General features: G+C 45.9%; 2 protein-coding genes across 2 annotated transcripts; one reads left to right on the forward strand and one right to left on the reverse strand.

The window, feature by feature from the left end:
- Positions 1-13,200: 13,200 nt before the first annotated feature.
- GPR89A (G protein-coupled receptor 89A) lies at positions 13,201-45,817 on the forward strand (the record flags this gene model as incomplete). Its single annotated transcript, XM_084243789.1, has 14 exons — positions 13,201-13,242; positions 20,252-20,311; positions 20,969-21,072; positions 25,219-25,325; positions 25,749-25,850; positions 27,279-27,399; positions 28,059-28,139; positions 38,061-38,170; positions 39,974-40,062; positions 41,005-41,097; positions 43,061-43,156; positions 44,667-44,756; positions 45,419-45,484; positions 45,611-45,817. 14 exons carry the CDS (start codon positions 13,201-13,203, stop codon positions 45,815-45,817), a joined length of 1,368 nt encoding a protein of 455 aa, XP_084099915.1.
- Positions 45,818-47,119: 1,302 nt separating this feature from the next.
- Positions 47,120-59,930, reverse strand: PDZK1 (PDZ domain containing 1; the record flags this gene model as incomplete). Its single annotated transcript, XM_084242478.1, has 8 exons — positions 47,120-47,173; positions 48,464-48,754; positions 49,612-49,836; positions 54,580-54,776; positions 56,088-56,283; positions 57,053-57,189; positions 58,738-58,984; positions 59,721-59,930. 8 exons carry the CDS (start codon positions 59,928-59,930, stop codon positions 47,120-47,122), a joined length of 1,557 nt encoding a protein of 518 aa, XP_084098604.1.
- Positions 59,931-71,806: the final 11,876 nt, after the last annotated feature.

Here is a 71,806-nt window from a genome sequence, read left to right on the forward strand (position 1 = left end):
GCCACAGAGGTTTCTTGCAGCCAGGGCTGTCTCTGCCATGCAGGGAGGTGAGTTACACTCACATATTCTCAGCTGTAACACTTGAAACGGACATTCCGCTACCCTGGCCAGCATGGCCCCAGATGCTTCTGTCTTGGGAGCTGCTTATCATCAAAGAAAGGCTCTGCAATCAGCTGAAATTGGCCTTTGCTTTGCCATCACAAGAACCAATGCACTATACAATTCACTCTTGCCCTTTCGTGAGAAAATATACCCCGTTACAATCAGGAAAACAGTAAAATCGTGCGGGACCGTGGGAAATAGAGACAGGTTCAGGGCGAGGGGAGGGAGATGTAGCAGAGACTCTGGAGACATTCAGATTGGGAAGTTTTGGATTTGGGGAGGTCTGGGGACCTTGGAAAACATTTAAGTGATGAAAGGGGCAATGAGTAAGAAGAGGAACGGTGGAACAGGGAGGTCAACTTTCTACCAATGTCATGATAAAGAAACAGAACCGGAAGGAAGACCCCACGCGGCCAGCTAGGAAACCAGGACATCCATAAACACTGCCCCAAATTAAGGACCCTTTTCCTTCCCTACCCGCTAAGCCCCTCCCATTTAGACCATGCCCATCTGTTCGCCTGTGATAAAAGAAATTTACTCAGTTCTGTTGCAGACCTGCCTGGAATTGGCCTGTTTCTTTGCCCACAGTCTCTGAAAATGTCCTGTGAGCCCGCGCAAGGAGCAAAACAGAGACAGCATCGCCCCCTAGTGAAGCCAGGCGGCTCTCCTTGGCGGTGTGGCAGCTCTCCTGGGCTGCTGGGGAGAGGAAACGCTCTGTCAGAGGAAATGCTTTCCTTGGAAGCTCTGACTGTTGAATGACTCGTGTTTTGTCAGTGTGGTGCAATCCCCGACGTCGTCACCCGGCCCCCTGCCTCCCAGTCAACTTGCTGCAACTGTGAGCTGGACAGCTCGCGAGGCCAGTTGAAGTCAGGTTGCCCTGCAAGAAAACTCTTGGTTTGGTAGATCAGCAAATTGTGTCTGGGGAGGAAAAGAGAGTTCTGATGTCTGTGTTTCCATTTCAGCCCCCCTACCATGTTGAAGTGCATGGACTCATTTGTCTTAAATCCAAAGCGAAGTTTAAAAAAAAAAACCTTCTCAAACCCAATACCATCACATATTTGCCCCTAAGGAATAGTGAATTGCCTATTTTGGGCAAAGGAAAGAAAGGTCTAGAGACTCACATTGCCGAGACTAGGGGGAGCGGAGGAGGCAGGGAATGGATTTTTGTTGACTGGGTAAAGGTCGCAGCCTTGAACTCAAAAACCAGGATAAGAGCCCGCACACCCGGGGCCCAGATGATGACAGCCTGATGTCCATCCGCTGAAGTCTCCCTCCTCTCTGTCCCTGTCTCTCTGTCTCACCAGCCTGGGGTCACCCTCCTGCAGCATGTCTCTCTGGAGAGCAGAGTCTAGGAGGGGGCACCATGGCTGGTTTGGGCCCACCTGGAGCACCCCTGCATCCTCCTACACCCGGAGTGGCGCCCCATCCTGGCCAGCACAGAGGCGGGGAGTGAGAGCAGCAAAGGGAGCCAGACTGTTTCCATAGATACGGGTTTCAGTTGCATTTTATGACGCGTGCCAGGCTGCCAGGAGAGGCATTGTTTGGATGCCTGGGGACCTCCTCAGAAGCAAAATGAAGAAGCAATTCCAAAAAAAATTGTATTTCCTTCCCAGTGTCAGGCCCAGAGGGCCCAGTGCCCTCGGGAGGGTCACCCTGGGCGAGAGGCCAAGGGGCATTTCTCCCCCAGCCCTGGGGTGAAATCAGCGAGGCTGACCCAGCAGCATTTGCCCATGGGTAGAATTTCCCCTCTTGGAGAACATAGAACTCTACTCCCTGCTTCCTCAGCTCTTCCCTAGCCTTTGCAAGTTCTCAACTGCAGATAAATCGGACCTGCTACCAGGATGCCCCCCACACAGTTGGAGGAAACGCAGCTAACACACCTGGGCCGATCCCCAGCACACAGGTCAAGCTCTGTGACTGGGGATATCAGAAGGGTTAGAAACCTGGCCTCTGGGGGCCCTGCACCCACCCCTGCCTTACTGGGCCAGAGTCCCTCCAAGTCTGCCCGCATGTAACCTGCCTCTGACCTATTTGGGGACACTGTCTGTGGAAGAGGGGCCTGGTGCCTGCGAGAGGACTTGGAAAGCTCCATCGGAAGCGCTGCCAGAGGGAATCCCAGCACCCTCAGTAGCCAGAACCCTCGGAGCAGGAACCCCGCAGCCTGGAAGGTGGGGTGGGGCATGGAGGCACCGGGGACCTTCAGAGGAAGCTTTTTTGGTCCTTTATAACCCCATTTCCGGGCTGAAGTCTGAGGAACCAGAACCACCTGCGTCCTGCTCTGCTCCCTTGCCCTGCGGCTTCTTCCCCCCGGGGCCCTGCGGGCTGCTCGCCCTGTATCTGCCCCTCCGGGGGCCCTGTCCGACTTCCTCAGGGACCCTCTCTGGGCCCGCTGGTGTCTCTTCCGGCCTCAGAGAGGGAAAAGGAGAGAAAAGGAAAATGGTATAATTCTGGCAGGGGTCTTTCCACCAAGGTCACTGGCAGGGCTTCTGCCAAGTGGCTGGGGGGGGGCGGGGGGAGCTACAATCTCTTGGCCACCCGTGGGCCCTGGGGGTGGTCCCTTGAGAGGAGAGTGGTCCCGGATCTCCTGTGCAGGCTCAGCAGGGCGCCCTGGAAGGCCGCCCCTTACTGCCAGATTCAGACCATCCACTCCAGAAACATGCTTTCCCGTTCACACTTGAATTCCATCTCCTACTGCCTTGTCCGCCTGGAAAGCCTTTTTTTTTTCCCCTGTTTCTCACTAATTCGATTGATCATTCAGCAAAACCCACTGAGATCTTTCATCTGGCCCTTTCACTTCCTAAATCAGACATAAGGCACACTCTCTGCCCTCAGAAATATCGCAGAAAAAAGCTTCTTCGATGCACCTATGATAATGGCTGTTGAACTCTTATCATTCAGAGGCCAGAAAATGAGGTGAGTCCCCCCACTTGGACTTGGGGCTCAGCCCCTCAACCGGCGGGCTGCACGATGACGCCACCTGGTGGTAGGAGTGCAGCATGACCCCAGAAGGCGCCGAGCGCGCTTCTGAAAATTACTTGTAAATTTCTGTATTATCTTTTTTAACCCTCAGAATAACTCAACAAGGTCTGTCCTATTGTTACATCTATGCTACAGGTCGGGAAACCAGGGGACAGAAAGGGAACAAATTTGTTTTGAATATTCTTTGATCTAAGACAGCTGTAAGATGATTTACATGAAACTGGCATTATCCCTACTTCAGAGATGGAGAAATTGAAGTCCTTGGTGACTGAGAAACCAACTAGATTAAGCCACAGACAGGGAGGTTTTCCTGCTGTCAGACCATCTCAGGTTTAGGAAGAGACAGGCTTTGTTAGAATTCAGGGTGACTGGCCCAGAGTTTTTCTATTTTCGATGTCACAAGGAAAAGACAATGGCAAACGAAAAAGAAATAAGCCCCTCTCCTTAAAAGCGTAGAAAATATGCCTGTAAAGAAAAAAATATCACTCTCGGTCTCGCTTTCTCCACCCACACATGATATCTGCATGGAAGATGAAGCACCCAGAACCTTAACAAGACAAAGCAAAATACTTACAAGAAGCAAAAGGACACAGATGAGGCCAGGTTTGGTTTTCTGATTGGAAAATGCAAATAAGCCCTTCAAAATGGTGATGACTATGAAATCTTTTTGTGCCACACACATAAAGATGGATGAAAAAATTTATCTAACTCCTGTATTATTCAAACTTAAAGGCCATTAGAAAAGGGGAGCTAAAAATGAGGCGACCAGCAGCACTTCTTGCTCTGACTACTCAGTTCTTCAACAATCCAGTCTCAAAAGCTGAACTGAACAGTATCTATTGTGGCAAATTTTGTTTCTAATTGGTTTCCTGAATTTCAATGAAATGTAGAGGGCTTTCTAAGACAGGCACAAAGTCAAAAAAATACATTTTTTATATTAATTTTTTAAATTTTTTACATCATTGTTCATTTTTAAACATTAATTGCTTCCCCCACCCCCTCAGGTGGAGTCCCCATAGAGTTTCCTTCCCCAAGGCACCCGTGCACCATCACCTCAGTCCCCTGTGCTCCTCTCTCCCTCCCTCTGATCCCTCTCCCACCTCCTCCCCTGCAGAATGTCTCTGGTTTATAATTGTCCATTTTTGCTTTGTTGTGTTTTGTGTTGTTATTATTTTTTTGCACTGATGTCTTATTTGGTTCTCCCATATTCCTGCTATAAGTGAAACCACCCGATCTTTTTCTTTTTCCTTCTGGCTTATTTCACTGAGCATAATTCCTTCTAGTTCCATCCATGTTGCTGCAAATGGCATAAGTTTATCTTTTTGATTGCAGAATAATATTCCATTGTGTATATATGCACATCTACTTGATCCAGTCATCTATTTTGGGGCATTTGGGTTGTTTCCAGGTTTTACCTATTATAAATAGTGCTGCAATAAACATAGGGGTACAGGTGTTCTTTTGAATCAATGTTTTTGTGTCCTTTGGGTAGATCCCTAGTAGTGGAATTGCCAGGTCATATGGTAGCTCCATTTTTAGTAGACTGAGGAACCTCCAGACAGCTTTCCATAGTGGTTGGACCAGTTTGCACTCCCACCAGCAATGTAGGAGAGTGACTTTTTCACCACATCCTCACCAACATTTGTTGTTGCTAAAAAAACACACATTTTAAAGGACAGATTTGATAAATAAAAATATAAATCCTCTGCACTAAAAAGCACACTAAAAGCAAAGTCACAAATGATAGTTTGGGGGGAAAAATGTACAACATATGAGACAGAGACTTATAAATCAACAAGAGCAAATAAGCCCCCAAAATCGACAAAGCAGGCAATTCAGAGAAAAGGAAATGCATATGACTAAAAAGCATATAATAACTCTCTCCATCTCTCTAGTAATCAGAAAAATGCAAATTAAAACAGCAAGATATTTTCAGCCCATCCTATTGTCAAAAAATGTAAAGATAGACAATGGCCAGTGATAGCGAGTGTATCATGTAGTCAGGCCCCTGGAAAGCTAGGTTGGCAGTACCGTCTGAGAGTATGCCTCAATTTTTCAAGTTTACTTATCATTTGAACAGTCAATTCTACCTCTAGGAATACAACCTCCAAAAGAGTCCTACGTGTTCAAAACTATGTACATACAGATGTTTATTATTTTCAAAGTCTGTTATTGCAAAAACAAAATGGAAGCAATTAAATGTCCTTCAGTGGAGAACAGACAACAAATTACAGGCTGTCCTTATTATGGAATATTATTGCAGACATAGTAAGACAAGGTTGATTGATCTAGGTGTACTGCAAAGATTGCCAAGATATACTAAGTGAAAAAAAGCAAGTCATTCAATAATATACAATGCATTGATCTCATTAATATTTATATTTACATACATATATGCATAGAAAAGATTTCTGGAAGAACACACCAGCTATTAAACATGGTTACAGTGATGATGAGATAGAAAGAAGGGAGTAAGGAGAGAGTCTTATTATTTAACCTATATGTTCCTATGTTGTTTGATTTTTTTAATGTGCAAGTATTTGTGCAAAACATTTGTAATTTTAAAAATATATATGGATACAGGCAGAGTGAATTAGCCTACTTAGAAAATATTTGTGACATGAACAAATTATTTAATCTCACTGAGTCTTGATAAAATGGATAAAAAGGTGCCTATTCGGCCTCCCTGGTGGTGCAGAGGTTAAAGACTCAGCACTCTCAAGCTATTGCCAGCCACTGTGGCCAGAGTTCGATCCCGGCCAGGAAGTTGACCCACATGGTGCAGCAGACCTCTCCTGTCTCCCCATTGCTCCCCTCAGCAATGTATCTCAGTAGATCCACCTGTTTTGCTCCCCACTCTGTCTCTGGTAAATGCTCTCAACCCCCTGCACCTCTGGCCTACACCCCCGTTCTTGTATGCATAAATAAAAATAAACCTAGAAAAAATAGTGCCTATCCCTCCATTGTGATATATGCAGCATGTTTATATAAAACTTTTGCTACTCTTCTGATTTATGATATTGCATATTTATTTATTTTTTTTTTAAGATTTATTTATTTATTTATTTATATATACCAGCACTGGGTACAGTCAGAAGCATGGGAGGGTGAGAGAATTCACCAGAGCCAGAGCGAAGAGCAGAACAGGCAGACTGAAGAAGTACACTGCTGAGGGGAGCAGCGGGCGGCAGGAGAGGTCTGCACGCCAGGTGGGACCCTCCTCTGGTGGCCAGGGAGCAGCCGGGGATCGAACCGGTGCTGCAGAGGCTGCAGGCAGCTTCGCAACCCAGTGCTCAACCGCTGCGCCACCAGGGAGGCCCAATGATATTGCATATTTAGAATGAGCTAATATGATAGTAAGGACTGCAGGGAATGCCACAACTACTGTTTGTTTGTTGTTTGTTTTCTGAATGGACCCAAAAGAATATTTATAGAGCTTTGTCATGGTGGCACAGAATCACCGATTGCAGTGGCATGAGGGAGAGGGCTGAAATACAGAAGTTCTGAACATCCAAGGACAAATAAACAATCCCAGTAGCTAAGGGTGCCCTGAGCAGTGGCTCTAAATTTTAACATGCATCATAATCACCTGGAGGGCTTTTTACCAGGGACACGGAACCCAAATTGATGTTTTCCAGAGATAATATACAAATGGCCAGCAGGTACATGAAAAGGTGCTCAATCATCAGGGAAATGCAAATCAAAATCAAGTGAGATATCACCTCATATATGTCAGAATGTCCATCTTCAAAAAGACAAGATTTGCGGATGTTGGCAAGGATGTGGAGGAAGGGGAGCCCTGTGCACTACTGGTGGGTATGTAAATTGGTGAAGCACCTCAAAAATTAAAAATAGCACTACCATAGGATCCAGAAATTTTACTTCTTGGAATATAGCCAAAGAAAATGAAGAGATAATGATGCTTCCTCCCCATAGTCAAAGCAGCATTATTTATAGCAGCCAAGACATAAAAAGGCACTTTTGTCCATTGATAGATGAATGAATACAGAAGTTGTAATTAATTTAAAAATACATATATGGTGGAATACTATCCAGCCATGAAAAAGAATTTCTGCATTTGCAACAACATGGATGGACCTTGAGACATTATGCTAAGTGAAATAGGTCAGACAGAAAAAACCAAATTCCATATAATCTTGTTTGTATATAAAATCAAAAAAAAAAAACCTCACAGAAAAACAGGTCAGATTTGTGATTACCAGAGTGGGAAGGTGAGGTGGAGGATTGGATGAAGGTGATTAAAGGGTACAAACTTCCAGTTATAAGATAAAGAAGTATTAGAGCGATAATGTACAACATGACTATAGTTAACATATACTGTAAAGTATATTTTTAAATTAAAGAATAGATACTAAGAGTTCTAAAAAACTTTTTCATGTTGTGTGTCTATTAAGAGATGATGTTAATAAAACTTTTTATGATCATTTCACAACATATGTAACTCAAATAATTAGGCTGTACACTTTAGATAGTGCTATATGTCAATTTTATCTCAATAAAACTGGAAAAAAAAACCCAACTTCCATTTTAAAGAGGCAGTTTGCTGGTCTCCATAACCAGAATTTCTCATTTGCAGGTCTTCACTTGAAAATCTGCATTCCTATAAAGTTCCCAGCTAATGCTACTAGCCTGGGAGGTGGGGTGGCACAATTTGAGACCCACTGACCGTACATCAGTAGCAGCTCCCAACCCAGTGAATTGGGGCCTGCAACGGCCTCTTTCCCTAGCCCTCTTCTGGAATGTTCTCTCTGCACCTCCCAGGACACTCCCTCATCTCGCACCTTGCCAATGCTCAGCTTCTGCTGTCTGTCCTCTCTCCAAAGTGACTGGCAACAGAGGAGACCCCAAGACCTTTAGGAGGAGCCCGGGTGTGGGGAGGGTCCAGGCAAGGCCGGGCCTGGTCCTGCCTGCTGGGTGCTCAGCACAAGGACAGGGCGCCCCTCTGCCTAAGCAGGTCGGGAGAGAGAAATGTCAGCTGAGAAGCCCTGGATGAGGGTGGTGCTCTGGCAATGAACTGGCAGGCTCTGCTCTCACGGGTGAGCTGCTCTGTTGAATAGAGAGCCTGACCCTGTCCTGACAGCCGTGTGTATGGCCGACCCGTGCCAGAGTGTAAGTGTCCCCACCCCCCCAAGCCCCTCCCATGCCCCTCAGAGCCGCGAGCCCTTGAACCTCAGCCTAATGGCTGCGCTGCAGAGGCAGCTCTGGCTCGTAACCAAATTGGCCAGGGAGGAGGCCAGAGACAGCCTGGCTCATCCCCTGGCCCTCTCCAGGTGGCTCAAACTAAAAGCAGCAAGTATTGATCTTTATCGGGTGGAGCAAGGAAACCTTGATCTCTTTCCAATAGTCCTCAACCCTTCGCGATCACAGCGACGGTCCCGGTTTCTCACAAGAGAAAACTGAGGCGAAAACAAGGAAAGTCGCTTGTGCAAGGTCAGGCTGAGGCTGGAGGGATGTCGACTCCACGGGCTGGTGGGAACCACTTCCTGCTCAAGATGGCGGCCAGCAAGATGGCGGCCTGCAAGATGGCGGCCCAGCCCCGAAGCCAGATGCGGGGCGGGACCCCAAGGCGAGGCCCACAGACGGCCAAGGGCGCTAGGGAATGTCCAGGGCAGGAGAGGAGGGCAGAGGGCGTGTTGGGCGCTGGTTACAGCACTCTCGTTTCTTCGTGTCGGGTTTAAAGACCTGCGGGTGAACAAACCATAGGTAAATAAATAATCAAGAAACAAATTCCATCTCTCCTCAGCTTTCGTCCCGGCCGCTCTCTTTCGGCCCCTCTGGCCTCCTTATCGGGAGGGTCCTTGGCCGCGCTCATCTTCACCTGCCAGTTCCCAGTGGGGTGTACGTGTCACCTGCCTCCCGGTGCTGACCCTCCCAATCCGCTTTAGGCCATGGTTTTTCGTTTCCAGTAGCACTCGTCACCTTCTGCCCTGCCCCCTAGTCCCCGAGGGCTACTACCTGCCACTCAAAAGGGGTAAGACATTAGCAACAACGCATTAAAACCAGAGGTGACCTCACAGAATCCATCACACATTGTTTTAACTTGAATGTCAGATTGAACTGTTGGGCTAGATTTTCCCAGTTCTGCACCCTGACTGTGACCTGACTGTGATGTTTTCAAACTTTTCGGGAAGGATATGAGATGGTTGCACTAGACTTAGTTGTAGTTTGAGGAGCGTCGAGCAGAAGTATGACTAGACTTGTGATATTGAGATTCTGAACTGTGGCTCCAAGTTGAAGACCCTCTCCCCCTACCAATTCCCGGTTCCTAAAAAAACTCCTCCTTGTGCCAGAAGCCACGGCCACTCTCCACTCTAGAGACATGCAGGCTGGACAGACATCAGTTCCAGGTGGAGGTGGAAGTTTTGATCACAGACCATCAGGGGTTATCAGCTTGCAGCTCAGGTTTGCACAGGAAAATGAGTTTTGCTCAGACCCCTCTGGCCCCACCCCCGTTCCCCTGGTCAGTGATGTTGCTGGGCCATCAGGTAGCAACATCTTTAAGGCGGTTGTTTTTTCCACTGACCCATTTTAGCTGTTAAATTAGCCACATGTTACAGAACCAACACTCTTCAAGCACAGAGTCCAGTCGGGAAACCCTCAGTACGAGTACACGTTTCATGCAGGGAGCGATTTTACCTGGAGTTGATTTCCAGAGCAAAAGGGAAAAGGGACAACCAAGATCGTTTATATAAACCACAGCTATGCTTCATGGCTATCACATCAAGGTCAAGGCAGGGATCGAAACCAAGTGGACATGGCAGGGACCTGGGCAGAAGACAATCAGGGGCACAGAAGAGGTTCCTAGAAAACTGCCGTCATTCTGCCCCCCATCAGCTCCAACTTAAATATGCAAATCCCTGTGCTGACCTTCAGTTACACCTCCCATTTAAGATATTTGTTCCAGGCACACTTTTGTTGTAAATGCTTCCTCCAAAACCTCTCCCCCCTACCCCCTCACCCCGCCCCCGGTGATGGTATTTCCATTCCTTGGTGCCCAATTTTTAAAGCCAAGTGATCTAAGGATTAAATTCAGTCTAAGACAGGGTTGTTATTCATTAGTCCAGGGGAAATTAACATTTTAAAAGAGAAAGCCTCAAACATTTCACCTAAGTTAATGAAAAATGACAAACCTTTAGTAAAGGAATGTATCAGGCAACAGCTGAAAAGAAGACATATATGTATCTTGGACTCACACGATGTTCTGGCTACTGCATGAATCTTCTTCCCCGTACTGTCAGTGCTGTTCATTGAGTCCTGGATGGTGAGAAAGGCAGCAAATTCCCGGACCTGAGAATCAGACAAACATCACTGGCCTGGTGACTTCAACTGCTGCTCCTACAGATTTGCTGCAGAAGAGCCATATTTTAAGAAGATACAAGCTAATATAAGAAAAACCTGAAAATAACGCAATCATTGTCAGAATAAGATATCTATCTCAACTGGGACTTAAGCAGCATCTTCCTTTGATATCTGTACCTACCCTGCCCCCATAGAAGTCGCCATTTTCCGTTAGTCTTCCAACAAAAAAAGGAAGCCTGTTTTGGAAGAAACAGACACAGACAGCAGGGGCCTGGGGACTTTTTTTTTTCTAGTTCTGCCGTTTAGTAGCTATATTATTGCTATTTCTTAACCTCTCTGCACCTCAGTTTTCTGTCTACAAATTAAGGTTGGCATTTGCCACCAACCCACCCCAGGGATGTCATAGGATTAATGAGCTGGCTGTCAGGCCCAGAGCCTGCTGAGTGAGGCCACTTCCTGAGAGACCCCTCCAGCACCAGGGAGAGTAGGGAGAGGGGCAGGTAGGCAGTTTCCATCTGAAACTCCCAACCTGCCTTCCAGTTACTGGGTGAGAATTTTCCATGTTGAGTAGACACTCTGGAGATCAGTTTTCTCAGCGAAACCCCAGAACAGAATCTTGACCCTGTGTGTTAGTAGGAACCTGAGGGTCTTTAACCTTGAGAAATGACTAGAAACAGATTGGCAAATGCTTTCATTCTCTGGAAAAGGTCCCTTAATGCCCCATCTGAAGCTGCCACACCACTGCTTCCAGTTTCCATTGAGAGGCAATGGTGTCTGCGGAGGCTCACTCTGTAGAGCTGGCCCCCCAGTTTCTGTGTTGAGGCGAATAATTGTGGCTGACTGAGGATAATAGCCCCCTGGGCTCCATTAGGTTCAACTTTAAATCTGTCTCCAAATCCTTTCCTTGTTAGATTAAACCCTCAGGGTACATGGACCTACCAATAAAAAGAAGCATCGGCAGCAGGATATCAAGAGCGCAGCCCTCTCCCAAGGAAAAGGGCTAATTGCCTAACAGCAGGTACAGCACCTTCAGCAGGGGAGATCTGTGACTAGGAGGGACAGTTACTCAAAGTTTAGTTAGAAAGTTTTCTTCCCGGCTCCTAGTCCTAGCATTCTGAGCATGATAAACAGGCTTATCTGCTTTCAATATGACTGTCACTTGCAACACAGGTGAAGCATCCGACCCAGGTCAGAATGACTCAGATTTTCCCATGAAGAACACTGAAGTTCAAAGAAACAAAACTAATGAACAAATAAAACCAAAACAACATCTTAACTATAAAAACAAAATAGTGGTTACCACATGGGAAGGGGGGAAGGAGTTGGGGCTCACTCAGGTAAAGGGGGTCGATTATATGGTGAAGGACGGACACCAGAGTTTTATGAGTGTACATAGAGTAGTAGACACATGTTGATTTATAAAGCTAGACACCTCAAACCTATAGAATGTTATAAACCAATGTTACTTCTATAAAAACTTTTTAAGAAGTGCACTGAAGTTCAAGCCAGATGAGTGACTGTCCCTTTTTGATTGGACCCCAGGATGTCACTAAACTCTTCCATGTCACAATTTCTCATAGATTATCAAGGGCAATAGATTCTGCCCTTCTGTCACAAGATGAATGAAGTGAACCGATACCCAAGAAACACTATGTGATTACTAAAAGAAATGAGTGGGGTTTTAAAAAACAAAATTCACTAACTTGGACATGAAAGGAAAGGGAAAATGCTTTACCCATATTTGTCAGAAATCCTTAATATAAAATGTATACTGAAGCAGTAACAGTCACCCCTTTCAACTAAGTCTATCTTCATTTATTTTCCAGTCCCTTGTCCTATAAATAGCCCTTGGGACCATATGAATTCTACCAATTCTTTTTTTTTTAAGATTTTATTTATTTTTGCATAGAAGAGCTGGGGTGTAGACCAGAGGTACAGGGGTTGAGAGGATTCACCAGAGACACTCATTTACAGGAAGACAGCTGAGTCTTCCTTTTTCAATTTCTTTGTTCCTCAACTGTTGACTCACATCTGCGCACCCTCCAAGGTGGCTCTATGGCCTATGGAGGAGGATGATGGGTGGTTTGGTGGTGGGAGTGGTGTGGAAACATTCCTCTGAAGAGGTGTGAACCTGTGCTCTTAAATCATATAGTGTTGTAAACCAATGTTACCTGAAAAAAAAGAAAAACAAGTTTTTTGTGTCATACTCCATATATGGTCTGATGGGTACAGAGTACAATGAGATTATCACTCTCTTGTTATAAATGGTGCCCTTTTTTAATCACAGCGGAAATGTACTTGTTAGTTCCATTTGTTAAAATCTCACCTGCCTATCCAAATCATTCCTCACCTGTAGTTGTGCAGTTTGTGGCATCAGATAAAAGGTGTAACATTTAGAACCTAATGCCTGACTTAGGCTCTATTTCATTATAGCGACAAAAGGGAATACCACTTAAAATGTGAGCTCACGCCCCACCTCCTGCAGCCTTGTAAAAGCAAGCGCCACCTTGAATCTGCTTTGGGTTTGTTTATTTCGCCCCTCTAGCGTGGGAGGCGCCCACAAAGCCCCGCCCCCAGAGCGCCCGGCCCCGCCCCCGCCCCGGCGCCCCGCCCACTCTCGGTCCGGGGTGGGAAGACTGGCGCGGCCGCTGATTGGCTGGCGGGGGCGCAGCTTGATGGCGTGGCGGGCGGGCGCCAGTCCCGGCGGCGGCCCCGGGCGAAGGCCGCCTGCTGGAGCGGGCCGGTGCCCGAGCGCGCTGGTGCGGGCCGCGGAGGCGCGCGCCCTCCTTCCACTTCCCAATGAGTTTCCTGATCGACTCCAGCATCATGATCACCTCCCAGGTGAGCGCGGCATCCGGCCCCGGCCATGCCCGCCTCCGGCTCTCCAGCCGCCCTTCGGGGCTCGGCGGGGAGCTCGCCCTGCGGCCCGCGGCCTGCGCCCGCCGGTCCACAGCCGAGATCCGAGGCGGCGGGCTCGCTGCGCCCGGGGCGCGCGCCCTCTCCTGCGGGCCCCGGTCCCACCCGGCCGCCACCCTAGCAGCCGCGTCCCCCTCGGGAAGGACCGGGGGCCTCAGCGCCCCGAGCCGGCGCCGGGAGCACCCCGGCCTCCTGGACTGCGCCCCGCGGACCCGGCGCTCCGGGAAGGGCGGGTCCGCGCGCCCCGTGCACGCTGCGCCAATGGGTACTGGCTCCTGGGGGCACGTGAGGGCTGCGCGTCCGGTTGTCAAAGCCTGAATCCGGGTGCGGAGGCATTTGTCGCTGTCACTTCAGAGATCTTCAAAATCTGAGTTTCATTTGTGCACTCACACCTCGGTCTTACCCCTGTTTGCTGCCCGTGCGCTCCGAGCCTTCCTTTCTTCCTACTTGACCGCCTTCATTCATTCGTGCAGTCAGCAGGTCTGTGTCAACCGTCGGGTAAAACTGAGCACAGAGCATGCAGAAGACGCCGACCGTCCCGGCTTTAGGAAGCGTCGTCCAGGGAGCCTCCCACTTTGCCACGTCATTTGTTGAGTTCCTCTGTTATCTTCCTAGCGTTCCTCATTGCACTGATATCACTTAGGTATTTATGAATTTATTTTTTGAGATGAGATCCTGTCTTGTTCATAGCTGGATCCCCCCTCCAGGTGCAAGCATGCAATAAATATTAGCTGGACGGCTGTTAATATCAGTAGCAGTTCAGAATACTTAATATTGAGCCCTCCCTCTTCCTCCCCCTTTTAGGGGGTCTAAAGTGAACTAAATCTGCAGAAGACACTTAAGTGTAAGTAGTGGCTGGTTAACTCGGAACTTCATTCTCCATGAGGCTTGGTCTGTGTTCTACTCTGGCACTCACGCTTATCGAGGGCCTGTTCCCCAGTCTTTTAAGAGACATTAAGTCACCATACCAAAATATAATTAATCCCATTTCAGAATCAGCAAGTCTTTATAACAAGAAAGTGAACAAAGCATTAAATTTAAAAAAATAAATAAATAAACTAAATCTTTGCTTTCTGATCCAATTTTCATTTTGCTTCCTCCTTTGGCTTGTCTTTAGAACAGAGCATTCATTGTGCTTGTCTCTCAAAAGATTTTTATTATAACTTTTAAAAATATCAAACAACACTCTAATAATTTTTTCAGTTGTGTTTATTTACTGTCCTTTGCATAGCTTTCATAATTTGTAGTTTGTATTGGCTGCTTAATATTCAAAAATATTGATGTACAGAATCTGGGCATGTAATTAGTTACCTTGCTTAAAACTTTTCTAAGACTCAAGAAAAATTATACTATTTAAGAAAGTGCAACAAAAATAATATTATGTAAGTAACTTTTTTTCCACTCATTCAAAAGAAAAATAAGAATGCCAGTGAGGAAATTGTCACTGCACTAAGATTTTTAACATGGATAAAATTGATTGATAAGTTGAACCAAGAAAATGACTTTCTAATCTTTTATGCCTTACAGTCAAATAACATTTTAATTCCCACGCCTGAATTTACATGCAGTATTAATGTCATTCTCAAAACCTTCTCTTTACAAATGGAGAACCAAGACTGCTCCCCACTCTGTCTCTGATGGATCCTCTCACTCTCCACACCTCTGGCCTACACCCTAGTTCTTATATGCATAAATAAATAAAAATAAATCTTTAAAAAAAATGGAGAACGAAGACCCAAAGAATCCTGTGTATGGAATGTTCTGTCCAGACTTTTTGTGGCTACTTTATCATCATTTAGTTACCAGTAAAAATGTCAGGAAAACTTTGCCTAACACCCTACTCCCCAGTCAAAATAGCCCCCATTCCAGCCACCTTCTACCTCATTTTCCTATTTTATTTTATTTTCAGCATCTGTCACTGGTGTTTGGGGGTTTGTTAGCTGTGTACTCCCTGAAATCCAGGATATTTTCTTTCTTGTTCCTTGCTGTCCTCCCCAGCATCCAGACCAGTTACTGACACATAGTAGAGGCCTGGTAAGCATTTAATTTAAAAAGTACCCTCCAGTGTAGCGTGGTTTCCTTGGAAACAACACCGCCCCTCTTTTTCCCTGTGTTTATGAATTGAAATATTTGTTTGAAATGAAATCAGAATCGGAGGTCATATATTGAAATGGGTCAGCCCCAGGCAACATCTTGACGTGCAGATTTGTGATTTCTGGGGTCCTCTATTGACTCCCTGGCTCAGTCTTCTTCAGCAGTGGCTCTCACCATTTCCTCACTCCACTTTATGCTCAGCTTTACTAAATTTCTTCTAACTCCTTAACCTGGCCATGCTGTTATGCCTCTAGATTAACACACAGGCACTTCTCTCTTTCCTGTCTTTTTCCCATCCTCCTCCACTTCTTTCTCCTGGCAAATTCCTATTCAGTCTCCCCAGACTGAACTCGATGTCCCTATACATGCTTTCTTAATGCCCTTTGCTCACTTCCCTAATAATAGCCCTATCACATTGTTTTGTAATAACTTATCTCCTCCAGAGGTTATCAACTCCTTGAGAACGTCTGCTCCCATATTCGCCATTCTATCCCTAGTGCCCAGCACATATTAGTCACTAAGAAGCATTTAAGTGAATAAAAAGCTAAAATGATCCACAAAAGGGGTATTTTCCCATCAGTTCTGTACTAATTTCTGCAGAGACTCCCCCCCCCCGCCAAATCTGTAGTTAATTTTCAATTGAGGAGTCGTTTTTCTAAAAGCAGCTGTTATCTAACTCATGTTTTGAGCTTTCTGTACAGGCAAAAGATTTATCAGTTCCAAAGTGCACGTAAGTTCCAAGGTCAAGATTCTACTCTGCATAATTTTAAGATATTAATTCCCTTGTTAAAATAAGATGTGCACTTTCCATTTTTTATTTATAAAATATTTTAAAATGTTTTTTCCTTCTATATGCTTTTGAAAGCTCTGTGATTTCACTAGAATTCATGTTAATCTTGGATGTAATGAATTCTCCAGTTACTGTTTTTCACATTCATATATCTGCTTAAACATTTTGTCAATATGGAAGGAGTCCACAATGAAATATTAAAGATATTTCTCTCTCTTTTCTTTTTCTCTCCCTTCTGAACCCCTCATATAGACTTCACTCTTTTTTTTTTTTTTTTTCAGAGGCATGTATTTTTTATTTATTTGTTTGTTTGTTCGTTTACACATGCGCTGGGTACAGTCAGAAGCGCGGGAGGGTGAGAGAATTCACCAGAGCCAGAGCGGGGAGCAGAGCAGGCAGAAGGACCGAAGTACACTGCTGAGGGGAGCAGCGGGCGGCAGGAGAGGTCTGTGCGCCATATGGGACCCTCCGCCGTTGGCCGGGGAGCAGCCGGGGATCGAACTGGCGCCGCAGAGCCTGCGGGCAGCTTCGCAACCCAGCGCTCAACCTCTGCGCCACCGGGGAGGCCCTAGACTTCACTCTTAATTATTTCCTTTTCTTGTCTGAAGTCCCATTTCAGGGTGATCCTGGTGATATTTGTTATTCTGTTTTTTATCATCCATGTCCACCAATCCCATTCTAAATGCCCAACTTCAGTCATGACTTCGTAAGTCATATCAACATGATCTCTAAACTCTGGATTTAAATGTCTCCACTAGTGATTATTTAGAATAACCCAAGGATCTCGTGGATGCCCTCAGAGTATTTTCTCCTCTTCTGTTTGTTCCATTCCTCTCCTCTTTAGTCTGGGTTTCTAGTCCACACTCATACCCTCTTGTTTCTTTACCTACATACAAAAGGCCACACTTGGGTCACTGCTAGAGTTTGTCTACTACTAATTCAGGCTCAGAAGGCTACTGTGGAAAATCCCATGAGCATGCAGATTGTGGCGCTCGGCGTTTGTGGACACCCTCAGCTCGCTGCACGGTTCATTTTCTTGACCTTGATTTGCTCCATTCCCCTCATAATCCTTCACTTTCCTCAGAGCCCCTTTTCCATCATCACTTTTCTTCCTCTCAGCAGATGACTTTGCCGCCTATTTTTCAACAAAATTGAAGCCAAAAGGTGTGATTTCCTCCTTTCTACACAAAGGCAGGTAGAAGATTACTTAGATTAGTTATATATATCTCTATCTACAAGCATCTGGTGTCAGAAAAAGTACCCTGCTCCTGTTTAAGGCCATCCTCTCCGCCTGTGCACTTGGCTGTGGAGCAGCTTTTTGTGATTAAAAACACAAGCTTTGGGATCAGGCTTACAGGCCTCAGCCTGAATCCTGATTCTGACACTATCAGTGGATTAACTCCGTAAGCTTCAACTTTCTGTGAAATGAGAATCAAACGTAACACATCAGAGTTTTGATTTAATGAGATTACAACGCTAAATACTCAGAGTGCCTGGAGCATAGCAAATGGTCAATTCATGTAGTCCCTGCTTTTTAAAAGTTTGTTTTACGTCACTTTTTACAAAAGTTAATAAATTAATAAATTAATAAATAAATTAATCATTAATCATTAATCATGCTTGTTACGCCACTAGCCTCTATGGCTCTCACCTGCGGCCTCCATGGTGTTGGTCAGAAGGCGCTTGGGAGCGTGGGCGCCTGTGTAAGTGTGCACACCTGACCCTGGAGGCCGGGCTAAACGCAGCAGCTGTGGCAGCTACATGGGACGAGCGGTGTGACTACAGAAGAGGGAGGCCCAAGACGACTTGAGAGAACGCCAGAGAGAGCCCAGGGAACAGGTTAAGATTCTCGGGCCTGGGAGGCTCAGTTGCCTCCTGAACCTCTCGGCACCCCTGCCCGGCACCCCTGCCTGGCACCTCTACCTTGCCTGCCTGCTGCCTGTTTGCCCAACAGACCTACGTTAGTAGCTGTTTTCATTAACAAAGAAAGCCAAGGAGATTTTTGCTTTTATGACAAAGGACAGAAAGAAAACAGCGCTCAGCAGCAGCTCCGAAGCAGCGGCACCGAGAGCTGGCTGCCCGCTCCTGCCCTGCGAACGCGTTGTACACGTTGTTCATCTGCTCGCTCCTGCTTTCACTGTGTGCTGGCATTGTTTTTGGTTTCATGTGTTATTTTGGTATGATTTGGTAGGTTATTTTGGGGCTCTGGGAACCATCAAAAATTGTCCCACATAAATTATGTTTCATCACTTTATGCCGTTTGGACTTGGGAAGGTTTCATGGGAATGCTCTGCTCAGCCGTGGGGGACTAGTAATCAGACCAGGTAATGACAGCGGCCGCTGCCCTTCGGTGTTCTTTCCTTCTCTCACGTGGGTCCCGCTTTCCTTGCTTCTCCTTGGGCTCCCGGCTTTCCCCGGGCCCTTCATTCTTCTCTAGGCTTCTATGGAATGTTCTCTATCGTTCTTGCTCTCCCTAGAGTAACATGCTTATTGTCACTAGTGTTTCCACCTCCACCCCATTCACCTACAACCAGCAACAGCCGGCTTCCTGCCTCCATCGCACCATGCAAACTTTTTTCCTTAAGTTCATCATGACCTCCAAGTTACCAGATCTTCTGAACATTTTTGGGTCCTTGTTTTATTGCCCCTCTCTGCTTCATTTAATACTCCTTTAAACACTATCGCCTTCGTTTTAGGACCCCACTCTCCTGGTATCTCATACCTCTCACCATTACTTCTGTCTTCTTCCTGCTTTCTTCCTCCGATTCTACCGTCTTGTCTCCTCGGCATATTGCTCCTTACTGCACATCCCACTCCCGGTGGCTTCTGTACGTCGGTGGTTTCATCTCTTAGGTGTATCTCAGGCTTGTCTACATAATTTATCTTTTATTCAAATACTTGCTGGATATGTTGACCGTATGGCCCTCTGGCCCTTAACATGGTCAGCAAGGTCGTGGGAAAAGGACTGTACCAGCGGTGCCACCTTTTTTCAAGCTCCGGGCCTCTGCATCTTTTCCAGAGCTTCCCGTTGCGCTGCGCTGGGGGTATCGGGAGACTCACAGCCTCGGTGTTCAGAAGGAGCCACTGCTAGGAGGGCCCAGGGAAGAATTTGCCATTTTCAGTGGAAAACAAGCGGCGGTTCCAAATTACCATGACTGTGTGCTTTGCTTCTGAATTTGCTGCACCTGACTTTGTAACAAAACACCAGCTACTTAAGAAATAAGGACATTTTAGTTCATCCCTGAGAGGATCATGTTAAGAAATGCAGTCTCTTTGAAAAGCCAAACTCGTAAACTCAGCATACTAAATGTCTTTTTAAATAAACCTATGGCATGAATCCTGAATGGCTTTTCTCTGAAATATTAAAAAAATTAAAATTAAAAAATAATGAAAGTGAACTCATCTTCCCCACCCCCGTTTCCAAACTTTTCCTTCCAATATTCTTATAGAATTTGGGTGGTCTTGTCAGCCTGTGCTCCAGACTCATCGTTTTTCACCTCTCCTTCCTGCTTTTGCCTTCTAAGTAGGACTCAAATCTGTTGCCTCCTCTCCAGCCAGCAGCGTCTTAATTCATCCCGTTCTGTCTCTCGCCGGACTGCTGCAATAACCTATAATGTTTCTCTTTCTGCAGTGTTGTTTCCTTCAAATACATCCTCCACAGAGCCAAATACTGCTCTGTGGAAACAAACCTGACTGTGCCTTTTCCCATGAAGTTGGTTTTTTAAAAAATATTTGCAAATACGGATCACCTGTAAGAAGCATGTTACCGGGCACATTTTTAATTGGCTAACTTCTCTAATCTCATCAGCTGTGTTTTATAAGAAAAATAGGCAGTTTAAATTTTCGTCCAACTTCAAGTATTCTAAAATGTGAATAATTTTAAAACTTGGAGAGCATTTCAGCATCTACTTGCATCACTTCAGTAAGTCCTCAAAAATGTAATCTCTGAAATGAGCTCGCCGTCTTTTTAGCATGTTACTATAAGATGGTCTGTGGAAAGTAGTTCTCACAACAATATGTAGATAACATTCTATCTTCTTTCTCTTTCAGATTCTTTTCTTTGGATTTGGGTGGCTTTTCTTCATGCGCCAACTGTTTAAGGACTATGAGGTGAGAAAACATCATTTAGGTTATGCTCACACTACCAGAATTTAGATTGTTTTAAAATAGGGCAATAAAAATACCTACATTAAAGAAAGATCACGTTCACGTCAAAGATAAGGAAGTTTTTCCATGAGTACTGTATAATTCTTTAATTAGAGAATATGATTAGACTGAGTTAATTTAAAAAGAAAAAGGCAAGTCATTTATTGCCCAGAAGCCTGGAATAAGAACTGCCACACCTTACTCATATCAGTGAATACACCCATAGCAGATAGTCTTCGGGAGAGAATTAATGTCTCATAAATCCCTATTCAACTGGGTATCTGACTGTCAATGTGAATTACCAATCATACATCCTAAATTAATACCAGAATTCTTAAGCCTTGAATTTAGAAAACTCCACCAGCTAGACTGAATTAACCCTCATTTGTTAGACTGCTTTGAGGTAATTTCTAAGGTGTTCTCCGTTAGCCCTCCCCAGGGAGTTTTGGTTTAGTTTCTGGAGCCCCCTTATTCTAGAGATTTTCTTTAGCTCTGCTGTTATGGCCCTGTTTCCAGTGACTAGAGAGTTCCTTCAAAATAAGTTCCCTGGCTTTAATCAGGAGTTATGAGCTCAGTATTTCAGACGAGGAAATGACTTTTAGTCTATTTGGCTTTTAACAGGTGCGCCAGTATGTCGTGCAGGTGATCTTCTCTGTGACTTTTGCATTTTCCTGCACCATGTTTGAGCTCATCATCTTCGAAATCTTAGGCGTGCTAAATAGCAGGTGAGTAAGGGTGCTAACTAGCTCCCCTCTTCAAGACACGGATGTTACTCTCTTTACAGTGGTAGACCTACCTGGATCCCATAGCTAAGAAAATCCACTGTTAGTTGCAACTATAATAATCACAACAAATCAGGTCTCTAGTCACTGGCCTGACAAAGATTGTGAAATTGCAGGAGGAAATAGCTGACCATTTGCTCGGAAGGACTCATTGAGAATGAGACCTTGATGCCTTGGTCCCAGACTTCTCTCCTAGAAGTTTTATTTTTCTCGGCTGCTCTCTGACTGATTCCTAATAATGGCCCTTCACATTGTTCTGCTGATTAAAAATTACCTATCTGGAACAATCAGAATTCCTTAGAGCTAGTTAAGGAATTTTCTGAAGTCTGAACATGAGTTCTTAGTGGCCTTTTTTCTTTCCCAGGGATGATCAAGTCTGATTGAACTCAGAGTGTTCTTTAAGGCATTTTTTTGTTAGCTCATTAAACAGACTAATATATTTCTTGCCTGTTAGACTTGAGCTTAAGGTTTTTTAGGCCAATGTTTATGTGTCGAGTACTTCTGTTATTCTATTAGACTTAAGTACCTTTTTTTATCATTACGTAGAAAAACTTTTAAGAACAAAGCGATATGAATATAAATGAAGTATATGAATTTGGAGTTTGACTCTTAATCAGGAGTCAGTGCTGAGCTAAGCTGTATAACTCATATAGACCCCCAAACATTTGGAATTTATAGAGACTGTATTCTCCAATATCTTTTTTAATAATCGGAGTTGATAATTGTGATTTCTTGATAGATAAATTAAGAAATTATAGTATAGGGCCTCCCTGGTGGCGCAGCGGTTGAGCGCTGGGTTGCGAAGCTGCCCGCAGCCTCTGCAGTGCCGGTTCGATCCCCAGCTGCTCCCCGGCCCCCGGAGGAGGGTCCCACATGGTGCGCAGACCTCTCCTGCCGCCCGCTGCTCCCCTCAGCAGTGTATTTCTTCGTCAGTCTGCCTGTTCTGTTCCCCGCTCTGGCTCTGGTGAATTCTCTCACCCTCCCGTGCTTCTGACTGTACCCAGTGCTTGTATAAATAAATAAATAAATCTTTAAAAAAAAAAGAAATTATAGTATATTAAAATGGATATGTTCTGCCTCTCTGCTTTTAAGCTTGTTATTTATCAGTCCACTTTTTGGGGCTGAGCTGGATACAGATCTGTAAGGAAAATGAAGTAACTCAGACTCTTTCCCACCTTCCCATTGCTCGTCTATACAGCTGCCTGTGGCCTTACTTTCCTCCCAGGTTGCATTACCTACATGTGATATCATGTTGTGGGAGGCAGGGCGCTTGGGAGCATACGCACGGGGCTTGCTCACCTGTGATTGCGACTCCAGGGCAAAAAGCCAGAGAGCATGGGGCCTGTGCATATATAAATACAGACACCTGGGCCGAGAAGCCAGAACTACAGGAGAGAGAAAGAGAAGATTGAGAGGGGAGAGAGAGAAGAGAGGCCAGAGAGGGACCCCGGAGATCAGGGGGGCTCAGTTGCTGCCCCCCTGCCTGCTGGCCTGCCTGTGAGTCCAGTCTGCTGATTCAGCATTGAAGGGACGTTAGAGATACCAAAGGCTCAAAATTTTCTTTCCATCTGCCCAAGTCAACAGTGAACCTGCCCAGTCTGGGATGGGCAAGATCAAGAATAGGCAAGTGTTATTTTGCCTAATAGTTATTTCGGCAACTATTTTATTTTATTTTCACAACCCGTAAGTTTCACTGTTATCTAAGCAGAGGTCAGCAGACTTTTTGTTATAAAGGGCCAAATAGTAAATTTTGTAGGCTCTGTGGGCCATATTCTTTCTCTCAGCTCTGCTCTTGTTGGGCAAAAGCACCCCTAGGTACTGTATCCCAATAAAACTTGATGTATAAAATCAGGTGGCTTGCAGGCCGTAGTTTGCTGGCTGCTGATCTAAGCAGTGATAGAAGAAACTGTCGCCCATATCTTCTAAAACCGAAGTTACTGGTTTTGGTAGATGATATCCTCCAACTTTTAACTCCTTTATAACTAATAATCCCACCTAGTAAGGCACATCACTCAGCTACTTTGATGGATGTTCCTTAAACAGTTTATATTAAATGTTATAGGATGTCACATTGCTAAAATCTGGTTCTTTGGGCGCTTTATGGGGAATTCAGTCTGTATAGGCTGAGGTATGTCTTTAATTATATCTATATTTTTCATACTTTTGGCCCTACTGTATAACAGAAATATGAGCCTTGACCATCTATCTGCATTGACTAAGTTCAGAATAATTTTCTTTAAAAAAAAAAGATTTAAATTTATTTATGCATACAAGAACTAGGGTGTAGGCCAGAGGCGTTGGGGGGGGGGGGTGAAAGGATTCACCAGAGACAGAGTGGGGAACGGAACAGGCGGATCTACTGAAATACACTGCTGAGAGGAGCAGTGGGCTCAGTGGGTGAGACAGAAGAGGTCTGTTGTGCCTTGTGGGTCAGCTCCTGGCTGGGTTCAAACTCAGGCAGCAGTGGCTGGCAATAGCCCTGCATTCAGAATAGTTTTCAAAGGAGAGCCTTGCCCTTGATGAACAGTATTCTTTCGACTCACCACTGAGCAGATGTAGTATGGCCTTTTATTCAAACATGTAATCTTGTAAGGGTTCTTAATTTTCTCAAGAGAATGTTACTTTACTGTCAGCTTAAAAAGACAGTTAAAATACATGGTTCACTTTTAATTGGCAACCTGGATTGCACTTGTCATTTCAAACACACTGCCTCCCAGGATCTTTCACAGTTTAGCTAAAATCATGATTGCCTGGAGGATGTAACTCATTTGTTTCTCTAGTTGCTCCTAACTGGGCTAATCCAGATGAGCAAAAGCTGTCAGTATATCTAGACTTAATGGTATTGGCTCCCTGTAGGGCAGCATTTCCTGAAGAGCTTTTTGTTTTCCTGCCATATGTACTGAGGGAGAAAGAGCAAGAAACGGCCCCCAAAAACCCACTGATATTTCTCTAGAAAGGATGTGGTGGAGGACATGTTAATTGCCCCCACATTTTCTGCTTTATGAAATCTTTGGAGAAATTTCATTATGATCTTGGTAATAATTCAGCAGTAATAAAGCAGTAGTAATTATGCTCCCTTTAAGCACTCAGTTTGTTTTTCTTACGGACACTGTGATTTATCTGGCTGATCATATCTATTCATTTCACTATCCTGCTGTATCTATCTGGTTCCTTATAACAGAAAACCAAATCCACTCTAACTAGTTTAATGAAGAAAATGATAGATTGTAGAGTAGTAGCGCATTCATAGAATTTCTCAGAAAGCAGTACATCAACTTAAATATGACATTTTCTATTTCATGTCAACCATTAGAAAACTAAAAATGGGGCCTCCCCGGTGGCGCAGGGATTGAGCGCTGGGTTGCGAAGCTGCTCTCAGCCTCTGCAGCACCTGTTCGATCCCCAGCTGCTCCCCGGCCACTGGAGGAGGGTCCCGCATGGCGCGCAGACCTCTCCTGCCGCCCGCTGCTCCCCTCAGGAGTGTACTTCGGTCGTTCTGCCTGCTCTGCTCCCCGCTCTGGCTCTGGTGAATTCTCTCACCCTCCTGTGCTTCTGACTGTACCCAGTGCTTGTATAAATAAATAAATAAACAAATCTTTAAAAAAAAAAAAAAGAAAGAAAACTAAAAATGTTTTAAAAACTTAGATTTATGGTCCCCACCCCACCCATAGAAAGTTTCTAGATCTCTATGGAATCGTGTGCTTGGTGTGTATTTTCATAACAGCCATGAGGCCTGGGCCGATAGTTCAACTGTTCACCATTGCTTTTCCTTTCATTTATATCTCCTTATGTTTTGTTTCGTCATCCTATATTTTTTAATCTTTATAAGCCACTTAACCTCTTTTGAAACAAGGCCTAAGTTCAAAAAATCAGTAAATACAAAGGACACCATCAGGAAAGTGAACAGCTATCTCAAGAATAGGAGATGATTTTTGTAAATCACATATCTGATAAGGGGCTCTGTCTAGAATAGATGAAGAACTGTTACAACTTAATAATGAAAAAGCAAAGAACGCTGGAGAAGGCGAAAGATACTGAAAAGTGCCACCTTCCTCGCCTCCCAGTGATGGTCTGGGCCTTGTGTTTCAGCTCCCGTTATTTTCATTGGAAAATGAACCTGTGTGTGATTCTGCTCATCCTCGTTTTCATGGTGCCTTTTTACATCGGCTATTTCATCGTGAGCAACATCCAGCTCTGTGAGTATTTTATCCTCCGTGTCGGTGCACGGGTGGAGAGGCGTATTCGCAGAGATGGAGATGATTGGGAGCTTCCTGTCTCCATTATTTTCAGTAGCTGCTCTTGCGGGGGGGGCAAGGAACACCCTAGAGATGAGCATGAAGTAGATGTGGAATGGATGGTTAGGCTGCTTGTCCGGCCCTGGCTTTATTTCTGTGTCTGCTCTAATGTCTCCCTGAACTCAACCCACATCGTAATCTCAGCCAGATTATAGTTTATTTACAGTATGGTAAGGATGCTGTTTCTGAAATTGTATTGTTCCATCACTCGATTCCCAAACGAGCAAGCCAGCCAAACGGTAATTATCGTGATCCCCGGCCTGTAAGTAAAGCAAGCTCTTGACACGCGCCCTGAGCTGATTGCGCTCTTCTCTCCTTCCTTAGTGCGGAAACAGCGGCTGCTGTTTTCCTGTCTCTTGTGGCTGACCTTTATGTATTTCTTCTGGAAACTAGGAGATCCATTTCCCATTCTCAGCCCTAAACATGGTAAGTATATGTGTAGTAAGGAGGAAAGGACTGTTTATAATTTTCTGGTTTTGAAAAAAATTGTTCCTTTAAACTTCTGATTGTGGGAAATGCAGTAAGTGATTTCTCTGAAAAAAAAAGTCTGGTTTTGAAACAAATTTTCTCTTCATCATCATAGGAGATGTCAAATGCCAGTGTTGGAACAGACTTCTATCATTTTATTTCTTTTTAATATTTTATATAATTCTTACATCACTTTTCATCTTTGCACAATGTATGCATTTTCATTATGGTTATAGTCCCCATACAATTGCACCCCCCCCCTTATTTTGACTCTAGTCCTTCCTCTCCCCACCCCGATCTCCGCTCCCCACCCCCGACCTCTCCCCACCGTAGTGTCAGAATTCTATCATTGTAAAACAAGAGTTTTGGTCTTAGGTTAGTGAATAAACTCTGAGTGTGAGGGCTAGAGGAAGGTGTCTGTAGGTTAAATTTCCTGGTGTTATGTGCAGACTTGTGGGGAGCTACTTGTAGGTGCAGCTAGACATGAGGTACCCGTAACTTTTATCAGATTCCCAAAGGGTTCTCTGACCCAAAAGGTAAATGTCCTCTAGTCAAGTGATAATAGAGATTGTCTTTATCAAGGGCATATATTTTGGGGAAGAGTAGTAAATAAAGAAAAATTTTCTAGGAATCAGTATCTCTTCTCACACAAAAAGTTTAAGTACAAAAATAGGTCATGGACAGAACCCTAAATTCTGTGCTGAAAATAATAACCAAAAATCCCTCAGCTAATAAGTTCTTCTATTTCAGAAATAAATACATGAATCTATCTATAATAGACTATAAATCGATCTATAATTGCACTATAATAGTTACTTATACTTTTCCAGCAAGTTTACTTCCCAATTATTTTTGCCAAAGCTTTTGCTAAAAGTATGTTGCCTTGCTGGAGTTCACACTTCCTTGGATAAATGAAGTGTTATTTATAGTTATTGTTATTTTACTATTAGCGTCACCCAATAATACAGACAATTCTGGAAGTATATGGGCTAGGGAGAAAATTAGTAAACTTTCATGTATTATAGAAAATCTACATCTATGGAATTATATGTTGGCATATTTAATGTACTATGGAGTACATGTTATATATCACTATATATAAAAATTTGGCTAGTGTGAGCCAATCATCTTGGTGATGTCAGTGGTGTTGCCTTTTGCCCTTGAAAGCTGGATACCGGCAGCTCTTGTGCCAAGACTGCCTGCCAGTGTCTACACAGGCATCTCTTTTAACACCCCTGTCCCTCCCAGAGGCAGCTTCTCCTGCCCACGTGTGTCTGTGCGAGCATCTTCTCTTCCTTTCTTTTTTTTAATACAATAACCTGCCCTTTGGATATTAAAAAAAAAAAAAAAGCAAGCCAGCCAGTGCTGATATGTGTGGTTTTCCAGGGATCCTGTCCATAGAGCAGCTCATCAGCCGGGTCGGCGTGATCGGGGTGACCCTCATGGCTCTTCTTTCTGGCTTTGGTGCCGTCAACTGCCCGTACACGTACATGTCCTACTTCCTCAGGTACAGACAACTGTGACTCTTCCTTTTCTCCCGTTGCTTCTTAAATGCATGTCATGTCACACCACCCTCGTGAATTGTTAAATATGAACCTTTTCTCAGCCTCTTGGATAAGATAAGTGTAGAGTCTGTTCTTACCAGCTTTATAGTTAAGTGTGAAATCCATGACACGGCCTTTTTATTCTCTCCCTCTTTCCTTATGGGATTTGACTAGAAATATCTATAAGTAAGACTCATCACCTATATTGCTTGCCCCTTTTATTTATTTCTAAAGCGGCAATTTAAATCTGGCCCTCTCCACCCACCTCCTCATCCCCACTTTTTAAAAGCACGTTTCTAATGGATAGTGCGTGAACTAAATAAGTTGGGATTAGTAAATCAGTTCCTCCCAAAAGAAGACAATGCCAAATTAAAGGTATATGTACACGTGCCCCCTAAATGTCACTGGACCAAAGCGAGAAAGGCTGTAAGAGAGCTAGCTAACCCTCCACGGCCTTGAGAGCCCAGAAGTATCAGCTATAAAAAAAAATCACAGCAAAAGCATTTTTCTTACGATAGTCATTATTCTCTAGAAAAAGACCCTTCAGTTATAGGGTAGCCGTTGAGGTTTATTATGCTTTATGTGACCCCAACACATTGCTAATAGTTTACACATATTACAGGAATGTGACTGACACAGACATTCTAGCCCTGGAACGGCGACTGCTCCAAACCATTGACATGATCATCAGCAAAAAGAAAAGGTAAGAGATCAGCGCATTAAAAAACTTGTACTGTTAAAATCTCTCAAGAAAATCTATGATTGGTGCTGTCAGGGAATTTCATCTTACCCATTTTTATTACAAGTTAAGGTACCATCAAAGACTTAGTGTCTAGTGTGAAAGAAAAGTCTCAAATTCAGGTTTATTTCCTCACTTTAGATAAATTCTCTTGGTGTAAATTGTTAGACTAGCTTTTGTATTTGAAGGTCTTCTACACTGGATGTTTTCAAATCTGTTCTGCATTTTTACAAACTTGTTCATGCCTCGCTTTGATCTATTCAACTTGCTTTGCTCCAACTACTTTTAAAATTCCTTCAAATCTTCAAGCCCTTGTTGTTTTTATTACTTAAAAAGTACTAGTAAATATGTTTTCAAAGTGACATTTCTAGAATCTATCACAGTGGATGAAAGCGTAGACTTCTGAATTTGCATCCTGGTCTCCAGCTTGCAGTGTGGCCTCCAGATGGGTGCTTTATCCCTTGTGCCTCATCTGTAAAATGGAAATGGAATAATGAATTGCAAAGTACAGCTCTTAGGATAGTGAACCATACACAGCTAAGGAAACTATTGAGCTTATTAATAATCCCAGCAGGACAGTCATTATTTTAATGCTTTGCCTTCATTTATCCTTTCATATTTTTCACTGATTAATTCTAGAAAGACTCCTTATGCCAGGCACTGTGCTAGATGCTGGAGGTGGAATGACGAGCAAGATAATCAGTCCCTACCTTCATGAAGCTTACTAATCTCCTGCCTTCATTAACATCGCTATTACATAAAATGTAAATGTAACACAGAGGTCTTAACTTGTATGAGGTGATTTTGTATTTCATGTTTCTTTCTTTGACACTTTTCTATAGTAAGAAGTCTTAAAGACAAGATAACAAGACAGTAGATTGATAGAGGCCCAAATTCACCAGCTAAATATTTGTCACCCTTTCTATACAGATTTGTTAGGTTATTAGAAGTATATATACGTGTATACACTTATTTACTTTTATGTTTTGTTTACATTAATTATATACAGTTTACCTTACATAAATGAATATGAATGCAGATTTTTAAAATACAACAATATGAGCAACATGACTTAATATTGAAAGATACTTATAAAGGAACAGTACTATTTTGATTCCCAAGATCATTCTCTCTTTTACTACATTTCTTAACTCATATGAGGACGTGAATGTAGCCATGACTCATGTCAAGTGTAGATGTGAACTTTTAAGCCATTTCATTACTAGTCCTGCTCGTCCTTGTCTCATCAGGATCTGGGGCGGCTTGTCATCCCACAGCGGGTCTTACCCAAGTGACTCTCAGAAGATCCCACCTCTCAACCTGACCGAATTATCCTGTCCTTTGTGGACACCAACCTGGGGCTTTAGGATTGCTCTCTACCAAAATATAGAGCAGCTGTTCTCACAAACACTGGCACTTGTGAAGTAGCAGGGACTAGATAACCATCTTTAGATTTAACAGCAGAGGGCTGTAGTGCAATGACATGCGATAAAAAGCATCCATTATGTGCAAACGAGTTAATGGCTGGCAACGGGGGCAGGAAAGAGGCATACTGGCTTTTCACTTGGAACACTGCAAGCACATGAGGTCTGTAGTATTTGGAACGCGCTGGTCAGAAACCTAGTTCAGGTAATACGAGTTTGCTGGTTTAGTGATCAAAGCCTTTCAGCTTTCAGGTTGAGAGAATGAAGAGACCTGTTATTTTGTTTGGTTTGTTGAATTAGATATAAAAACTTTTGTCGTGGTGATCTTTGATGTAGTTGAAATATAGTGTCTGTTCACAAACATTATTTAGTACAATTTTGAAATTGTGGTTTTGTGACAGTTCAAAAATACAGCTTTGCACCTATACCGTGGTACAATGAAAAGAACTTGCTCTAGGCCGTCACTTTACTATAAACTTATTAAGCTAGCTTCAGCAATACTCGACTGTCATTTCCTCATTTTTAAAATGAAGAGTTGACTACAGGGTCTGTAAGAGCCCTTACAACCCACAGATTCTGAGTTTATGATTTTCACACAATTTGTACCATGATTGTTTTTAAAAAAAAAAAAAAAAAAAGCCAGCGTGATATGACGTGTAAAAGTTAAATGCGAGCTATTACTGTGAGGAAACTAGCTGAACCCCCATCCCTGGGCTGGGTTTTCTCTTGGCTCCCTTTTGAAAATGTGAAGAGATAGAGGGGAAAATAGATTCACTGGTTATATTTCCACATTAGCCACGACGGCTCTCACATTAGATTAGCAAGTGTATTGGCCTCTGACTGAGTACACTGCCTGAACTGTGTGTAGGTTGGACATTTAACTTGAATAACAGTAAAAGCTGTAGTGACTTGAGGTATCAGGTGTAGAACTCAGGATGACAAAACATTCAGAAATTTAGGGGTGATCCCTATAAACAAAGGAACCACAGAGAGGGTAACCCCTTACATCTGACTCTAAAATTTGTCAGAATTCATGGTTGACCACTAACCTACCCAGGCTCAGGCTCAGAAGATTACTAGAGAGTTAGGCTGAAAGGGGGGCAACCGGAAACTGAAAAACTGAGCAGACATAAGTTACTGCACCCTGTAAATATAACAGAGCTCACAGTTTGAGTCCGGGTGAGTTAACTGCCCACTATAACAACAACAACAACAACAACAAAAATGTCACAAGACCAAAGAAGATTCCAAAGTTACTGCAACATAATATCTACAGTGCCAAGCTTTCAACCAAAAATTGTTGGATCTACAAAGAAACAGGATCGTGAGATTCATGTGCAAGATAAAAGCAATCAATAGACATTTAACGCCAGGTAGTCCCAGATAACATTTAGCAAACAGGCCTTAAAGCAGCATTATAAATAATAAGGGCAAAGAAATGAAGGAAAGCATGATTTAATAAATAAGAAATACCAAAAAAAAAAAAAAACCCGGAAACTATATTGAAGAAAAAAAAAGCAAAAGAAAATTTGAAACTACAGTACCTGAAATAAAAAATTTGCTAAGTAGGCCTAGCAGAATTGAAATGGCAAAAGTAAGAATCTGTGATCTTAAAGATAGAGCAATAGAAATTATTCAATTTGAAAAATAAAGATAAAAGATTGAAGAAAAATGAATAAAATCTCAGAATGAGACAATATCAAACAGTCTAACACACTTGTAGTTGGAGTTCTAGAAGGAAGGGGCACAAATATATTAGAAGAAATAATGGACCAGCACTCTCCAATTTAGCAGAAAACATGAATTTACAGATATAAGAAACTTTGGGACTCCCAAAGAAGATAAACGCAAAATACACTTAGGTTCATAGAGTGAAAGGGCTAAAAGACAAAGTCTTAAGAGCAGCACACCACTCCCCAAAAATGAAATACTTAGGTGTAAGTCTAACAAAATGTGTCCAGCATTTACATGCTAAAAACTACCAAATGCTATGAAAGAACTCAAGGAAGCTCTAAATGGAGAGATATACCTTGTTCACAGAGTGTAAGATGACAATTCTCTGCACGATGGTATACAATGTAATTCATTTCTAAATCCCAGCACTTTTTTTTTTTTTTAATAGAGGCATGTTTATTTATTTATTTGTTTGTTTTGTTTTTTGTTTATACATGCACTGGGTACAGTCAGAAGCGCGGGAGGGTGAGAGAATTCACCAGAGCCAGAGCAGGGAGCAGAACAGGCAGAAGGACCGAAGTACACTGCTGAGGGGAGCAGCGGGCGGCAGGAGAGGTCTGCGCGCCATGCGGGACCCTCCTCCGGTGGCCGGGGAGCAGCCGGGGATCGAACCGGCGCCGCAGCGGTCGCCGGCAGCCTCGCAACCCAGCGCTCAACCGCTGCGCCACCGGGGAGGCCCAACCCAGCACTTTTTTTTGGTAAATATACACAAAATTATTCTAAGATTTATGTGGAAAGGCAAAACAATCTTGAAAAAGAATAAAATGAAAAAAATTAGTCTGATTTCAAAACTTATTATCCAGCTGCAGTAGTCAGGTTTATGTGTCAAATAGATTAGAGGAACAGAACAGAGAACTCAGAATAGACTGACAAATACGCCCTAGCCATTTTTTACAAAGGTGCACAGCAATTCAGTGGAGGGAAGCTAGCCTTTTCAACAAATGATGCCAGAGCAAGGAACTTACAAGTTTCAAGTTTGGGGTTGTTTTTTTTTCTTTTTTCTTTTTGTAACTTTTTTTTATATTGAGGTAACACTGGTTTGCAACAATGTAATTTAGAGAAATAGGTTCACACCTCTTCAAATGAATGTTAACCACACCACGCCTACCTCCAAAGCACCCTAGTCCTCCACCATAGACGGTTGATACACCACCCCTCTTTTATCCACCTCCACCCCCAGCAGCTTCAATTCTGCAGTCCTATTTCTGGGGTTGGTTTGGTTTATGCTTGCCTGTTCCTTTGTGTTTTCTTTATATGCTACATATGAGTGAGACCACCTGATAGTTGTCTTTCTCCTTCTGACTTATTCCTTTTAGCGTAATCCCTTCCAGTTCCATCCATTTTGTTACAAATGACAGTGAAAAGAAAACTTTTTTTTTTCCACATTTTTTAAAAAGATTTATTTATCTATGCATACAAGAACTTGAGTACAGGCCAGAGGTGTGGGGGCTGAGAGGATTCACCAGAGACAGAATGGGGAACAGAACAGGCAGACTGACCAAAATATACTGCTGAGGGGAGCAGCGGGTGTGACAGGAGAGGTTTGCTGTGCCATGTGGGTAGCTCTCTGGCCGGGGATGGAACTTGTGCTGCAGTGGCTGCAGATAGCTTCATAGGTTTGCATCTTAACCCCTTGCGCCACCAGGGAGGCCCCTATTTCACATTTCTGGCAGTGATGAAGGCATATTCTACTTCTCAGCATTCTTCCTAATACTTGTTTCTGTCTGTCTTTTTATTGTAGCCATCCTGAGAGGACATGAGTAGTGTCTCCTTGTTGTTATGACTAATGATGTTTAATGATCTTTTTAGTGCATATCAGTGATCTGTACATCTTCTTTAGAGTAATGTCCGTTCAAACCCTTTGCTCATTTTAAAATTGGTTACTCATCTTTTTGTTATTTAATTGCAAGAGATCTTTTTTATCTATCCTGGATACAGGTCTCTTATCTGGAAAAGTATCTTAAGATATATGACTTGCAATATTTCTCCTAGTCTATGGATTACCACTTCCCTTTCAAAATAATGTCATTTGTAGCCCCAAAGTTTTAAATTTGAAGCTAGTTCAATAGAGCTGCTTTTTCTTTTGCAACTTGAACTTTTAGGATTTATTATTTATTTTTTTTTATAAATTTTATTTTTATATTCCCCATATAATTGCAACCCCCTTATTTTTTTTAAAATAATAAATTTTATTTTTATATTCCCCATACAATTGCAGCCCCCCCCCCATTCTGACCCCAATCCCTCCCCTCCCGCCCCCGCCCCCCTAAAAATGTCTCTGGTTCATAGTTTTTTGTTGATTTTGATTTTCACTTTCTTATAGTTATTCATTTTCCTGGTCCCTTATTTAAGTTTTCTAGATTCCTGCTATGAGTGAGACCATCTGGTATTTTTCTTTTTCTTTCTGGCTTATTTCGCTGAGCATGATCCCTTCCAGCTCCATCCATGTTGCTGCAAATTGCATGTGTTTATCTTTTTTGAATGCTGAGTAATATTCCATGGTATATATGTACCACATCTTCTTGATCCAGTCATCTATTTTTGGGCATTTGGGTTGTTTCCAAAGTTTAGCTATTGTAAACAGTGCTGCTATAAACATAGGTGCAACCCCCTTATTTTGACCCCAATCCCTCCCCTCCCCGCCACCTACCCCCCATAGAGTGTCTCTGGTTCATAGTTTTTTGTTGATTTTGATTTTCACTTTCTTATATTCATTTTCCTGGTCCTTATTTAAGTTTTCTAGATTCCTGCTATGAGTGAGACCATCTGGTATTTTTCGAAAAGAAAACTTCTATTCACACAAAGGCCTGTAAACTAAAGCTTATGGCAGTGATATTCAAAGTAACAGAAAATGGAAAGGCTCTAGATGTCCTTTGATGGATGAAGGGGAAACAAACTGTGGCGAATCCATACGCAGAACACTGCTCAGTAACTAGAAGGATGGCGGTAGCTAGATGCAGCAGCCTGGATGAGTCACCAGAAAATTATGCTGAGTAAAAATACCCAATCTTCACAGAGGTTACAGACTAGATAATTCTATGTAACATTTTGAAATGACCAAATGGAAATGGAAGCAGACATTGCTGCCAGGTGTTAGGGGAGTAGAAGCGGGAGGCTGGCTGACTACACCGCAACTGAGGAAATGTTCTGTGACTTGTCAGTCCCCAGCTGCGCAGCCGTGCTCCACACCTCCCAGGTGTTTCCATCGGGGGAAACCAAGTAAAGGGCATGTAGGGTCTCTGTATTTTTTGGTTACAACCACATGTGAATCTACCATGACTCAAAGAGAAAAAATGTTTAATTGGAAGGGAAGGTAGTTGTGACTTCCTGCCAGAGCTGGTGGGGGCTGAAAAGGTAGGAGAGTCTTCAGCCTCCTCACTTGCAAGCTGCTCCCCAGCCCTCGGCCAAGTATGTGTGTCTCCATATTGTAGGTTTTTAAAATGCATTCAGGGGGCCTCTCTGGTGGCACAGGGGTTAATACGCCGCCCTATGAAGCTATCCACAGCTGCTGCAGCACGAGTTAGATCCCCTGCCAGGGAGCAACCCACATGGCACAGCAGACTCCTCCTGTCTCCCCGCTGCTCCCCTCAGCAGTGTGTTTCAGTACATCTGCCTGTTCTCCCCATTCTGTCTGTGGTGAATCCTCTCAGCCCCTGCATCTCTGACCTGCACCCCAGCTCTTCTATGCATAAATAAATCTTTTTTTTAAAAAAAGACGTTCAGTTAACAATGAATAGATAGTTTCTTATTCTAGACTCTCACTATAAAAAGAGACAATAGTGATAATGATCTTGGTAGTGATGGTGGATGATAGAACAGTTCAAAGTGAAAGTCGGCTATCTCTGCAGTACCTCATTGTTTTTATTCCTTTTTGTCACATTTCTGGAAGTTTGATATTATTACCTTTTTTTAAAATTTTTTAATTTTTTAAATTTTTTTAAAATGATCTATTTTGAGTTTTTTTAAGATTTATTTATTTATTTATTTGTACAAGCACCGGGTACAGTCAGAAGCTCAGGAGGGTGAGAGAATTCACCAGAGCCAGAGTGGGGAACAGAACAGGCAGACTGAAATACACTGCTGAGGGGAGCAGCGGGTGCAGCAGGAGAGGTCTGTCGTGCCATGCGGGACCCTTGCCAGCAGCCGGGGATTGAACCGGCGCTGCAGAGGCTGTGGGCAGCTTCGCAGCCCAGCACTCAACCGCTGCGCCACCAGAGGAGGCCCTATTATTACCTTTTTTAAAAATACTTGTCCTTCACCTGTAACTTATTTGATAATTGCAAGATTGGTTACATAACAAAAGTGAAAGTGAGTTGTTTCAAACAAGGCCTCGCTGGTCTGTGTGCAGCAAACTTGCACTCCTTCTAGCACTTGAACCCCTGCCTATTTTGAGGTCACAACGTGGCTCTGTCACCCTTACAGTTCACCCAGTCTCACCCCACAGCCAGTCGTGGTGTTTGCTGTATGGTAGAGAGTGCCCCTCCTCACTGCCTCTTCTCTGATCCAGCACAGCAAGCTGAAGTGAGCTTTTGAGGGGGATAAAACTGCTTCCTTCTTTGTATACTTGTCCCAACTTTCCAGCTGTGAGAAAAGGAAAACTGGGGGTTCCGAGTCTCACGAAATCAGGGTCTTGGTTGGCAGTGCCATCTTCTACCAAGGCGCAGTTACGGTGAGCAGAAGAGAGCTAAAACTGGGGCCGCAGTCCTTTCCCTCAGCGCCCAGGCAGGCCATTTTGAGGAGGAAACACTTAGGTCGATGTGGCCAGCACGTCTGACACTCTACTGTTAATACCGTTTTAGCCGATGACTTAAAGAATCGAGCCCCCAGGCTGGGGGGCTCCTAGGACACCTGGAGTGAGGACCTTCTGTCCTCCCAGACCACGTGAGGAAAAGCCTCGTGACTGGGATCCCCTTCCAGAAAAGATTTTTCTCACACACAAAAAAGTTATCCTCCCAAAAGGGCAACTTCTTCATTTTCCAGAGATTTGCTTGTAGCTAATATTTTTGAATTAACCAGACCAAAATAATCCTTATGTAACAGAGGCAAATTTTGGAGTGGCGTGGGTGTCCTGCTGCCTTTCACACAGACGCACCCCAGTGGCTGTGCCTTCCTCTGTTGAGGGCCCTCCTGATTTCTCTTCCGCCGCTAGGGACACAGGAGTGTGTGTATTTGTGTGCTGGCTTTCGTTTGGACGTATTTTTCAAAGGAGTTGTCTAAGTACTAGAGGTGGGTTGTTGGATCCTGAGGTGAGATTTGCTTAATTTGGGGAAAACGGCTGATCTGCCTTCAAGGTGTTTGCACGTGACTTCCACCAGCAGTGAAGAGGCGCCCTTGCTCCTCGCCCTCCTGTGATTGGTAGTGTCATTTTTTTTTAGGTCAGTAGTTCTCACAGGTGTGCAGTGCTGTTGAGACAGCCTTGGTCAAGGAAACCATGAGGCGGTGGGATGTGTCGCCCCCCGTCCTACGGGAACACATGGACTCAGTCATGGACTCAGCTGTGTCTAAACAGGGTGGCCCCCCATAAGGTGCCACACTAGACAAACTGTTAGATCCTGGCTCATAGATCTTGCCATTTCCTAGAGGGCCGAGAGCCCGGTGTGTGCCATTGGAATGTAACCCATCTTCATGTGCCCAGGCAGGCTTCCCAGCCAGAACAGGCTGTGACGCTGCCCCTCTCCACCCAGCGCTTGGGCCTATCCTGCAGACATCTCCTACCGCCCCTGGAGGGGCCAGGCTAAACTCCCCTTTCTGGCACTGCTTCCCTCATGCATGTGCCTTGCCTGGGGTTTGTTTTTGGTTTTTTGGGTTTTTTTTAAAGGAATTCAGCTAAAGAACTTCCATTTGGTATTTGATGCCATTGGCATTGGTCCCAGCCATAAATACTAGTGCTGCTGCTGTTGCCTTTCCATTTCTATCTCTTGTTGCCCAAAAAATCTCTTTGAGTTAAATGTTTCTTTAGTCCTACTATTTTTATTAGACTCATCCGGGTTTACTTTCGGTCTCAAGTCCCAATATGTCATTCAAGTAACCATTTTTGCACAAATCATCTTAGTTTTCCTCACAAAGACTGTTCTTGATACCCAGGTGGTGAGCTGGAAGGTGCCAGCAACTACCACTGTGGCGGTGGGGCCTCCAGGGACTGGAGAGACCAGGAGGGAATAGCAAGGGTCCTGCTGATTTACTCAGGAGTGGGGGGATTGGAGTTAGAGGGAGGATGATGTGTTAGATGAGGCCAACTTTATGCGATTTTGCTGTTTGTTTGTTTTTTCCTTCATCTGCTTTTGAAAAGAAAGTGGGGGGAAGGATGTTTATTGAGTTCCTGCCCCATGCCTGGTCCTTTAGGTGTGCTAGCTTTTTTTCCTTAAATGATATCACAAATTAATATATGTATAGCAATTTATAGTGGACAGTAACGTGAGTCCTTCTATCTTATTTCACTGATCTTCACAACCATTCAGAGATGAGGAAATGAGAGCTCTTAAGTCTCACAGCTTATAAGTAGCAGACCCAACCCTCCACTTTGTTGCCTACTTCAAAGTCTGTGAGCTTTGCCTAGGCCACACTGCTTCTGGGAGCATAGTGTGCCCAGTTGTGAGTCGTGGGGAAGTGGGCCGCTGAAATGTGCATCCTTCCCTGAGCAGCTCAGCAACTGAGAAAAGCAGTTAAGAGACTGGACTAGGAGAGTCCATGCTTCCTTGCTGAGATTTTATATTTTCTTTCATTTCAGGATGGCAATGACACGGAGAACTATGTTCCAGAAGGGGGAGGTGCATAACAAACCATCAGGATTCTGGGGAATGATAAAGAGTGTTACCACTTCAGTGCCAGGAAGTGAAAGTATCCTTTGCCTCTCTGCTTGCCTCTTTATCTCGACTCTGGACCAGGTAGAAAGTAGTGTTGGAAGAGTGTCTTCTGAGGCACCTGACTGCGTCAGAGTCCAGCTGGCCAGGGCCAGGCATCGGTAATTCTGTGTGGACAGTCAGTCTTTCTAACATAGCAGATAATGAAATAATTGTCTGAGCTGAAAGAGTCTTAATAAGTCAATCTTTCCATTTCACAGTAAGAAAATAAACTCAGAGAGGTTAAATCACACAATAGTTTGTGGCAAAAATAGGACCAGAACAGTGGTCTCCTTTTCTTAGTTCTCTCCACTGTACTATTACATTCCACCACCCAAAACAGCTCAGCACACAATGGCTTCTTAAAATGGATGGTTTGTGTCTGGGGTGGTGAAAGCAGAGCCCATTTCGAAAGCAGTCAGTATTTCTGACCAAATTTGAAGCAGCTCTGCATCTTAAAATTTTAAAATCATTTTGGTTGAAAGAATCAAAGAGACTAGGTTAATGGGTTGGTTTTGGCCCGGGCTGGTTAGAGTATTAAACTACTTCCAAAATTGAGTACCTACCAAACCTCTTTATAGCTACCAGGCTATCAAGTCACACCTTTGGGCACTAAGGAGGTGAAATGGATTCCTCATGCCTCCTTTTCCCACCTCAGGAAGTTCAAGCTCCCTTTTGTTTCACTTAGATGAAAAGGATGTTATCTGTCCTGTTTCTAAACCATGGCCTAGCCTTCTGGTGTCAAACGCAGATAAGAATTAGACAAAGGAGGGTAGGATGAGTGTAGGAAAGAGGGGGAAAGCATTCATTTAGATTCATTTCATCAAGCAACATTTCCTGTTTCCAGACAATGCTAACGGATAAGATGATGAGCAAAGACAGCCCCCTCAAAGACATCTACTATCTGATGGGGGGGCGTGTGTCTTGCCGGTAGCAGCCACTGCTGAGGAAAGTGCTGAAGGGCACGCGTTGATTTGAGTAAAATCACAGAGAAACATCAGAGAGGAATGAGGATTTGGCTTAAAGTCAACACTCTATTAATGTTAGTTCTTAGAAATCCATAAAAGCTAAAGTTTAGGTTTCAGCTTATTAGAGTCAATAAGTAAAGTCAGCAAGAGTATCAGGATTATTAAACCGCCCTAAGCGCCCAAAAGGAGAGAACAACAACACTTGGAGTTCGTGCAAAGTGGTGAGTGGAGTGGAAAGAGCAGGCCTTGGAGTGGGTGAGCACTGGCGACTTCTACAGCTCCTTGCTGTGTGATGTTGAGCAAGTTCTTTAACTCTCTGAGCTTTCCTTTCCTCTTCTGCAAAATAGATAATAAAGCACCTTTCTCATGGGATTATTTTGACAATAACAAGAGATAATGTCTGTCAAAAACAAAATAACATCTGCAAATCTCAGCTTGTCTAAGATCTTGGTAAAGGTTAGTTCCCTTTCCTATCATTGCACTCTGATGATACAGGGGAAATCTCTGGTATGTTATAATTTTCTACCATGTAACCATTTGAAGATTTCACCGATTACATTGACAGTCTAACTAGATAAAAAAATAAATAAATAAATGAACAAAATCACTTCAGCTAGTGAGAAACTTAGTGGTAGGTGTTAGGGGAAGAAGCTCTTGGTAGCCAGAGGTTAGGAAATTGCTCTGAATCAGTACTGCTGGCTGTGGGGCCGGAAACTGCAAATGCAGGCAATTCCTAGAATCCACTATAGGAGAAACCAAAAGCATTTGCTTTCTTCACTGCTATTTCTTGAAACTTCTACATGATTTAAACCTTGATGTCCATTTTGTGCCAGATCTTACTCTTATTCAACAGGAAGTGGATGCTTTGGAAGAATTAAGCAGGCAGCTTTTTCTGGAAACAGTTGACCTGTATGCTACCAAGGTACAGCATAAGGAAACTGACGTGTGGCTTTTGCCGGTGGACTGTGGTAGAGGACTGTGGTAGGGGACTTGCTGGGGATGCAGTGTGGTATCAGCACCCAAGGGGAATGATCTGAATCATACACACTGTTGAAAAACAATGTTACCTCAATAAAAATTTTTAAATGCCAGTATGACTGAAGAGAGAACAAGAGTAAATAGTTTTTGAGTGTCTTTTAGAGAGATTCCGCAAGGCTTCCATGTCACCTATGAAGTTCTGGGGCTAAGGAGCCTACACTCCTCACAGCATTGCTCCCGCGACTGGCAGAATCCTTCATGGAACACGGTTAATAATAGAAACCAGTGGAACAGAAAGGAGAGGCCTTCAAGATGGCAGCTCCTCTGACTGTTTCTCATCCCCTTACGAATGAAATAGTGTGAGAAGGATAGACACTCTGCCGTGGTCTAGTCCTGTTCTCAAAGACCAAATTCAGAAGTGACCTAATTACAAGAAGTAACTTTGCTGTTACATCTACAATGCAAGACAGTTTAAATCTACAAAATATGTTCCGGTTGTTGACGCTGTTTAAATTCTTTCTGAGGATCACCTCACCTGGGTGGCCATGTAGGACAAAGGTTAACATAGGCTTTGGACACAGACCTGAGCCTGTTTTCCCATCTGTAAAAGTAAGATGATAGAGCATAGCTCCTAAGCGTTGTTAGGAAGATTAAAGTAGATAATTAAAAAAAAAAAAAGTAGATAATTCAGGCAAGGTGTTTGACCCAGTCTCGGCTTAAAGTAAGCACTCACTAAGTGTTGTCTGATGCTGTTACAGGTTTTTGTTGTTGTTGTTGTTGTTGTTGTTGTTACTCACATGAGCAGTGATTCATAAAGACAAATTTTTTTGTTGGATAGATATATACTTGCTGAGACTAACCAGTTTTTGTGTTTGTTTTCCCTCAGGAGAGAATAGAATACTCCAAAACTTTCAAGGGGAAATATTTTAATTTTCTGGGTTACTTTTTCTCTATTTACTGTGTTTGGAAAATTTTCATGGTACGTATATTAATTTTAACTGTCAAGGTGTAAGTGATTTTCCCTGGTAATGGCAGAGAGGGAAAAAAATGGGTTTGACCACTGTGGAAAGCTGTGTGGAGATTCCTCAACCTACTAAAGAGCTTCCATAGGATCCAGCAATTCCACTCCTAGGTATTTACCCAAAGGACACAGAAACATTAATTCCAAATTAATTCCAACATTAATTCCATTTCAATCATACTGCACCCCTATGTTTATAGCAGCACTATTTACAATAGCTAAGCTTTGGAAACAACCCAAGTGCCCAAAAATAGATGACTGGATCAAGAAGATGTGGTACATATACACCATGGAATATTACTCAGCAATCAAAAAAGATAAACACATGCAGTTTGCAGCAACATGGATGGAGCTGGAAGGGATCATGCTCAGCGAAATAAGCCAGAAAGAAAAAAGAAAAATACCAGATAGTCTCACTCATAGCAGGAATCTAGAAAACCTAAATAAGGGACCAGGAAAAAGAATAAGAAAGAAAAAATCAAAATCAACAAACAACTATGAACCAGAGACACACTATGGGGTTGGGATAGGAGGGGATTGGGGTCAAAATAAGGTGGGTGCAATTGTATGGGGAATATAAAAATTAAAACAATAGGGCCTCCCCTGGAGGCGCAGGCGGTTGAGCGCCACACTATGAAGCTGTCCGCAGTCTCTGCAGCACGGGTTCGATCCTGGCTAGCCTGCGAGGGTCCCACATGGTGCGGCAGACCTCTCCTGTCTCCCCGCTGCTCCCCTCAGCAGTGTATTTCATCAGTCTGCCTGTTCTGTTCCCCGCTCTGTCTCTGCTGGGGAATCCTCTCACCTCCCCACCTCTGACCTGCACCCCAGGTCTTATAAAAATAAATAAATAAATATTTTTTTAAAAATTTAAAAAAATAAGTTATCCCTTCGGGGAAAAAAAATGGGTTTGATTAAGACATTAAACTAAATTCCAAGTGGGACCGAGCCAACATAGAATGTGCTCTTTCCCATCAGCTCTTCCCTTCCGCTCAGAACAGACACCACCCGTCCTTTATAAAGACCTGTGTACCTGAAAAATAGGTCCTTTAACTCTGTAAATTCTAAAATCCATTTCTGTAGATAAGCTTGGCATCTGTGCTGTCAGCTCTTATTCTTTTGTGGCTCTCCCTCAGTGTTTTATTCTTTCTGTCCATTTTATGGACATTATTTGTCTTGGACTCATCAGCAGTTGTTGGTAGATTCCAGCGTAATTGTAGAAAAGACTAGTTTGGATGAATTGGGTGGCTTCCAAATTCCATTTCATCTCCATCAGCTTGCTAACTGTAACTCTTTATTATCTTAATAATTACTCTTAGAGGGCCTCCCCTGGTGGCGCAGCGGTTGAGCGCTGGGCTGCGAAGCTGCCCGCAGCCTCTGCAGCGCCAGTTTGATCCCCGGCTGCCGGCGAGGGTCCCACATGGCTTGCAGACCTCTCCTGCCTCCCGCTGCTCCCCTCAGCAGTGTATTTCGTCAGTCTGCCTGTTCTGTTCCTCGCTCTGGCTCTGGTGAATTCTCTCACCCTCATCTGCTTCTGACTGTACCCAGTGCTTGTATAAAATAAATAAATCTTTAAAAAAAAAATTACTCTTAGAACATTCAGAAAGTAACCACAAGTAATGACCCTGGAATTCCTTAATTCTCTTTTGCTCTGATTTCACCTGACAGAATGTTACCTTAGCGCCTCCTAATCAAGTCAGGTATATCGACCACAGCAGTAGTCCCCTTGACTCTTCACAGGAAGAAAAGGGTATTTTTCTTTGCCTATACATGAAGAATCAAAAGCGATTTCTTACATGATTTGGATTAAGAAAAGAACTGCATTTTTAAGAGCATCACCTGTAGCATATGTTGTGGTAATTAATTTATTATTTTAAATCACTTTTAGAAATAGCGATTATAACCGAAGGGTCTGTCTCTGCAGGCGACCATCAATATCGTGTTTGACCGAGTTGGGAAGACTGATCCTGTCACACGAGGCATTGAGATCACTGTGAATTACCTGGGGATCCAATTTGATGTAAGAGTTGTATCAAAATCCTGCCTTTTATATTTCTTTTTGATTGGCTCTAAGTTATGAATGTGAAGATTCTGATTCCTCACTGGAGGTGCTTAGTTCTGCTTTTGGTCTTTGCACTCTCCTCTATGTATTTTGCATATTCACATAGCAGATTTATAAAGGCCATAAAACCTTAAGTAATGGCTGGCATTTATTGTCATGAATGCTTGTTATTTCTAGAGTTCCTTCTCTGCTTCTCTGTAGTGACTACTCATTAAATATGTGTATACTTCTCTGTGGTGCTTGGTGACCTCTTCAAACATACAACTTACCTTCGATTCCTCTGGTAGAAATTTAACTCCTAATTGATGTTCCATGATAGAACTGAAATGACTTTTGCTATAAATATTTATCAATTAGTGTGAACTCTGAGCTAAAGATAGTAACAAACCTTTGCACAATTGTTTTAATCATCTTTCTCCCTGTTTTATAATACCACTGTCTAACCACTGTTGACCCATTGATGACCGATGATTCTGGCCGAGTAGCACTTTGATAAGACCAGTATCATGTTCTCAGTCCGTGTGTGTGCCGTGTCACTAGGCTGCGCCCTCGCCACAGGCTGCATGCCACCTCCAGCGCCATCTCAGATGCCCTGGGAGCTGGACAAATGAGCAGAGCAAACTGAGTGCCAGCCCTTGGGAAACAGCTCGAGTCAACAACAGTTCCTTTTTGTTGTTGTTATAGATCACTAGGATATGTGACAGGAGGGGGTATCTTCCCTCAAGCGGTGTGCAGATTACCCTCAAGTATGCTCACTGCTGCTGCATGTTTTCCTCTTTTACATTTTTTACTGGGCTGAATTTTCAGAAATGCTTTTCCTTAACAGTGTTTTCTCAGGCTCTTTAGTTGCTCTGTGTGTGTGTGTGTGTGTGTTTTCTATCTGTAATTTGTGTGTGATCTTCAGAGTTCATATTTCTTGAGTGACATCTTTTAGATGTCAGTAGCAGCAGCTCCCCATCAGTTAATTTTCAGACCTGAATCAAGCACAGGTCCCCAAAGCTGCTGCTTGCTATAAAGCGTACAGGAGAAAAGGGTATCATCATGTAGTTCAAATGAAGGTCAGTTTTTTCAGACATAGCTGAGAATGTCTATATTTTCTTTTATTATAAAAATTCCTTGAAGTCTTGGGTGATGTTTCATGCACAGATATTAAAAAGAATCTAGCTGTTGTTCAGCTTCCCTTTAAGTCACGCTTGTCATGTGTCACATTAAATGCAATCATTGATATCATTAGCTCTGCTCTGATCTATTGGTGTTATTTCCATCACTTCACTGCACTTGCTTTCTTTTGTCCTGAAGACTTGACTGCTAATTAAGAGGGCCTTCGTTCCCTTCTTCTCTAAAAGATGTTTGAAAATCAGCGAGTTCCCGGTGAAGCTCCCTTGCTGTCGTGAGATTGCGGCTTCACGGCCTCCACTGCTCTCTGAACAGATTTAACTGAGTTTTTTTCTCCCTCTGATGGTGGCAGGTGAAGTTCTGGTCCCAACACATCTCCTTCATTCTGGTTGGAATAATCATCGTCACCTCCATCCGAGGGCTGCTCATCACGCTTACCAAGGTGTGTTGTGTCACAGAATTTAAAAGTGTGTAATTATGTATGGCACCTGGGGTGATTTTACTCAGTTAAGATTTCTGCCTTCTGAGATCTTAAATAGAAGTCACAAACATTTAAGACATACAACAGAATTTTTTTAAAAGTCTGACATAAATCGGTGATGATGTACTTATCAGATAGGTATATTTACCAAAGCTAATAGAATGAGGTAAAGGTATTTTTTCCACTGTGTCACCAGCCTCTGGGATAAAGCCTGGCACCTGGTAGGTACTCAGCAGATTTGGGGAATGAACAGATGAGCTAGGTATGTCCTCACCGGTAAGGAGGAATGGAAGTAGAATGTTCAGCTACCTTCTGATCAACATAAGCAGGCAGCATGGAAGTAAGGGTGAGTTATCTTGCTAGAGGAGGTAGGAATTGCTTGAAAGGAGAAAGCGGAGGGCATTGAAAGGGTCTCTAGGCATCTGTTATAATGTTGGAAAGAGCTAAGGCGCCCGGTAGCAACTACAAGGATGTGGGGTAGCCTGTAATGGTCTGTTGTAACCTTCATGGTGGTGCTAAAGTATTTTGGACATTTTTAATTAGTGGTTTCCCATGCTACTTAATTTTCTTGACCTAGGATGCCAGAGTGCTACCTGAATTCACCCTCTCCCCTCTCTTAACAGTTCTTTTACGCCATCTCCAGCAGTAAGTCCTCCAATGTCATTGTCCTGCTGTTAGCACAGATAATGGTAAGTTCGGCCAGCAGCCTCGTGCCTGAGCCATACACCACCAGCGGCGCGCTTAGACGTCTGCCTGCTGAGTGGCTTGTTCTGACCTCCCGCGTGCCCAGTGACTCCGGGTCCCTTGATTTGCAGGGCATGTACTTGGTCTCCTCCGTGCTGCTGATCCGCATGAGCATGCCGCTCGAGTACCGCACCATCATCACCGAGGTCCTCGGGGAGCTGCAATTCAACTTCTACCACCGCTGGTTCGATGTGATCTTCCTGGTCAGTGCTCTCTCCAGCATCCTCTTCCTCTACCTGGCTCACAAGCAGGCCCCAGAGAAGCACATGACACCTTGAACTCATGCCTCTGCAGGCTGCTCTGTGCCGGAGGTGTCAAAATTTGGATGTAAAATGGAAAAAATGGAGATCAAGGCCTAATGTTTTTTAAACAAACAAAATGCTGTGGTAGCGCCTTCTACCTCCAGCTCCCACCTCCCTGCTTGGACGGTGCTGGGCTCACGAGTAGCATCGGCCTGAACACAAAATGGTGAAGTAAGGCAAGTGGGTGTTCAGCCGAGAGCGTCCTGTGTGGGCTTGGGGCTGGAGCAGCGTGGAGAGAAGAGAAGACACTGGGGAGAAAACACACTGGAACTCTGGGTAAGATAATCAGGTAGCTGGACCAAACAGGACTTCTGTGTAAGTCAAGGTCACGTGGACTGTCATTAAAATCAGAGATTGTAACACTTTGGCCTTAGTCATTTTATCAGCATGTGCCTTGGTGCTATGCTTGTGGGAGGTGACGTGGGCAGGCATGAGGGGTGGGTGCCGAGCCATTAAATAACCAAGCCGTAAACTGTTCTTTTCTGGAAGGGGATAGGTGTGCCACAGAAATAGTCTACCAAGAAAGACGTCCAGTATGTGATTTTTCATGATGTCCTTTCAGTATTTGTGATTACTTTCAATTCAGTAATGCCTCGTTTTTTCCCTTTCCGTCTGCCCCTTATGCTGTGGGATAAAAAATGAATAATGTTAACTGGAATAAGTCTCTTTCCTGTGCTGGAACTCAGTTTTTCATCTGTAAAAGGAAGAAATGCCAGTTAGAACCCTGAGTGTGATTACCAGGAAGTCTCTTTACTACTGAGCCCCCATGCTGCACTTTACTGGTAGGTCTCTAGAGACCCAGTGACAGTTAAAGGCTACAAAGCTGGCCAGAGCGAGAGCACCGTGAAGGTCTAGCTGCCACCGCGAAGGTCCACGCACACTCAGAAGACGTTTACTGGTATTTATTTTAGCAACCGCGTTCTTACAAAAGCATGAATTTAATAGGCTTGTCTGCACAGATATTTTAATCAGTAGCTCTCACATATACAGATTTACTAATCATCTTTGGTCCTCAAGGAGCCTGCAGAGAAAGCGATGCCGTCACATACAAGTGTAGCTCAGTAGGAGCTCGAAGGAGATCCTGTGAGAAGAAGCAACTCCTGCCTTAAGTCTTCTCAGCAGATGGGCAGTGAGCCGTCAGCGCGGCTGCCCAGCCAGGGGCAGCAGAGACGGCCGCACGAGCTGGTGTCCGGGCATCTCTCTAGCAGCTAGCGAACGGATGGCAGCTTATTCCTTGAAGGATTCCTGTTAAATCCCAGCCAGAGCCAGTATTTGCTCTCACATCTCTGTGTCTTCGGAGCTGGAGGCCGAGCTGGAGGCTGTGCTGTGGGCCTGTGTGGAAGAGCGGAGGCAGCGTCAGTGGCCGCAGGGGAGGCCAGGGCAGGTGCGCTTTCTCCAGTCGCCTGACTCAAAAGCAAGCCAGGTCACGTGAGTTCTGCACTTGACTTTGTCCCAGAATGTTGTTTAACACACTTAGCAATTTTTTTAATGTCTGTATTTCTTTTTCATAAAGCCAGCTTGGCACTATAATTACCCTCCTATAGTCATATGATCGAATTCTTAAAGCCAGCTTTTTTAAAATAAACAGTCCAGACTACAAGGTTGGAGGCTGTTAAATGTGCTATGGTCTGAATGTCTGTATCACCCCAAAATTTATGTTGAAATCTTAATACCCAAGGTGATAGTGTTAGGAGGTAGGGCCTTTGGGAGGTGATTGGCCCCCTTTACAAAAGGCCCCTCAAAGCTCACTGGCCCTCCTACCATATGAGGCAAAAAGCAACAGTCTGCACCGGAGATGAGCCATGGTCACCCCAGGATTTTGGATTCCACGCCCTTCAGAACTAGAAGTAAGTGCTTGTTTTTTATAAGCTACCCAGTCTCTGGCATGTTCTTACAGCAGCCCAGACTAACTCTATTAAAAATCAGCATTTGTTATTTATATTACCAATCAGTAGAGTTAATGAAATGGAAAAAAGAATACTATAAAACATGTAGAGTCTTGACTTTGACTAAGTCACTCTTGAACTTCATCTATGAAAAGAAATTCAACAAAAATAAAAATCTGAGACTTACCAAGGAACTCGCCTAATGCAAATATATACAGAATAATGTTTATTCTTTCCTAGTGCTAAAACTTTAATACCTGATGACTATGTAAAGCACAATACTGTCTCTAACCACCACCATCCATTCTCAGGCTTACAATGAACCGGGAGCTGTTTGAGCCACTTTCATAATCTTAGTTAACATAATCTTGATAAGAAGCCTGCAAATTATCCCAGTCTTATAGGAGGGAAATTTTGAGGCGCTGAGGAAATAAATCTTTTTGCCCAAAACTGATAAATGGCAGCTCCGGAATTTGTACTTAGTAGCCTGATTTAGGTTATTCTGGTGGTCCCCACTATAATTTTAATAAACTTATTTCTTCTCTACCCTAGAAAGTTGCTGTCAGCTTCACTGCTGGGAAAAATAAGAAACCTGTTGTCCTTACGCTACATCACCTCCCTCACAATAACTTGCTTTATTCTCTTTACATTATGAGTTAGTATTTTAGGAGCTATGTGGTGCTCAGTGAGGGCCTCTGCTGAGTTAGGTCAGGAGGAGAAATGCGTAGCCACTTACTCGTTCTCTGGGCGCAGCCGCCTCGCACTCCGACTGCCCGGGATCGGCTTCCTTGGGCCCAGGGCTGACGTCCAGTGGGTCAGCCATGGAGGACACAATGGGGATTTTCTTAGACTGGAAATAATCGTAGGCTTTCTTCCCACAGACTAAGAGTGTGACTTCCTTCCCGCTGCTCTGGATTCGTTCCACCACCTTCTCATAGGCCTCGCTCTGCACGTTCGCCCCGTCCACCTCGATGAGGACATCCTCGTCCTGCAGCCCAGCCAGGCCGGCTGGGCTGTCCTCCTGTACCTGCGAACAGACCCAGACAAGGCATGTCAGACCAGTTCCCTTTAGAAACGAGTTGAGTTTGAGAATTTATTCTTAACTGGTAATTATTTCTCCTTAAGAAATTAAGGGCCTCCCCAGTGGCGCAGTGGTTGAGCGCTGGGTTGCGAAGCTGCCCGCAGCCTCTGCAGCACCGGTTCGATCCCCGGCTGCTCCCCGGCCACCGGAGGAGGGTCCCACATGGCGCGCAGACCTCTCCTGCCGCCCGCTGCTTCCCTCAGCAGTGTCCTTCGGTCCTTCTGCCTGCTCTGCTCCCCGCTCTGGCTCTGGTGAATTCTCTCACCCTCCCGCGCTTCTGACTTTACCCAGTGCTTGTATAAACAAATAAATAGATCTTTAAAAAAAAAAAAAAGAAATTAAGGAAGACACTCAGGCATTCCTGCTTATGAAAGCTACAGCTTCCGTCTCGAATGAGTGTTTTAACGGGTGCAAATCATTCTCCGTCTTCTGGATGAAGGCGTTCCGTTTCCTAGGTCCCCTTCATTCCCAGGTTGGAAGCTGTAGGGACAGCCTCACTGTCCACCCCTGCTGGGCAGGGCGTCAAAGACCAGGAAGTACACGATATCACCCCCAGAGTTAACAGTGACTGCCAGATAGTCACGTCAGTCACTTCATCTGATTTGAAAACATGAAGAGGTAGAGCGGGGGGGGGGGGGAGTTTCAGCTGTCCTGGGGCTGTCTTGAAGGGACACTTTGTTTGAACCCAAATGAGACCCTCACTGAGGGGCTTCAGCGCAAGCCCTTTACTAGGCTTTCCGTGGGGGGAGGAAAGGAGCCCCCTACCTGGCTGTGCCCCCGGGCGGCAGAGCCAGGTTACCCACCTCCTTGATGAACGACCCTGGCTGACCCCGAACCGCATTTAAGTGAAAGCCGTAGCCGTTCTCTCCTCGGACCAGCCTGCAGAGCTTAGGCCTGGGATCTCCTGCTTCCTCTGTGGTGTCTGCACACGAGACCTCCAGAGCAGCAGGAGCAGGAGCTTGAGCCTCCTTGACAGAACCATTAGGCAGTTCTTGACTTTGATAGTAGAGGACTGGAGAAAAATGAGCCTTTGAGAAAAGTGGGAGAAAGGTACTCGTGAGTCGTTCCGCTTCATTAAACATGCTGTTCAATTTGCGAGGCCATACATGTTCCACTCCCTTCCCAGATACATCTACCTGGGCTGTAGGATTCCTCTGCTCTCCCTCCAGGAAAAGGACCCAGGCTGAGCTTGGTGATAGCGTCATGGATAGAAACATGGAAACAAACGAAAGCACAGACTGTGGAACGAGGACCCCAAAATAAGCCTAATCGAATTGCTGGTGTCCCTGAGGTGCCGGACTGTGAGCGTGAACAGGGCCCCGGATGGCCACAGCCGCCTCCCTGTGGGATGATTATGCACGCTGAGGGCCTGCCCAGTAATCATGCAGAGTCACTTCATCTGCATGGCCCCCAGGGAGAAGGTCTTCAGAGCTGCTTAACACACTTGAGAAAGTGAAACGTTTTCTCTAGAAAAAATGAAAGATAACTTTTTATAACTCTCTGAACACAGGAGACCAGCCACTACCCGCTTGTAACTGGGGAGCCGGGAGGAAAAGTGGAGACCACACATGGTTACAGAAGTTAATGCCCTGGCTCTGTTGTACTCCATGTGCTATTTCCTGTCACCACCAGCACGTCTGCCGAGTGAAACACCTCGCCGTCTTTGCATAGTTCTAGTCCTCACCTCCCCTGGGATGGTCCTGAATACAGACGACGCGTAGAACAGAAACATCTGACTTTTTTTTAAAGATTTGAGAACTTGATTGACAGGGTTTAGTTGAGAGAGCTAGAAGGGAAGTCTCCAACTATTAGTGTCAAACTGTGCTTCTCCCTTTAACTGTGGTGTGCTTGATTCTGGTGCAGCCGTTAGTTAAGTTGCTGCTGACCGTGTCCAGGGCATCTGCTGGGCTTGGGTAGAAATCAAGCAGTTAAAGGTGAGCCCGATGTGTACTCTGCCCCGGGTGAGCCTGCACACGCACCTGGCTAAAATTAGACTTCAGGCCCCTGGCCTTATCACAGACCACATCTTCCTTTCTAATTGCGAATAGCTGCGTCTCAGAACCTCCTGCTTACCCAGCTAAGCAAACTTCAGAAATTTCAGTGACACTTGTGTAAGTTCCACATTTCTTTCTTTCAAGTGTGAACATTATCACGGTGACTCATTGTCTGCAGAAACACCTCTGACAGCACGGCCCAAACAGGCAAGTCAACCACAGCTGACAGTGGAGCTGATCTTGAGGCAAAGTACAGTGACATTAAACAGAGTTTCTATTCATTATTCATTCAAATGAATGAGGGTGTAGTAGGTGCCTGGAACTTTATTCACCGAGGGCATTTATCTCAAAGAGCCAACCTTCCATCCGCACCTACCTACGGGCCTTACTGTCAGGAGGAGGAGAGAGGAGAGAAAATGAAGACAGGCAACCTATGGATAGATGCTCTCTAACACCAACCAAAACAAAGTCAGAGTTCAATCATCCTGCCGTGAGATTAGGAGGAGCTGGGACAGGCTTGGATGCCAGAATCCCCTTTACAGCAGCTGAGCAGTGACCTGACTCTGCATGACCTTTTCCACCAGCCGAGAGCTCACCACTCTGCAGATACGGCACCCTGTTCCTGGCCGATGCAGCTGTGCTAGGACAGAAGCTCGCTCCCTACAGATCTGCTCGAGTTGGTCAAGCTGTGCAATACAAAACACCTCAAAAATAAGTCTAATCCTCTTTGTATATAAAGAGTTTGAAAGTTTTGCAATACAGGTATAATTTTAAATGTATAATTTTTATTTCACAAATAAAATACATTCACCTCTCAGTATAAGCCAGTGTAATTGGCTGTTGTGACTATCAGTGAGATTGCATGTGGCCAAAATGTTTGTTCTGTCGTTGGGCAGAGTGTTCTGTATGTGGGGTTAGGTCTAGTGGGTTTGTCATGTTCGAGCTCTCTTGTTCCTGTGTTCTGTCCACTATTGAGACCGACATATTGAAGTCTCCAATGATTAGTGTAAAAACTGTTCATCCCTTTAATTCTGTCAATTTTGCTTCATATATTTTTTTCTAGCTTTATTGAGGTATAATTGACAAAATTACCCAAGGTGTACAGCGCGATGATTAACTCATTTAACTCTCACTGCCACCCTTCACAGTAGCTATCTCACAGCTGAGGAAACTGAGGCACAAAGAACACAGCTTGCCCAAGGTGACTAGTAATTTCAAGTATGGTCCAACCAACTCAGTCGACTAATATGATCATCTCCCGAAGCAATGTCAGTATAATATTAAATTGCCTTTTTGTGTGGAGGCAGAGTATCATCAAGTTCTGGGCTTTTCAATAGTCATCAAAATCAAGTCTCATTTAGAATTCATATAATTTCCTTTTAAGATAATCTTGTATGAATTCCTATTTAAACTTGAACTTCTTAGTTTCTTTATTCTTTCTATCCTAACTAGATATTTTAAATATTAACTATACACTAGTAAATTAATTATCCATCAACACATTGTCTTATGTATGGACTTATGCATATTAAATGTGTTTTACTTTTCCATCCAAATATGATAATAAACTTGCTTAGGGTAGGAACAAGTTGCAGGCCACTACACATATGTTCAGGTTGACATTGTTCTAACAGCAACAATATTTTATGTCCGGTTTTTCCACTAACTAAAAACCCATTGTCTATCCAGTTCACTCTTTTAATCTCTAGACAAGTATTTTGAAAGATCTAGTCAAGATGTGTTGAATACAGGGCCTCCCCGGTGGCGCAGCGGTTGAGCGCTGGGTTGCGAAGCTGCCCGCAGCCATTGCAGCGCCGGTTCGATCCCCGGCTGCTCCCCGGCCACCGAAGGAGGGTCCCACATGGAATACAGGGCCTCCCTGGTGGCGCAGCCGTTGAGCGCTGGCCCACATGCGTGCAGACCTCTCCTGCCACCTGCTGCTCCCCTCAGCAGTGTACTTCGGTCCTTCTGCCTGCTCTGCTCCCCGCTCTGGCTCTGGTGAATTCTCTCACCCTCCCGTGCTTCTGACTGTACCCAGTGCTTGTATGTATGTATGTATCAATCAATAAATAAATAAATTAAAAAAAAATGTGTTGAATACAAGTAAGGTGTTGGAGTAAAACAGACACACACATCAATGGAACAAAAGAGAAAACCCCAAATGAACCCCCATATATATGGTCAGTTTATGACAAACAAGCCAAGAATATACCATTAAGAACAGTCTCTTCAATAAATGGTGCCGGGAAAACTGAAAAGCCACAGACAAAAGTATGAAACTAGAGCACTGTTTGACACCGTACACAAAAAGAAAACATGGATTAAAGACTTGAATGCAAGACCTGAAACCATAAAACACCTAGAAGGAAACAGGCAGTCAACTCCATGACACCAATCTTAATATTTTTGGATTTAACAGCAAAAGAAAAAAAATCTAATGGGACTACATCAAACTAAAGCTGCTGCACAGCAAAAGAAACCACCAACAGAACCAAAAGGCAACCTACTGAATGGAAGGAAATATTTGTAATTCATATCTGATAGAAAGCATTCATATAACTCGGTAGCAAAACAAGCAAGTAATTGCTTTAAAAGAGGTAGAACATCTGAATAGACATTATTCCTAAGACACACAGATGACCAGCAGGCGCCACTAATCAAGCACATGGGAATGAAAAGCCCAGTGTGATTGCCTCACACCTGATATAAAGGCTATTGTCAAAAAGTAAAAAATAACAAGTGCTGGCAAGGATGTGGACATAAGAGAATCTTTGTGCACAGTCGGTAGGAATATAAATTGGTGCCGCCACTAGGGAAAACAGTGGAGCGTCCTCAGAAAATTAAAAATATGACTACCATATGATCCACCAATTCCACTTCTGATTCAAAAAGATCTACACACCCCTATGTTTATTGCCACATTATTTACAGTAGCCAAGACATACAAACCACCCAAGTGTATACTGATGGATGAGTGGGTAAAGAGAATATTCTAGACAAACAGTTGAATATTATTCAGTCACAAAAAAGAATGAAATGTTGCCATTTGCTCCAACATGGTTGGACCTTGAGGGCATTATGCTAAGTGAAATAAGGCAGAGAAAGACAAATACCGTATATCACTCATGTAGAACCTTAAAAGCAAAAAACTAAGTTCATAGATAAAGAGAACAGATGGGAAGTTGCCAGGTAGAGTGGGAGTGGAGACCATGGATGAAGTGGGTCAAAAGGTATAAACTTTTGGGGCCTCCCTGGTAGCTCAAGGGGTTAAGCACCACGCTAGGAAGTAATCCGCAGCTACTGCAGCACAAGTTCTAACCCCGGCCAGCCAGGGAACAACCCACGTGGCGAGGCAGACCTCTCCTGACTCGCCCGCTGCTCCCCTCATCAGAGCATTTCAGTCAATCTGCCTGTTCTGTTCCCCACTCTGTCACTGGTGAATACTCTACCCCCTGCATCTCTGGTCTGTACCGTAGCTCTTGTGTGCATAAATAAATCTTTTTTAAAAAGTATAAACTTTCAGCTGTGAGGTAAGTTCTGGGGCTGTGATGTGCAGCATAGGGACTGTATTTAACAATATATTGCATATTTGAAAGTTGTAAACATAATATCTTAAAACCTTCTTATCACTGCCATTCTGAGCTTCAATTCAGCCTTAATGATATTTGTTATACCCCTTCCAGTTTGAAGAACAGAGTAGTAACTCAGCCCAAGTGTGAGCACTTGAGAAAATCGTGCCAGACTTCACGTGTTGAGACGTGGCCTGTTGTCACTCACCAGCCTATACAGGTTGTCAGCCTCCTTGTCCACCACCAGCAGCGACGTCTGATCCCCGCCCTTTCTGATCAGCGCCACCACGCTGTCGTGGTCAAGGGACTCCACGGACTCGCCGTTGACCGCAACCACCAGGTCGTTGTTCTTCAGGCCAGCCGCCTCCGCTGGGCTTCCAGAATCTATGTCCTTGATGATTTGACCTACCCAAGAAATAAAAAGGCCGCGGGATTTCCGGTGGGGCCCACGGCCCTAATGAAATAGACACAAAACGCTGCTGTCCCTCCCACTGCCTTTCCAGAAAGCCCGAGAGCGCCCCAGCCAGCCTCAGCCCTGCTCAGAACTCGCTCCAGCAACAGACCCAGCCAACCAGGAAAGGGTCTCAAGGGAATGATGTTTCTAAGTGTCTGGCTTTTAATCTCAACAAAATAGCATCCTAAGCATTAAGGGTCAATAAATTCCCAGTCAGTGGGCAGACTTGGGACCACACAGGCCCCAGCTCCTCAGCCTGACGGAGGTCCTTCGTGGTCTTGCTCTCCCGCCCACCTCTAGTCTGGTCTCCTGCCCTCTCCGGTAGATGCTGCTCAAGCTGCCCATATTTCCCTGCTTTGCTCACACAACTCCCGTCCTCCTTGTCCCTGCTCCAGCTACTTGTCCAAATCCCAGTCATACGAAAGCCTGAGCTCAGGGGCCACTTCTACATGAGGCCTTCCAGGACCTTCCAGTGAGGCAAGCTCCCACCCGAGTTCCCACAGGGCCTCCCTCGCCCTGCACCCAGGCGCACCTGGCGCTCTTCAGCTGCGCACACACGTCCCCTCTCCTGTGCTCACTAGGAGGCTCCTTGACTGAAAAACTCCCGTCCCGTTGCCTTATATTCGCAAAAGCCCTGAGCACTTTTTTTTACATGTTAACCAGCTCAATAGTTGGCTCGTTACTGTAAACATACATCATGAGAAGGGCAGCTTCTAGGCGAGTGCGTTTGCCGACCTTTCGTGCGTTCACTCGCCCCGGAGGCCGGCTGCTCTTTCTTTGCTGAGTCCCAGGGAGTCAGAAGGATTCCTGGTTCTCTGAGCCCTAGAGCCCGCCCCCCCCTCTGCCTCAGAGTTAGTGGCGGGTGACTGGCTACGCCAGCTCACAAGAACCGCTTCCGCAGTAGACTTCTCGAGTGTGCATTCCGTGACAGCATGTGGGTAGCTTAAACTCCGCGGTGGTGGGGATATTTATTTACATTACCCCCCCAAAAAACAAAAAGCTGTAACAGGACTCCACCCACCCCCACAGGGCCAGTTTACCAACAGTACTGCTCAAATCCCAGATTCCACCTAATCAATCAGCTGTAAAAATTTGGGGTACCAAGCATCAGACCCCCATTGGACATGGGGGCTGACCCCAGTGTGCCTTTAGTTTCTTCCTGGCCCCTCGCGCATCTGCGAGGGAGTCGGAGTCTAACAGAGCTCTGGAGTCAGGCCCGGGAAAAAAATTGGACGGTGTCGCTGCCAGATCTCCTGCCTCACCCTTGTGCTCCGGGCCTGCCTTCAGGTAGAAGCCGTAGCCGTTGCTGCCCTTCTTCATCTCCACGACCCTGGGCTGGTGGGGCAGCAACTTCAGACTGGCCGTTTCTCTCTTGAATCGTATCTTCTGCTCGCTGTGGCGCTTGTCCGTCTCCTTGTCGACCAGCAGGAACATGATACGGCTTCCCGCCTTCTTCACCTGCAACGACACACAGCGCGTCGACATCAGCCTCCGAGAACGACGCTGAGAAGTACGAGTGTCGCAGTGGAGGTGCGCGGTCTCGGGAGTCAGCGGGAACGGGGGGATTTCACTGGCATTTGTCTCACTTCCATGGTCATTTTTCCCCTTAGGTCCTGAGCTCCTCCACATACATGCTCCAGAAACCAAGTGGGAGCTGGGATCCAGAAAACCCGGGTGCTTAGGTGGAGGCGAGGACACCCACTTGGAAGAGGAAGAAGTAGTTTACATGGACAGATCTGCCAAGGAAAATCTCTACCAAGAGAAGCGGTGTTGGTCAGTTTTCAACATTCCCTGTGACCTCAAAGAAAACCTCAGCACGATTTCCCTGTGCAGTGGAGCTGGGACATACAATTTGGGGTAACAAGACTTCCGACACCCCCCATGTGTATCTGTATTCGTTGCCACGCTGGTTATCTTCCAGCTTGTATGAAAGCATTTTAGTAAGATGGACTTCATTTTAAATTCAGAGGGGGCTGCCAAGCAGATCCAAATAAGGTCCAAACGGCAAAGTGAAGGGTCTTTAGAACACTTCAAGGTAACATGAAACTAGCAAAGGCTTTATTCCAAACCCCCACATGAACACTGCTTTTGCCAGCAGCGAGTTTGCTCACGCTTATTATAAAGGGGCAACTTCCCATCGTGATGTTCCTCCCTCCTAGACTTCCTGCCACTTCTAGTGAGAGTGGAATGCAAGAGAAGGGGAGAACAGCACCTCTCGGGACTATACCTTTTCAACCACTTCCTCGTGGCTGGCATTTTCTACGTTTTCGCCGTTCACTTCAATGACATGATCATCAGCCAAGACCCCAGCTCTCATAGCCACACCTTGAGGCGTTATATCTGCCATGTACACTCCCTTTTTACCTGAAAGTCAAGGCAACAGACAAGTGTGACAGATCGATCACCTGCGCAGCCATCAAGGATTTTCTCCCCATCGTAAAACCAGAGCCTCCAATTTTAGGGCTAACTCACATAGATTTTGGCTTCTGATCTAGAATTACAATACTAGATGCTAGCACAAAGCTTGACATGGCCATTATGCTGCTGTTTTTTGTTGACATGAATAGAACTTCTGAGCCTAAGTAAAGGCAAGAAAAGAATCTCAGTGGCCAGACAGCACCAAACTCTCCCGAGTGCATCCCTGCGTCCTATTTCCTTTCTCTGTACTTGCAGAACTAGAAGGTGGCCACTCCATCTGTCCCCTTGAATTCGTGCTGCTGCCGACCATCACTGGGGTAATAAATCTCTCTGACGCAGACTGAGAAGGACCGAGCAGCAGGAGGAAGGGAAGGGTGCAGAGACGCTGGTTTGGGTTGGGGGTGTGGTTTAGGTGCTTCTTTAAGGAATGATGTCAATTCTTTCAAGATATTCGTATTTCAATCCAGTCAAAGGGTAGCTTATTAATGACATAAATCATTCGTAAGAAATAGCGGTAACTTAAACTCTGCTTCCTTAAACACTTAATGTTTCTCCTATTACCTGATTATATATTATCGGGAAGAAAACATTTTTTCATTAATCTAAACCATTCACCATTGACATAAGCATAAGAGCCAAATGAGTATAATTTGAATCTTGTTACCACTTTACTGATAATGGACTTCTAAGAAATGCCAAGCTTCCTCGATCACCTAAAACATTGTTTGTCCTCAAGTGGCAGATTTGAGAAATTCCTCTCACAGGGAGTCTGCATCTCTGAGCTACAGGTTAAATTGGAACAATGTATGTTTCCCACTAAACTGCTATCACTTACCAGTCAAGACCTCCCACAGGACCTCTCCCAAACAAGACTGTGGACAAGCAACACTACAGTGGGATCAAAAGGCTGACGCAGCGCCTAAGGTTCCAATCCCGATCCCCAGAAACCATTACAGAACCAGTGTCAACAGGCCCCAAGTCGGCCTGAAACGGGGTTTCTAGCACTTCCCGATGGTTGAGGTTTTTCAAATCACTACGTACCTCTCAGCTAGAGGTCAGGGACACAGCTCAGGCTGAGCCTACGTTAAATGTCACGGGGTGGGGATCCTGTACTGTCCTCGGCCACCATGACAGTGCCCGACATCAGTAGGTGCTCCAGAATTTGTTGAATAAATGAGTGACGCCGCAGAAATATTCTTACTCAAAATTCCTACTCAAAAGTAGCTATTAGGAAGATCTTCATTTTTCTTGCTTCTTATTCCCTATTCTACACTCCACCCCTACCCTAAGGAAGCTAGAAAAGAAGTAGTATCAACCCTCTAAGGCTTAGCGGAACACAGGGGGACAGGAGTGTCAGCGCCCCCAGCCCTGTGCTGCTGCCCACTGTGCTGAACCCTCACACGAGCTCATGGGGAGGGCCGGGGAGGAGCTGCTGATGGTTGTCCTTACTACCTTCTTCTGGAAAGCAGCGTCCATGCCCATCCTCAAGCTCACCTTGGACAGTTTTCAGAGAGAAGCCGTAGCTGCTGCCCTCCTTCACCAGGTAGCAGAGGCGGGGCTGGGCCCAGGCCTGCACCCCTCCATTCAGCACAGGCGGCAGCTTCTTGTCATTCACATCCAATTCCTGGCTTTGACCCAGCTCTGTCAAGTTGACCTGTTTTTTCACGGCTTTCTCGTAGGAATCCCCGTCCAGAACCAGCAGAGTCACTGAATTCCCGCTCTTTCTGAACAGATCCACCACCTCGGAGAAAGGAAGAAAAAGGTCGCTTTAACCAGCAATCATCTATCGACGGCCAGAGGCGATGCTCTGGAGGCTCCGATAGGCCCCGACACCCAAGCAGTCGGCAGATGTTACCCCTGCCCTCCTGAGGCCCAGGTGGAGTTAGGCTGGGCTTGGCGCACCCTCGCTGTCTAGAATTTGGCCCCACCCAGACCAGGGGATTTTGCAAGGTCTGGTCCTTTCTAGGGATAAATGCTGGAGCACAAAAGTCCTCCTGGGTCTACGGGGACAGCCCAGCGCCGTGAGAAGAGCTCCTGCTCGCAGGCAGACACATTTGGGGTAAGGTCAGACCCTTCCATGTGTTCCTGCACGAACATTCCAGCAGGCTCAGTTATCTCGGGAGCCACTTGCTTCTCTGTAAAATGGCAAGTTGTACCTCATGGGTTCTGGTAAAGATTTAACAGAATAACGGCTATGACAGGACCTAGCATCGCTCCTGGCCTGTCGCAAACAAGCAATGCACTCAGACCTGACACCATGCGAGTGTGCACTGGGCACTCCTATTCTAGTCGAGGCGTGAGCCTCGCAGCCCTGGGGAGGTGCAGGAAGCTTGGCTGGCTGGCAGAACGTGCGGCCCTCAGGGTGTCTTGTCTCACCAGGGGCAGCCAGGGAAGCCCCACTGATCTCACAATCTCCAGTTATCAGAGATGGGGAGCCTGGGGAGAGCCTGCAAGCGGAACACCCGTGTCTCATTCACCTGCATATGTTCCTCCTTGTCGACAAAGACCCCGTTAATCCGCAGAACCCTGTCCCCGTCCTGCAGGCCGGCCTGCTCCGCCGGGCTGTTCTTCTCCACCAGCCGGACCAGGTGGCCGTCGGTGTCCTTCTCGATTCGCAGGAAGAAGCCATAGCTTTGTCCTTCTTGTTTGGAGAGCTTACATGCGCGGGGGTGGAAAGAGGAAGCCATTTCTGGGACGAGAAAAACAAATGGATAAAGTCATGGGAAAAAATTGAATTGGAGTGAGAACTTGTCCCGCATCTCCTACAATTCTGTTCTAGTCACATCGCGTCTGGAAGGCTGGGAATGGCATGGGGTGGGTCTAGGGACCCCTTCCATGACTTGCTCATGATGGCTAAATCTATACAAGGGCCCCAGAGTGGACTTCCCTGGAATTTCAGGCCCACGTACACGGCTGGGGCCTGGATACACAGGCTTCCTCTCCATAGCCCCCGAAACACATTCCTAGGCCCCTGACCTAAAGCAACTGGGCTAAAAATATTAAGAAAACACAAGCCGCTTTCACTCAGATGTTTGGTGTAATTGCGCTGATTGAGGCAACGCCGAGGAAGAGCCAAGTGTACCTGAGGGGTGTCGGTTCACAGCTCCACAAGCCACATAACCACGCCGCCCCAGCGCCATCCACTCAAACACTTGAAGAACCCCACAAGTTCTGGCACGGGGGTTAAATCTCCGGGCAAGACAAACCCACCGCTTTGCCTCTCCTGTCGGGGAGAACACACCTTCACAATAACTTGGGTGAATGATACTGTGAGAAAGAAGAGGGCGATGCGGGCCACGAGAACAAAGGGTCTCAGAAGCGGGAGAGGTGCTGGGAAGAATCAAAGATGACTCCCCGGAGAAATGGCTTTTCCGAGACCAGGAGGAGGAGAGGGCGGGAAAGTGGGTCAGGACAAGGAGACCTCAAACAAGTTAAAAATATCAGCGCTGCCCTTTGGAGAGGCAGCCCGGGTGGTCGTCCAGAGCAGGGAGGGATGCTCAGCAGCGGAAAATCCTCCTGTCACCGGGTCAAGCTTCCCTGCAGGAGCCGCGCGTTCCCGCCCTCCTGCCGCCCGGCTGGAGGAGCAACAGGAAGGCCAACAGCTGGGCTTTGGCGCCCAGTTTCTAGAAGTCTCCGGCATCTCCAGCCCCTCCTCGACGAGCTGAGAGCCCAGCCCTGCTGGCGTCTGCCGTGGCCAAGGAGCCGACGGCTGGGTTGGCTGGTCACGCTGCCCGCGGGGCAGGTCTCTCGTTCCCGGTGTCACAGTTTCCTATCGGCGAGTCATCTCTGACCTTTGTGGCCACAGACGTACAGTGCCAACGGGGCAGACACCTCCCACTGCGGTGACCTGGCCTCCTCGCCAGGCCTCACCTCCTGGCAGCCCCACTGCCGGCGGCGCGCATGGCCAAGCAGCCAGATGCAGGAAACAAACTGACACGGTGTCTTCCCAAAGCCCGGGCCTGAGCCTCCCTGGGTGTCAAGGGAAGAGGAGGGTGCAGGTGCCCACCGGGGAGCCCAGCAGCACTGCCAGCACGGCCACCAGGAAGATGCTGCCCTGGGAGGAAAGGCGCGGGCGCTGGGGAGCCAGTGGGCGGCCTCTCGCGCAGCCAGCGGCGTCTGCTGGGGTAACCACCGTGGCGTCTAGACGGCTGCTGGGCATGGCCCTGGGCACGAGCGGGCGTGTCACCTGCAGGAAGGAACTGAGCCTGCTGCGGCTGCCCCCGCCCCGGGATGAACACCAATAACACCCGCAGGGCTGCCAGGACCAGTGGCTTCTTGACAAGCCCATGTTCCACACCGGCACGGATCACAGCCTCTGACCAGCTTCCTCCTGCCGGCCACGGTGCTCATTTCCATGTTATCACAAACTTTCGCCTCACTTGCCTAGCGTGTCTATGCCACCTCTGCTTGGCAGTTTTTAGCCTGTTTAAGCTTCTATTTTCTGGACCCCAGAACGTCAGTCAAGGAATTCTTGAATCTTTATCTCCTAGGCTGCAATCCTAACAAAACCCAAGTAAGCACTTACGAGACCTCAACCAGGTCGCATCCGCCCTGGGTTAAGACGCCTTTGTCTGCAGAGCCTCTAGCCTAAGAGCACTTCTGGTTTTGGCTGGAATCCACATCTCTGTCCAAACCTAGATCCTATCAACTCTCCCCTTTATAGAGCTGAAAGCCTGGGGGTGGTGACAGGGCTTAGGAGGGTGAAACCCATGAAATTTGATGGCACTTACAGAACCTCATCCAAATGCTACAAAACTGCATGTTCTTATCATCCAAAGACCACTAGATGTCACATTTCCATCAAGAGGCAGGGCTGTTTGTGAGCCGGATGGGATGGTTCATTTCTAAGGCACCCGACTTCACACCCAGCAGTGCAGCTGCACGATCTTAATCTCCTTCTCTGCAGGTAGAGGGTAGAAAGTGAAGCCTCCTACCAGGAGGGCTAGTTTGAGGGAGGAAAAAGAGACAAGGTTTTCCTGGGTCTCAGTAGAGACCCACACGCCTGACAAAGAAAGACAAATCACTATTTTGGGGCAAAATCTCAAGTTGTTTTTGTTTGTTCGTTCAAATGTTCAAGAAGCCAGATGGTAATTACTCAGCTCTGCTCCAGCTGCCCCACTGCCGCCAGCCGCCATATTGCCCTCCCGCCAATTCAGCCACTAAAGGACTAATCCTGGCGCCCATCCATCAGTGCCCACTCCGGATCGATGAAATATTTAACACCTTCACTTGTGCCAATGGAGACAGTTGATCAAGACCCCAAAGGCCTGGCCTTACATGGGATGCTCCAGTCCTTGAAATGATTTGCTTTGCCATCTTGCCGAGTAACAATTCAACTAGGAGTCTCGAGGGCTGGGCTCTGGTCAAGCTCCAGCCCTGGGTCTGTCTGGTCCATCTCCTGGGGTCACACTGGCCCCTGAATTAGGGCTGGATCCATCCCTTCAGCCAGACCTGTCACTGCTTCATAATAAGGATGCCAGGGACTCTAGAACATGGGACTGAATTAGGAAGGATCTTTGTATTTTTTTAATTTAAATTTTATATTTATATTCCCCATACAATTACGACCCCCTTATTTTGACCCCAATCCCTCCTTTCATTTGTTGATTTTGATGTTTTCTTTCTTATAGTTATTCTTTTTCCTGGTCCCTTATTTAAGTTTTCTAGATTCCTGCTATGAGTGAGACCACCCGGTATTTTTTTCTTTCTGGATTATTTCACTGAGCATGATCCCTTCCAGCACCATCCATGTTGCTGCAAATTGCATGTGTTTATCTTTTTGATGGCTGAGTAATATTCCATGATGTATATGTACCACAGAAGGATCTTTGTATTTAAAGATCAGTCATCTGGAGGAGATGACTGATGACCCCCATCTTCTGCCTCCTAAGAAAATCTGGTCATCTGACCCCTATGGCTACAGACAGACGTATTACTAGGGAAGGCCTCTGGGTTTTTATATCAGATCAGCAATCATCTGATGCTAGAGTCCATTAAATCTTCAGTGGGCTTAATTCCACAGCTCAGCCAAAACAAAATACTAGAAGTGAAAGAAAGCTATAATCGTTTCTGAGTTCTGGGGAAAAATTCGATTCTTGGCAGCAAAGTGGCTTGTCTGTGAGAAAGAGAACAAAGTGCTGGCTACTGGTCAGGAAAGACCCAGGGGTGAGGGCCAAGGAGATTTTTTAATCAATTTTAATTATTAATTATACCTTTAGACCCCACATTCTTCTAAAAGGATTAGACTATCATTACCAGGAAGGACAATGCTATGCCCATGGTCAAAAAGAAAAACTAGGTGCACTCTAGAGGGTAGTGAGGTCGGGAGCAACAAGGGAGGACCGTCGGGGTGGCCAGGGAAGAACTGTGCCCACGGAGCTATTTCCCACAGGTCAGCACCTGGAGAACCAGGGCCTGCTCCCAGGCAGCTACCAGCTTGGGCCTGAACGTGAGCCTGAGTGAACCAAGACCCATCTCCCCCGCAGCGGGTCTGTGGAGAGTTGACCTGGGAGCTGAAGCTGACCTGAGGGGACCGGACCCAGTGAGACCCAAGCAGCTGAGGCGCTTGAAGGCCAAGAGGAAGGCTCCGAACCCACACTTTGTGTTTGGGACTAAAGCAGCAGGACTTTCCTCACAGGGCTGGTTGGGGAAAGAGAGTCCATTTTATTAGATCCTAATGTCAGTGGGCTGCTGAGAAGTGGGCACTCAAGGTCTCTGTGCTGAGAATGTTCCTGTGGAAATGTCCATTTAATTTTTTTTAATTTTTTGGGTTTTGTTTTCCTTCAGATTTATTCATGCATAGAAGAACTGAGGTATAGACCAGAGGTGCGGGGGGTGAGAGGATTTACCAGAGAGAGTGGGGAACAGAACAGGTGGATCTACTGAAATACACTGCTGAGAGGAACAGCGGGGAGACAGGAGAGGTCTGCTGCACCATGTGGGTAGCTCCCTGGCCAGGGATCGAACTTGTGCTGCAGTGGCTGGTGACAGCTTCATAACACTGAGACTTTAACCCCTGCGCCACCAGGGAGGCCCCTCCGCTTAAAACATATCATGGGGACCTCCCTGGTGGCACAAGGGGTTAAGCACAGCATTATGAAATAAACCACAGCCTCTGAAGCACGAGTTCAATCCCCGGCCGGCCAGGGAGCAACTCACATGGCACAGCAGACCTCTCCTGACTTGCCCGCTGCTCCCTTCAGCAGTGTACTTTGGTCAATCTGCCTGTTCTGTTCCCCACTGTCTCTGGTGAATCCTCTCACCCCCCACATCTCTGGCCTGTACCCCAGCTCTTGTATGCATAAATAAATCTTTTTAAAAAATAAATAAAATAAAACATATCATGGATGGGCCTCCCTGGTGGCCTACAGGTTATGTCTCACCACCATCACCATCACGGCCTGAGTTTGATCCCTGCCCAGGGAGGTGACCCACATGGCACAGCAGACCTCTCCTGTCTCGCCCACTGCTCCCCTCAGCAGTGGATTTCAGTAGATTTGCCTGTTCTGCTCCCCACTCTGTCTCTGGCTAATCCTCTTACCCCCACCTCTGGCCTGCACCTCAGTTCTTCTATGCAAAAATAAATAAATTTTAAAGAAACGGTGAACCTGGTTTCCCTGGAACATCTGCTGCCCTAAAGCAAAGTTATCTGTCTTTAACTCCTCCTGTGAGCTTCCAGGGATTACTCTGTAAAGGAATCCTGAAGGTGGTTAACACCAGCGGAAACACAGGCCAAAGGGCAGCAAATCCTTCTAAGGAAGGAAAAGGAATGCCAACTCCTAGAGAAAAGGCAGCAAAAATTATGGGATCTTCATTCACAACTCAACCCTGGGAGGCACCACTCACCCCCAAAGGCACCCCCTGGTTTCTCCGAATAAAAAGAGACAGACTGAGTCGAAATGGTGGCGATCTACAGACCACTGGGTGGTGCCAGCACTAATACATCGTGTCACTGTCCGGCGTGGTGTCAGGCATGGTTTAATCCCTGTTTAATCCTCACAATCACCTTACAAGTTAGAGTCTCAACCCGCGCGGCTCACACCATCACCTGTAGAGATTGATCAAAATAAATGCCCAGGTGTCACCTCAAATTGATACACTCGGGATCTCCAGGCTTAAAATATGAACATCGTTTTAGCAATTTTGAAACCCAACAAGGTTAAGAAACTTGTGCTTCAAGCCTCCCTCTGCTGCTCCTAACTCTTCTCTCCCCCCAGTCTTGAGCTCATACCCTCATGGACCAGAGAAGAATGTCAAGGCTGGTTGAACTATTAACAGCCTCCTTGAGCTCGACTTCACTGAGCTTGAGAGAGCAAGGTGACGGCCTGGGCAGGAGAGGCCCTTGGTCACCCTCCACCGTCCTCAGAGGCCAGCGCTGCCTGCAGTCCAGGGGTGTGTGCAACTCAGAGTTGAGCCTGGCACCTCCCTCCCCAAGTTCTAGTTCTGAGCCAGGCATCTTTGATAAAAATCACCTTAAACAACTCCCACAGGCTCTTACGATCCTATGAATTTGAAGGGTCTCTCGCCACCTCCGAACCTGAGGCTTTGGGTAGAGTCCCAAGCTCCATGCATGTCTGAGACCCGGCAGTCATCCCGCGACTGCCAGTCATCCGGGAGCCCCTGAGTAAGCGCTACTAGCTGGCTCTGTCTCAGAGTTTCTAGCTCCTTCCAGTCCCTTCCCTCCCCTCAAACAACCAGCTCACTGAGCACACTGGAGTGGGTAAAGCCTATTTAAGATCATAAACGCAGGTTCTGGTGTCGGTCCATAGGTACAAATGCCATAAGACCTACAACATGAGATGCAGGAGGCGTCAGAAAGTAGGTAGGATTTGATTCAGAGCTTGACCACAGGAGGGTGGAGTTACAGCGGGTCCGGAAGTAGAACAAGAACATTTTAGACACAAAATAGAGTGTGGACATCAGGCATGGAAGAGGGAAATGTCTGGGGTATTGCCAAAGAAGGGCTAAAAACCCAACAGTCTGAAGGAACGGCCAAGAGAAGGGGTGGCCAGCTAGACCGTAAGGGCCTGGGAACACCAGCCGAGATCTGGCCTCAGCTCGGGAGTCGGCTGGCACCACTGACGGCGTTTAAGCAGAGGAATAAAGGGGTCAGCGTTGACCTCCAAGAACAGTAGGTGGGATGGACTGGAGCAGAGAGAGACTGGAGGGAGGCCAGGAAGAGACTGGCGTCCTGCTCACCCGCAAGAGGGGGCTGACCGGCCTGCAGTGAGGACGGAATGGAGGTGACAGAGACAAATCTGCTCCCTCAGATTTCTCCATGCAGAGGTGGCCTCAGCGAGGACAGGTGTGACAACACAGTGTCCAGAATGTCCCCACACACTGCCCACGGCCAGGATGAGGTGCAAAGGCCCAGCCCTGGGCACTGTCAGAGCCCACGGGCCCCTGTGACAAGCCCGATCACGTTCTCTTTCCACACGTAGTTTCCTCAAGGATTCCCGGGCCTGGGGGTTCCCTGCCGTGTGGAGGAGCCTCTACCCCACGGAGTGGGGTGTGCAGGGAAGTCGTCACACAGCCCGTTTCAAACACAGTCGGCCTTTGGCGTCTCTCAGCTCTGAGCTCCCAGAACCTATGACTTGGCAGCAATCCTCTCGCTCTGTCTGCTCTCCGCAAGGCCCCGCTGTAGACTTTCTCGGAATTTAAGTTGCATTTTTCTACTAACCAACCTTGACGTTTTCCTACTTCAAGTCTACACTGCCTCTCTCCTGTGGACCAAAACGTGTCCCTCCCAAAATCCGTGCTGAAGCCCTGCCCCCAGGGTGACTGTCTTTGGAGAAAGGCCCTGTAAAGGGATAAAGAAGGTTAAATGAGCTCAGCGGGGCTGGTGTCCTTGTGAGAAGAGGAAGGAGCCCCGGGAGGGCATGCACACCCGGGAGGCCACAGCAAGAGGGCGGCTGAGGAGGAAGGCCTCAGGCAAAACCAGCTCCTGGCACCTTAATCTTCAACTTCCAGTTTCTAGAACTGTGAAGAAATTAAGCCACCCAACCTGTGGTGTTCTGGTATGGCAGGGGGAGCTAACACAGCAAAGAAACTGTCCGCTTAGGCTGCGTATAGGAAAGGGAAGGAGTCAGGAAAAGCCTGGTCCGTGGCTGGGTGACGGGCAGACAAGGGATCCCATGAGAGGTGGTGCCGTCAGGAGGAATGAGATGGCACAGGCAGTGACTGGCAGAGATCGGAAGCTGGACAAGTGAGTGGGTTTAGAGCTCAGGGGACGAGGAACCAGAGTCTGTGTGGCTCAGGAAGCCTGTGAGCAAGAATATGAGCGGCGGAGGGCCAGGGAGAAGGCCTGAGAACACCCCTACATCCAGGTGACAAGAAGATGAAATGAGAAGGAACAATCAGAACTCCAGGATTTCACTGTGTAGTCAAACTAGAAAGAAGATTTTCCAGATCGGTCAGTTAACAATGCCAAGAGAAGCTAAGAGGTAAACAGGATTAAAACAGAAAATGTTTTTCTGTAAGTCCAGGGCAGACGGGGCTGTAGGGCAAGAAGATAATTAACAGACACTGTGGGCCTCCCCTGGTGGCGCAGGCTGTTGAGCGCAGCGCTGTGAAGCTGTCCACAGCCTCTGCAGCGCAGGTTAGATCCCTGCTGGCCAGCGAGGGCCCCACATGGCACAGCAGACCTCTCCTCAGCAGTGTATTTCATCAGTCTGCCTGTTCTGCTCCCCGCTCTGTCTCTGGTGAATCCTCTCACCCTCCTGTGCCTCTGTCCTGTACCCCAGCTCTTGTATACATTAATAAATCTTAAAAAAATAAATATAGGGCCTCCCCGGTGGCGCAGCAGTTGAGCTCTGGGTTGCGAAGCTGCCCGCGGCCTCTGCAGTGCCGGTTCGATCCCCGGCTGCTCCCCGGCCACCAGAGGAGGCCGCAGACCTCTCCTGCCACGTGGCGCGCAGACCTCTCCTGCCACCCGCTGCTCCCCTCAGCAGTGTACTTCGGTCCTTCTGCCTGCTCTGCTCCCCGCTCTGGCTCTGGTGAATCCTCTCACCCTCCCGCGCTTCTGACTGTACCCAGTGCATGTATAAACAAACAAATAAATAAATAATACATGCCTCTTTAAAAAATAAATAAATAAATATAAATGAATAACAGACACTGAACAGAGACACATCTTGAAATAAAGGAGAGAGTTGGAGACCAGCTGAGGGACACAGGGGTTGATGGCCTAATGTCCAGAAAACTCTCAGCGTGGAAGTCTGTCGAGGGACTCCGGGGTTAGCCGAGAGGAGACGGGTGGCTCCACTGGGCTACAAAGGAGTGGAAACATGAGGCAAACAGTAAAACAAGTCACTTACCTCGGCTTTGTTTTCTCCTGCAAAGAAGAGCGGAAACTAACCAGACCTCAGAATATGGACGAAACACCCCACTGGGCTCAAGAAAGCAGCCAGCCAGGGAGGCTATGGGGCTGCTGCTGGCGCCAGAGGGGCGGCAAGGAGGAGCTTGGAGCCAGAGCTTCCCATTTCTCCAAAGAACCTGGAAATCTAGATTCACACGAAATGCCCCTGTTTTTAAAAATTGGCAGCTATTTCAAACTTGTAAGAAACTCCGTGTCAATCAGGCAGAATTTGAGTCGGCGAGGAGCAGCTAATAGCCACCGGCAGACAGGATTCCCAGAGGGGCCTCTCTGGTGGTGCAAGGGGTTAATGCACTATGAAGCTTTCCACAGCCACTGCACCACAAGATCAATCCCCAGCCAGGGAGCTACCCACATGGCGCAGCAGACCTCTCCTGACTCACCCCGCTGCTCCCCTCAGCAGTGTATTTCGTCAGTCTGCCTGTTCTGTTCCCTGCTCTGTCTCTGGTGAATCCTCTCACCCCCACATCTCTGGCCTGCACCCCAGCTCTTGTATGCATAAATAAATCTTAAAAAAAAGAGATTCCCAGAACCACAACACCCTCGATTACAAGTCCAAACTCTGAATAAAAATTTCTGGAAAACAATTCAGGTTGAAAAAAAATGTATATGGTATAGATCTATCTGATTTAGTTACTGAGAAGAGGACTACCAAATTATTCATTTAGATCTAATTTTATGTATCTAGTTGTCTGTGTGCTTAGATCTAACTAAATATAAATATCTAATATTTCTAATGATATAATATCTATATTACATCTCTTGTATATCTAATCTTTCGTATCTCCAACTAGATACACTCTAAATAAACACTATGTCATTCATGATGGGGCGGTCTCAGGAACGTGTCCTCAGGCAACACCATGGTGAGGATGTCACTGTTCTCACGCAGGCCCAGATGGCACTGGCTCCTTACACAAGGTACAGGAGCCATAAGGTGCATTAAGAATAGAAGATGGGCCTCCTCCGGTGGCGCAGCAGTTGAGCGCTGGGCTGCGAAGCTGCCCGCAGCCTCTGCAGCACCGGTTCGATACCTGGCCCCCGGCGAGGGTCCCACATGGGGCGCAGACCTCTCCTGCCGCTCGCTGCTCCCCTCAGCAGTGTACTTCATCAGTCTGCCTGTCCTGTTCCCTGCTCTGGCTCTGGTGGATTCTCTCACCCTCCCGCGCTTCTGACTGTACCCAGTGCTTGTATAAATAAATAAATCTTTAAAAAAAAAAAACACAAGACACTGTCAGAGAGAATAAGCACCTGTGCACCACATGGAGAAGCCGACCCACACACGCCCTGCCCTCTCGAGGGGCTCCAGAACCCCCTTTTCTGCAAGGACACTTGGTCACTTTCTGGTTTCTGAATGCCAGCCTGGGGTGGGCAGGCACCTGGGCGCAGGTTGGGGTCCCTGTCTGCTCTCTCTACACCACCTCTGCAAAGTGAGTTTTAGCTGCAGAAGTCAGGGCGAAGAGGTTGCTCCCCATGAACTAAAGGGAACAAATAATCAACTGACTTGTTCCTGGTCTCTGAAGTATCACCTTGTTCCCAAAACTGCAGAATTACAAGTAGAACAAAATGTCCTGTACAAGGAGGTATCGGACTCTGGGGCGTTTTTACAGAACTTTAACTGGCCTGAGAGCCAACACCCGGAGCAGATGAAGGCTCCACAGGTGTGAACACAGGGCAACCAGCAGGGGGACCGAGGACAGACCAGGGTGGAGAGGATGGCGTGAGGAAGCGTCCCCTGAAAGGCAGTGACCCGGCCAGGTGTGGACGCTGGCTGCGAGGGGGTCACGCGTGAACAACTAACCCGCCAGGTAGCGCCACTGAATGTCCAAGAGATTAGAGAAACACTGGGAGGAATATTCTGCTTGAGGTGGGGAAGGAGGAGGGGCTGGTTTGGGTGACAGGCAGGTGCACGGATTCCCTGAGGACGGAGAAGGCCCACACCCTTCTCTGCCGTCTCCCACAGCGCCGCTGTTTGTGAGGTCACAAGCAGCCCGGACCCCCAGCATGTCATCTAACCGCAGCGAGCCAGCAGCCACGCATCAGCACAGACCACAGAGACGCCTCCTCTCCCCACAGGCACTTACATAACCGACCCCTGGGAAGACAAAACGGTAAAAACCCAGCAAGGCAGCGAGTGAGCAATGTTTAACCCCAGTCACTGCGACCATGGAGAGCTCTTGGTTGTGTAACCCAGGATAACCACAGAGCAAATTCTTCATTTCCTGGAGGCATGAGGGGAAGGGAGAGCAGGGGCGCTAGGGTCACATTCGACCTGAATGTTATTCACTTTGCACCGAACTCCATGCTGGTCTATAAAACTCTGAAAGCAGCAAGGAGAAAACAACATCGCCAGGCAGGCTGACGGCACATCTGAGATTTATGGCTTTGGAAGGAATGCGGCCCCTCCGGCATTTGTACACACCTGTGTCATGAGGAAGACAAACAAAATGCGAGATTTTTTGGTGGGAAAAAAAAATCAGTTGGTGGAGAACGGTAATGTGTCAGCAACTGCAGCCAAGCTGAGGACTCGCTGCAGTCATCAGCTCTGAACAAGGACGTCCTGTCCTGTGCCCGCACAGTCCATCTTCCTTCAGGGTCTGCCTCAGGCCTTTGGCACATGCGATTTCTCCCAGTAACATCAAAGGAATCCTACGCTATCTCTGCTGGTATTTACAGATGTCTTGAGCAGGGAAGACAGAAAAGCAATTCAATTTCCTCTTTCAAGAGCATTTTACCTACAGCAGATCCTACATGTTTGCTGCACATAATATACTTAAGGCCAGCTGGTTTCCTCCTTTGAAATGCAAGATTTACGAAAATTCAAACACTCAAGTATGTTCCTCCTTAAAAAATTTGTATCCACAATAGAAAACTAAGCAGTACCCTAAAATATGTATTTGCTAACGACTCCCTCCCTCCCTTTGATAACCCCTGTTCAATTTTAGCCAAAGATTTCAAATGTGGAAAATTAACCAAATGCATTCCTTTGAGAATTAGGCGGAGGGGAGTGATCATGGACCCACTAATTCTCAGCCCTGATAAGGGAGGGAATCAGTTTATCTGCTGTCACTAGATAACACTCCTCACCCCCAGCCTCCAGGAAAGAGACTTTGTCCTCCAGGGCAGGACTCGGGGACAGAGTTCAAGGTCTCACACTTTACTTGCTTATTTAAGACTTTTGCAAGTTGG

The sequence above is a fragment of the Talpa europaea genome (assembly GCF_964194135.1).
Source record: "Talpa europaea genome assembly, chromosome: 9".
In the NCBI taxonomy this organism is placed as follows: Eukaryota; Metazoa; Chordata; class Mammalia; order Eulipotyphla; family Talpidae; genus Talpa; species Talpa europaea.